The sequence below is a fragment of the Andrographis paniculata genome, unplaced genomic scaffold (assembly GCF_009805555.1).
Source record: "Andrographis paniculata isolate CXL003 unplaced genomic scaffold, ASM980555v1 Contig60END, whole genome shotgun sequence".
Lineage (NCBI taxonomy): Eukaryota > Viridiplantae > Streptophyta > Magnoliopsida > Lamiales > Acanthaceae > Andrographis > Andrographis paniculata.
In genome coordinates, this window is record NW_026137596.1 from 7487652 (window position 1) to 7559740 (window position 72089).

At 35.7% G+C, this 72089-nt stretch overlaps 3 protein-coding genes across 3 annotated transcripts; 1 reads left to right on the top strand and 2 right to left on the bottom strand.

Moving 5' to 3' along the window:
* Window positions 1-23589: 23589 nt before the first annotated feature.
* On the bottom strand, window positions 23590-24339 carry LOC127259847 (uncharacterized). Its single transcript, XM_051287459.1, has one exon. The coding sequence runs from the start codon at window positions 24337-24339 to the stop codon at window positions 23590-23592; it is 750 nt and encodes a 249-aa protein (XP_051143416.1).
* A 20056-nt stretch (window positions 24340-44395) lies between these two features.
* LOC127259848 (uncharacterized) lies at window positions 44396-46441 on the top strand. The gene is made up of 4 exons (XM_051287460.1): window positions 44396-44510; window positions 44801-44923; window positions 45807-46127; window positions 46398-46441. Exons 1-4 carry the CDS (start codon window positions 44396-44398, stop codon window positions 46439-46441), a joined length of 603 nt encoding a protein of 200 aa, XP_051143417.1.
* An 8425-nt stretch (window positions 46442-54866) lies between these two features.
* Window positions 54867-57428, bottom strand: LOC127259849 (uncharacterized). The gene is made up of 6 exons (XM_051287461.1): window positions 56624-57428; window positions 56274-56515; window positions 55899-56230; window positions 55478-55835; window positions 55254-55393; window positions 54867-54996 (listed from the first exon to the last, which is right to left on the bottom strand). Exons 1-6 carry the CDS (start codon window positions 57426-57428, stop codon window positions 54867-54869), a joined length of 2007 nt encoding a protein of 668 aa, XP_051143418.1.
* Window positions 57429-72089: the final 14661 nt, after the last annotated feature.

Here is a 72089-nt window from a genome sequence, read left to right on the forward strand (position 1 = left end):
CATTTTCTTCTCATCCCTAGTTATGTCTGCTCTTGTTCATATCATTTAATGTTCACTACATATATATTTTTTTTCTTTATTAATGTATTAATTTCCCTCATAATTTATAGTTTAAATTAGCTGGGACATTACTTGTCTGCAAATCTACGGCTAAATATTTGATTTAAATTTGTTTCAGCTTCTACTTACAATGGTTGTATGTATTGAAATTAGCTTTTGAATATGTTGAGAATAATTGTTGTTTTACTAAATTATATTTGATCAAAATGTGTATTGCATGCTTATGAGAGAAATCCAATTTAGCTCGGTGTATTTATTTTCTCTAATAACCATTCTTGCTCATAAATATTTTTGAAATTCTTTCTAAAAATTTGTTTTTTCTCCAAAACATAAGTGCGACATGAGTACTGTTACGCAGTTATGAACCTTTCATACTTAGGATGCAAGCTACCCAAGTCAGCTATATTTCATTCCCCAGTTTGAGAAATGACAAAGATGACTGGTTGGCTTTTATTGGGTGAAACCTCGAGGTTGGATTGAAATGGTAGATGGAAAATGTTCACTCAACCGGAAACTATTTGTTCCATATGGTCTTGTTGGGGAGCATATATGTTTATAATTAAAGATTACTGTAGATGTTGGTGGGTGAATTGATTTTATCCCCCAACCGCTTTGCTTTTTGTTATAATTCAAAGTGTTTGGTATTTGGATACATTTGCACTCAATTAAATGTTGTTGTTGAATCGATACATGTTTAAGTTGGTTGTTTAAACAAACAGATTTTGCATGCATCAAATAAATTGATTATACTGTTGGTTGTTCTATAATTGTGTCATTGTATGGATGTTGGTCCGGGTGTCATCAAGATAGGGTCCATGGTATAATTCTATTTATGTTGTTCTATATTTTGTTGTTTTTACATTTGTGTCATCAAGATAGGCTCCATCTCAACTAAATTATTATATACTTTTGCACTATGTTTGCAGCTTGTTCGTCGCCCGCAACTGCCAATTTGACGCTGCATGGGGTGTGGCGGTGTGGCCCGTGATTCTATGATGATTAACTTTTGTTTGTGGATTGATGTTAACCTCCTTTCCGTTGGTTGAACTTGCATTTTCTACTTTCTTTTGTATGTTTGTTTTTATGCTTTGTCGTATATGTTAGGCGAATTGCGAAGTAGTTATGTTCCTAAACAATGCGTACTTAGTGCAATTAATATTTCATGTGATATTCTTATATTTTGTAATGTCGTTTGGGGATGTTTTTCGTATCGTACAGGTTTTTATTGAAAGAATAAGAATATTTTTTTTTGTTACGAAATTGTGGTCGTTACAAATACCATTACGAAAAGTTTTAATGTTGTTTTGATTAGTTTTCTGACAATAAGCTATTGTAACAAAAATTATACCGTAACAAGTGCCCTTACAAATGGATGAACATTTAATGTAACAGTTCTTTTATTACGAGAAATATCCGTTACAAATTCATCAAAAATTCAAAGTTCGCATTACATAAATCGTCACAATAAGTGATTAAGAAATGCGTTGACCGTCCACTTTTTGTAATGAAAAAAGTTGGTACAGAGACTTTTGGTAGCTTGAGTATATGCACCGGACAAAATCCGGTACAAAATCATTAGAAATAGTTTTTTATAACAAAAAATGGCCATTTGTAGCGATTTTTTAACCGCTATAACAATGACAAGTGAAGCAGCACCATAGTGCATACACACACAAAAATAGGTTATAAATTTAATGTCACAACACCGATATTAAAATATAATTAGCGTTAAAGGTAAAGTCACAACACCGATATTAAAAATAATTAAAATTATAGCACAAGATTACTCATCATTATTGAAAATTATATATTGAGCAACGACATATTCACTACAAAAAAAAATAGTATATTAGTAACGGAATTCCGTTCCTAAAGTGTATGTTGTTAACGCAATTCCCTCTCTAATTCCATCTCTAATGCCTTTAGTAACGGAAAAAAGGGATTTAGAACAGAAAAAACTTTGTTAAAAAATTGATATTTTTTTGTAGTGATTTAAAAACTATTAATACTTTTTGTATCTTTATATGTATATTTACTAATTATTAATCTATATTGACAAATATATATTCAAGTCTTCTTCAATTTAAAATAGAATTCTGTATTGGGATTGGATTTTCTCAGTTTTTTGTCGCTAATTTTGAATTTTCTCATGTAGTTTATTTGTTTGCACGATTTTTGTTTGTTTGGTTTGGTTTATTCAACATAGAATTTGATTGAAGAATAGATTACTTGCAACACATAAAAAAAAAAAAAAAAAAAAAACCCAAAAAAATGAAAACAAATATTTTATGTGATGCAAGCCAATATAAATGGGGATGTTGTTGAATGTATATATAACATGATAGAAACTGACTGACACGGTGGATACAAATGATTGTGAACCTGAGGATTATATTTCATATGTAAAGTGTGATAAAAAGTGTTGATTGACAAGCTCAATGTGGCGCAATTAGGTTAGATGAGTGGAGTGTGTGGTGATACGTCTTTGTGAAATTATACATATAACAGTGATGTGTTTGTAGGAGTGATCTGTGGACATGTATTTAATTATTTGTTGTCTAAAATTTAAATATATTGGAATCTATTTATTACAATCTTTAGGTTGAGTTACATTTCATTACTTGCTTAATAGATATTTCTTTTGTATAAATTTTGATGATTATTTTTATACTATATATATATATAAAACATATAATAAAATATATCCAAAAAACACAAGTGACATAAAAGATATAAAAGATGAAGAAGAGTCTAGAATTAATTAATATAAATAAATAAAAGAGATAGCATATAAAAATAAAAAATTCAACCATCTAGAAAGTTTTATAAAATACAGTATACTTAGAAGAGTTTAGAATAAACAAAAGATATATATATATATTTTTAAAAGAATTAACTATCTAGAAAGTTTTGATAAATATGATTTAAAAAAAAAAGGAATTCAACTAGAATTATAACATTTAGAAGAGTGTAGAATATGTATAATAAATAAATAAAAAAATATATATTTTAGTAACAAAAAAAATAATTTCAACTATCTAGAAGGTTCTTTTGAATATTATAAAAATAAACAATGATTAGGGTTACTTTCTTCTCCACAAACTCTATCTTTGGTGGCCGCTGCCCAATTGCCTCTGATTGGGGATTGCTCGATTATTAGGGCTTCCCGTTTCTATTAGTACTCTGGCATGGCTGATGTTTAAAACTGGCCTAGGTGTTAAAATCTCTGCATACCTGCGACAATTCTTTCTCGATTTATTGGTTCAATTAGCTAGGATTTTGTATCGTTTCTCATGAGAAAGATGGATAAAACCTTCAGGCTAGGATTCTACCATTATGATTGGAGATCATCAAGCTTATTTCTATATTAAAAGAACAACTACTTTAGGTGAGTCTGGGAGATACATTTTTTGTTTCGTAGAAACAAATATCAATTTCATCTATTGAAATATTCCCATTGCGTATACCATTCTAAGATTCTGAAAGATGATAAATTTGGTTTCAATTTGCAATTGAAATAGATGCAGATGTCATGCTTCATCACTAGTTTTGTTTATTGTGAACCTGCATTTACATGTACCGTAATAATGGAGTAAATGATTCACCAAGTTAAGGTATTAAGTTCTAACAAGGCATTCTCGAAGATGCTGGAAATAAATTTAAAATGGAGCTTTCTACAAAAAGAAATACAAAATAAAAACAAAATAAAAAGAATAAATTAAAAAGTATGTGCCAGTACCCTAAATCCTATTGGTCTATCTCTATCCTCATCATTTATGGGTTTAACCAAAGAAATTACTTTTTAAATTCATATATCTATAAATAAAATTATTATATTATTATTTATAAAAAAATATATAATAAATATTGTTGTGTTTACGCAGACTCCTAAACCCCCTTCTCCTCAATTCAATTTTTTTTCTATCACTTCGTCCTCCCTCCAGACTCAGTTTTCCCTTCACATTTTTACTTTTTTTTCTATTCTTGGCCATTTGGATCGGAAAATCGGCATGAGGAAAATGATTGAAGCTTGAAGCCACTGCGTATCACTTATATTTGTATTTGTATCAGAAAAAAAAAAAAATATATTTAGATAATTATATTTTATTTTAACCTAAATACACTATTTTATTATTTAACTCTAATTTTTAGTTTTGCAGTTTGTCTAATGCTACAATCTTTGATTTTTGTTTCAAACTTCTCGTGTCTCTTGTTGGGTGTGAATTTGTAAGTATATTTTCAGGATTTATATTTTTCTAAAATTATATAGTTTGTATTTATTTGTTTAAATATGAATTTTATTTGTTATGCCTTTTTTCTTATTATTATTTATGGCAAAATGAAAAGATATTTTCTTCCAAAAAGTTCTAAATCAAAAGACGCTACTTCAAGTTCTATCGAGCCAAATTCTATTATTAATGTTAATGAGATTACAAAAAAGCAGCGGGCATAATTAGATGAGGAGAATGATATTATTGGTGATAAACCCTTCTTTTTTTAGTAATTGTCTAAAATTTGAATATATTGGAATCTGTGTAATCTTTAAGTTGGGTTGAATTTCATTACTTGCTTAATTTCGTATAAATTAAGATTATTATTTTTATACTATAAATATATAACAATAATAGTAAAATATATTTTAAAGACACAAGTGACAGAAAAGATTAAGAAAGTCTATAATTAATTAATATACATAAATAAAAGAGATAGTATATAAAAATTAAAAATTCAACCATCTAGAAAGCTATATAAAATAAAGTATAGTTACAAGAGTTTAGAATAAACAAAAGATATATAATTTTTTTTTAAAAAAAATTAACTATGTATGAAATTTTGGTGAATATTATTTAAAAAAAAAACAAAAAGTTACTCAACCAGAACATTATGTAATTATAAGGTTTAGAAGAGTGTAGAATATGTATAATAAATATATAAAAATACATATTTTTTAATAACAAAAAAAATAATTTGAACTATCTAGAAGGTTCTATTGAATATTATAAAAATAACCGCAAGTTTCGGTTTTTTGTTCAAATTAGGGTTACTTTCTTCTTCATAAACTCTATCCTTCGTCGCCGCTGCCCACTTGCCTCTGTGATTGGGGATTGCTCGATTATTAGGGCTTCCTGTCTCTATCAGTACTCTTTTCCAAACTTGATTTTGAGTTGATTTAGTTGTGAGATTTTAGAATAATTGCTTTGGGTGTCTGTGTTTGAGCAATGAGACGAGGGGCAACACATTGGAGTGAAACTAAAATTCCGCTGCGGATTTGAGCAACAAACGCAAGATAGAGAAACAATCAAATAAAGGGTCTATTATCAACTCCAAATCTACGAACAACACTTCAATCCAGTTCACTGCTTTTTCATCAATACCTTACGAGAGAGAAAGAGAAGAGGAATGAGCTATTGTTTATAACAGTTGGTTGTATATGACCAACCTGAGAGTTGCGAATCATCTTCCCACGACATCTAGATTTTTCGATAAGGTGCCAATAATTCCATTAGTTCCCATTCCTTATTGAATGCCTCCCTAGAACAATATCTTTACTAATTATGCATTTCTAATCATTTATTCGATACTAAAATTGAACTTCCATGACGTGCAGGTCGATGAAGAGCTTCTAGCCGCTCAAACTGAAGAATGCACTGACGGGAACCATAACCTGTCCTATACGGGATTAGTAAGTCCTATGGTCATGTGGAGCTTGATGCATACCAGGTTTGGAGCTCGTGGGTAAGTATATCGATCTTGAAGCTATACTACTTCCATTTTAAGAAGTACAAACATAGTCCTATCTGCAATTGCTTTTTGTTTTTTCAGGTGGACAACGCCTTGTTTCGATAGCTCTGAAGAGGTAGAAGAAGAAGGTAATGGCTGAATTAAGAAAATTCTAATAATTGAAACTTATCACGGATTGACAATGTCATATTTGTTCAGGGACAGTAATCGAAAACAAGATGAAAGTGTTGCAGAAGAAAGACAGCATGTGCAAGATGCAGCCTTCTGAAGAAAATTCAAAGAAATTTTGGAGTATTTGAGGAATCGAGCTCATACTTCTGCAATTGTAGACAACGCTTGTTCCAACAGCTCTGAAGAGGTAGATGATCAAGAAGGTAATGGCTGACCAAAGATATTCAAATTAGAGGCTGGTAGTCTAACCAGAACTTACGTAAAAACCTGAATGAAGATCAATTGCCTTGTGAAAAAAGAAAATTGATCCGCAATGGCAATTTACGAACGATGAATGTATGGACAAAGTTGTAAGATCATGTTTGAGAGGATTACTTCTCGAGTATGTTTGCAAGTGTAAACATTACAATTTCATTATAAACATATCTCTTTTGGCAAGGGGTGGCTAGTTGTTTAAATTTAATGATAACTATGATGCTTTCTAGATAATTTGGTTCGAACCATGTAAATTGTGGGTGAAACGTGCCTTACAAATCATACTTTCTTATTTAATTTGTATATTATGCATATACTTTGTACATGCTAATATGCAGCGTGATTCAGTTATAATTGATTGGCTGTTTTAATTCAGATACAAAATTCTTTTTCGCGAACCACATTATGTGACTGCATTATAAATGATTGGCTGCAATTGAAAGTTTTTCAGTCATGTCGTTTTCTTCTTGGAAACAAATACTTTTCAATTTTGTGCAATTTGTTTATTGTTTCCTTCAATGGGATGTCATGAATGACGCAAGTAGTGCATTCGCTACATGCAAATCAGCATATAAAACACAATAGCTCAACATTTGAAAATAGGCCTTTGTTTTTGTAATACTTTCATACAAAGCAACATAGCAATAAAATTTCCATCATGCATGATTGATAGTTCTGTATAATGATATTTTCTGGCATGGCTGATGTTTAACACTGGCCTAGGTGTTAAAATTTCTGCATACCTGCGACAATTCTTTCTCGATTTATTGGTTCAATTAGCTAGGATTTTGTATCGTTTCTCTTGAGAAAGATGCCTTCAGGCTAGGATTCTCCCATTATGATTGGAGATCATCAAGCTTATTTGTATATTAAAAAACAACTACTTTAGGTGAGTCTGGGAGATACATTTTTCATTTCGTAGAAACAAATATCAATTTCATCTATTAAAATATTCCCATTGCGTATACCATTCTAAGATTCTGAAAGATGACAAATTTGGTTTCAATTTCTGAAAAAGGGGGATTAGTATGCTGGTCTTTTCATGTTACTGCAATTGAATTACATGCAGATGTCATGCTTCATCACTAGTTTTGTTTATTGTGCACCTGCATTTACATGTACCGTAATAATGGAGTAAATGATTCACCAAGTTAAGGTATTAAGTTCTAACAAGGCATTCTCGAAGACGCTGGAAATAAATTTAAAATGGAGCTGCAAGATTCTTTGGAGTTATCAAATGGCTCCAACATAGAAAGATAGGTATGGTTAAGGCCATCCTTTGATGATGACTCGAGACTGGTGCAGCCGAACCAGCTCCGGTGGGAGGATGAAACCAATCAAGACCTGCTCTACAACGTCCTGGTGCAAATGTTTACAATTATTCAATTAATTTGCAATGCAAATGGCTTGAGGAATCCTCAGTGATGCCACGCCTGTTACGCTTAAAGCATCTGCATTGGAAGACACAACTTCACGTCAAGGAGTATTACGGCATCACATTTTTCATCAACAAATTTTCCGTCAACATAAATTAACCCATCCACTCATATTTTCCAGGTAATTAATTAATTAAATATATCCATACATTCATATAAATTGCAAGTTTAAATTAAAGCATGAAGACAACACTTGTTTTTTCTCTAAATTACTCCTTACCTAACAGGACCTAAATACACCAACGGACATCAGCCTTTTAAAGCACAAAAATACATTGGATACTTCAAAAATTAAAATCACCATTCAATCCTAATATAAATGGCTTTATATTAGTGTAACCTCTACCCTTTAACACCCTTATTCTGGTGAAACACCCAAGAATTATTAAGAAAATTCATCGATACCTTCGTATAAATTTCAAGTTTAATAAATAGAAATGGATGATCGATAAGGAGATCAGACCACTGTACTATATTAAAGACCATCCATGGAGAAGTAGTTGTAGAGAGTGGAGGTGAAGGGCTTCATTGGGGACGATTAATGAAGTTTTGGTCTTGAAATTTCTGCTAAATTATGGAAAAGTGTTAGAGACATTATCCTCATATGATATCGACTAATGCACTTTATTTATTTATTTGTTAGCATATACCAAGTAAATTTTGCAATACTCGTTAATTTGCCAGCCTGCAATGCATCTATTACATTGGTGGATGTATTAAAGAACTTTTAGAAAAGTAAACATCGAGATTCAATTTTGTTTTTCTCATTTGTTATGCTTATGTATTTCTTTAGATGAGTTTGAATTTGATGCGTAATTACTGTATTCCTATCTAATATTTTACATATTGCAGCCTATTTCAAAAAAAAAAAACACTTTATGTAAAATTAGTCTGGATGATTAATTCTAATGTTTTTCAAATTAAAAGTATTAATATTTTCAAATTATTTATAATTTATAATATTATAATATTTTTAATGACATTAACTATATATATATAGAGTACTTATAGGATAACTAATATGCATATTAGCGTTCATAAATGAGTAATTCATTAAATAAATAAATAAATAAAATTTGTCTCCGAAACTAATATTTTAAATTATATATTAACTTTTCGATTGCATTATAAAAACTTTTGTGCAGTAAAATTAAAAGTAATATGTATATATTATGATTTTAGGTGACAAGGTCGTTCAACATCCGACATAGTATTAGAGTCTCGCTAGGTCCGCCATTGTCCTTTACAATAACGAAATGTGATTTCGTTGCTGACAGTTTTTTATATTTTTCATTGATTTTATAGCAAAAAAAAAAATGTGTATTTGGTGCCCTGCATAATAATAGTCTAATCTAATAGTCATTTATTTATTTATTATGCATGTATGTTTGTGTGTGGGCTGTTTATAGATTACATTGTAGGTAGGTTCCTGGATTGGAATCGGGCATTTGGAAAAATAACATGACTGATGAACTATTGTATTCCTGTTGTAGATTCTCATTTTCTTCTCATCCCTAGTTATGTCTGCTCTTGTTCATATCATTTAATGTTCACTACATATATATTTTTTTTCTTTATTAATGTATTAATTTCCCTCATAATTTATAGTTTAAATTAGCTGGGACATTACTTGTCTGCAAATCTACGGCTAAATATTTGATTTAAATTTGTTTCAGCTTCTACTTACAATGGTTGTATGTATTGAAATTAGCTTTTGAATATGTTGAGAATAATTGTTGTTTTACTAAATTATATTTGATCAAAATGTGTATTGCATGCTTATGAGAGAAATCCAATTTAGCTCGGTGTATTTATTTTCTCTAATAACCATTCTTGCTCATAAATATTTTTGAAATTCTTTCTAAAAATTTGTTTTTTCTCCAAAACATAAGTGCGACATGAGTACTGTTACGCAGTTATGAACCTTTCATACTTAGGATGCAAGCTACCCAAGTCAGCTATATTTCATTCCCCAGTTTGAGAAATGACAAAGATGACTGGTTGGCTTTTATTGGGTGAAACCTCGAGGTTGGATTGAAATGGTAGATGGAAAATGTTCACTCAACCGGAAACTATTTGTTCCATATGGTCTTGTTGGGGAGCATATATGTTTATAATTAAAGATTACTGTAGATGTTGGTGGGTGAATTGATTTTATCCCCCAACCGCTTTGCTTTTTGTTATAATTCAAAGTGTTTGGTATTTGGATACATTTGCACTCAATTAAATGTTGTTGTTGAATCGATACATGTTTAAGTTGGTTGTTTAAACAAACAGATTTTGCATGCATCAAATAAATTGATTATACTGTTGGTTGTTCTATAATTGTGTCATTGTATGGATGTTGGTCCGGGTGTCATCAAGATAGGGTCCATGGTATAATTCTATTTATGTTGTTCTATATTTTGTTGTTTTTACATTTGTGTCATCAAGATAGGCTCCATCTCAACTAAATTATTATATACTTTTGCACTATGTTTGCAGCTTGTTCGTCGCCCGCAACTGCCAATTTGACGCTGCATGGGGTGTGGCGGTGTGGCCCGTGATTCTATGATGATTAACTTTTGTTTGTGGATTGATGTTACCTCCTTTCCGTTGGTTGAACTTGCATTTTCTACTTTCTTTTGTATGTTTGTTTTTATGCTTTGTCGTATATGTTAGGCGAATTGCGAAGTAGTTATGTTCCTAAACAATGCGTACTTAGTGCAATTAATATTTCATGTGATATTCTTATATTTTGTAATGTCGTTTGGGGATGTTTTTCGTATCGTACAGGTTTTTATTGAAAGAATAAGAATATTTTTTTTTGTTACGAAATTGTGGTCGTTACAAATACCATTACGAAAAGTTTTAATGTTGTTTTGATTAGTTTTCTGACAATAAGCTATTGTAACAAAAATTATACCGTAACAAGTGCCCTTACAAATGGATGAACATTTAATGTAACGGTTCTTTTATTACGAGAAATATCCGTTACAAATTCATCAAAAATTCAAAGTTCGCATTACAAAATCGTCACAATAAGTGATTAAGAAATGCGTTGACCGTCCACTTTTTGTAACGAAAAAAGTTGGTACAGAGACTTTTGGTAGCTTGAGTATATGCACCGGACAAAATCCGGTACAAAATCATTAGAAATAGTTTTTTATAACAAAAAATGGCCATTTGTAGCGATTTTTTAACCGCTATAACAATGACAAGTGAAGCAGCACCATAGTGCATACACACACAAAAATAGGTTATAAATTTAATGTCACAACACCGATATTAAAATATAATTAGCGTTAAAGGTAAAGTCACAACACCGATATTAAAAATAATTAAAATTATAGCACAAGATTACTCATCATTATTGAAAATTATATATTGAGCAACGACATATTCACTACAAAAAAAAATAGTATATTAGTAACGGAATTCCGTTCCTAAAGTGTATGTTGTTAACGCAATTCCCTCTCTAATTCCATCTCTAATGCCTTTAGTAACGGAAAAAAGGGATTTAGAACAGAAAAAACTTTGTTAAAAAATTGATATTTTTTTGTAGTGATTTAAAAACTATTAATACTTTTTGTATCTTTATATGTATATTTACTAATTATTAATCTATATTGACAAATATATATTCAAGTCTTCTTCAATTTAAAATAGAGTTCTGTATTGGGATTGGATTTTCTCAGTTTTTTGTCGCTAATTTTGAATTTTCTCATGTAGTTTATTTGTTTGCACGATTTTTGTTTGTTTGGTTTGGTTTATTCAACATAGAATTTGATTGAAGAATAGATTACTTGCAACACATAAAAAAAAAAAAAAAAAAAACCCAAAAAAATGAAAACAAATATTTTATGTGATGCAAGCCAATATAAATGGGGATGTTGTTGAATGTATATATAACATGATAGAAACTGACTGACACGGTGGATACAAATGATTGTGAACCTGAGGATTATATTTCATATGTAAAGTGTGATAAAAAGTGTTGATTGACAAGCTCAATGTGGCGCAATTAGGTTAGATGAGTGGAGTGTGTGGTGATACGTCTTTGTGAAATTATACATATAACAGTGATGTGTTTGTAGGAGTGATCTGTGGACATGTATTTAATTATTTGTTGTCTAAAATTTAAATATATTGGAATCTATTTATTACAATCTTTAGGTTGAGTTACATTTCATTACTTGCTTAATAGATATTTCTTTTGTATAAATTTTGATGATTATTTTTATACTATATATATATATATAAAACATATAATAAAATATATCCAAAAAACACAAGTGACATAAAAGATATAAAAGATGAAGAAGAGTCTAGAATTAATTAATATAAATAAATAAAAGAGATAGCATATAAAAATAAAAAATTCAACCATCTAGAAAGTTTTATAAAATACAGTATACTTAGAAGAGTTTAGAATAAACAAAAGATATATATATATATTTTTAAAAGAATTAACTATCTAGAAAGTTTTGATAAATATGATTTAAAAAAAAAAAGGAATTCAACTAGAATTATAACATTTAGAAGAGTGTAGAATATGTATAATAAATAAATAAAAAAATATATATTTTAGTAACAAAAAAAAATAATTTCAACTATCTAGAAGGTTCTTTTGAATATTATAAAAATAAACAATGATTAGGGTTACTTTCTTCTCCACAAACTCTATCTTTGGTGGCCGCTGCCCAATTGCCTCTGATTGGGGATTGCTCGATTATTAGGGCTTCCCGTTTCTATTAGTACTCTGGCATGGCTGATGTTTAAAACTGGCCTAGGTGTTAAAATCTCTGCATACCTGCGACAATTCTTTCTCGATTTATTGGTTCAATTAGCTAGGATTTTGTATCGTTTCTCATGAGAAAGATGGATAAAACCTTCAGGCTAGGATTCTACCATTATGATTGGAGATCATCAAGCTTATTTCTATATTAAAAGAACAACTACTTTAGGTGAGTCTGGGAGATACATTTTTTGTTTCGTAGAAACAAATATCAATTTCATCTATTGAAATATTCCCATTGCGTATACCATTCTAAGATTCTGAAAGATGATAAATTTGGTTTCAATTTGCAATTGAAATAGATGCAGATGTCATGCTTCATCACTAGTTTTGTTTATTGTGAACCTGCATTTACATGTACCGTAATAATGGAGTAAATGATTCACCAAGTTAAGGTATTAAGTTCTAACAAGGCATTCTCGAAGATGCTGGAAATAAATTTAAAATGGAGCTTTCTACAAAAAGAAATACAAAATAAAAACAAAATAAAAAGAATAAATTAAAAAGTATGTGCCAGTACCCTAAATCCTATTGGTCTATCTCTATCCTCATCATTTATGGGTTTAACCAAAGAAATTACTTTTTAAATTCATATATCTATAAATAAAATTATTATATTATTATTTATAAAAAAATATATAATAAATATTGTTGTGTTTACGCAGACTCCTAAACCCCCTTCTCCTCAATTCAATTTTTTTTCTATCACTTCGTCCTCCCTCCAGACTCAGTTTTCCCTTCACATTTTTACTTTTTTTTCTATTCTTGGCCATTTGGATCGGAAAATCGGCATGAGGAAAATGATTGAAGCTTGAAGCCACTGCGTATCACTTATATTTGTATTTGTATCAGAAAAAAAAAAAAATCTATTTAGATAATTATATTTTATTTTAACCTAAATACACTATTTTATTATTTAACTCTAATTTTTAGTTTTGCAGTTTGTCTAATGCTACAATCTTTGATTTTTGTTTCAAACTTCTCGTGTCTCTTGTTGGGTGTGAATTTGTAAGTATATTTTCTGGATTTATATTTTTCTAAAATTATATAGTTTGTATTTATTTGTTTAAATATGAATTTTATTTGTTATGCCTTTTTTCTTATTATTATTTATGGCAAAATGAAAAGATATTTTCTTCCAAAAAGTTCTAAATCAAAAGACGCTACTTCAAGTTCTATCGAGCCAAATTCTATTATTAATGTTAATGAGATTACAAAAAAGCAGCGGGCATAATTAGATGAGGAGAATGATATTATTGGTGATAAACCCTTCTTTTTTTAGTAATTGTCTAAAATTTGAATATATTGGAATCTGTGTAATCTTTAAGTTGGGTTGAATTTCATTACTTGCTTAATTTCGTATAAATTAAGATTATTATTTTTATACTATAAATATATAACAATAATAGTAAAATATATTTTAAAGACACAAGTGACAGAAAAGATTAAGAAAGTCTATAATTAATTAATATACATAAATAAAAGAGATAGTATATAAAAATTAAAAATTCAACCATCTAGAAAGCTATATAAAATAAAGTATAGTTACAAGAGTTTAGAATAAACAAAAGATATATAATTTTTTTTAAAAAAAATTAACTATGTATGAAATTTTGGTGAATATTATTTAAAAAAAAAACAAAAAGTTACTCAACCAGAACATTATGTAATTATAAGGTTTAGAAGAGTGTAGAATATGTATAATAAATATATAAAAATACATATTTTTTAATAACAAAAAAAATAATTTGAACTATCTAGAAGGTTCTATTGAATATTATAAAAATAACCGCAAGTTTCGGTTTTTTGTTCAAATTAGGGTTACTTTCTTCTTCATAAACTCTATCCTTCGTCGCCGCTGCCCACTTGCCTCTGTGATTGGGGATTGCTCGATTATTAGGGCTTCCTGTCTCTATCAGTACTCTTTTCCAAACTTGATTTTGAGTTGATTTAGTTGTGAGATTTTAGAATAATTGCTTTGGGTGTCTGTGTTTGAGCAATGAGACGAGGGGCAACACATTGGAGTGAAACTAAAATTCCGCTGCGGATTTGAGCAACAAACGCAAGATAGAGAAACAATCAAATAAAGGGTCTATTATCAACTCCAAATCTACGAACAACACTTCAATCCAGTTCACTGCTTTTTCATCAATACCTTACGAGAGAGAAAGAGAAGAGGAATGAGCTATTGTTTATAACAGTTGGTTGTATATGACCAACCTGAGAGTTGCGAATCATCTTCCCACGACATCTAGATTTTTCGATAAGGTGCCAATAATTCCATTAGTTCCCATTCCTTATTGAATGCCTCCCTAGAACAATATCTTTACTAATTATGCATTTCTAATCATTTATTCGATACTAAAATTGAACTTCCATGACGTGCAGGTCGATGAAGAGCTTCTAGCCGCTCAAACTGAAGAATGCACTGACGGGAACCATAACCTGTCCTATACGGGATTAGTAAGTCCTATGGTCATGTGGAGCTTGATGCATACCAGGTTTGGAGCTCGTGGGTAAGTATATCGATCTTGAAGCTATACTACTTCCATTTTAAGAAGTACAAACATAGTCCTATCTGCAATTGCTTTTTGTTTTTTCAGGTGGACAACGCCTTGTTTCGATAGCTCTGAAGAGGTAGAAGAAGAAGGTAATGGCTGAATTAAGAAAATTCTAATAATTGAAACTTATCACGGATTGACAATGTCATATTTGTTCAGGGACAGTAATCGAAAACAAGATGAAAGTGTTGCAGAAGAAAGACAGCATGTGCAAGATGCAGCCTTCTGAAGAAAATTCAAAGAAATTTTGGAGTATTTGAGGAATCGAGCTCATACTTCTGCAATTGTAGACAACGCTTGTTCCAACAGCTCTGAAGAGGTAGATGATCAAGAAGGTAATGGCTGACCAAAGATATTCAAATTAGAGGCTGGTAGTCTAACCAGAACTTACGTAAAAACCTGAATGAAGATCAATTGCCTTGTGAAAAAAGAAAATTGATCCGCAATGGCAATTTACGAACGATGAATGTATGGACAAAGTTGTAAGATCATGTTTGAGAGGATTACTTCTCGAGTATGTTTGCAAGTGTAAACATTACAATTTCATTATAAACATATCTCTTTTGGCAAGGGGTGGCTAGTTGTTTAAATTTAATGATAACTATGATGCTTTCTAGATAATTTGGTTCGAACCATGTAAATTGTGGGTGAAACGTGCCTTACAAATCATACTTTCTTATTTAATTTGTATATTATGCATATACTTTGTACATGCTAATATGCAGCGTGATTCAGTTATAATTGATTGGCTGTTTTAATTCAGATACAAAATTCTTTTTCGCGAACCACATTATGTGACTGCATTATAAATGATTGGCTGCAATTGAAAGTTTTTCAGTCATGTCGTTTTCTTCTTGGAAACAAATACTTTTCAATTTTGTGCAATTTGTTTATTGTTTCCTTCAATGGGATGTCATGAATGACGCAAGTAGTGCATTCGCTACATGCAAATCAGCATATAAAACACAATAGCTCAACATTTGAAAATAGGCCTTTGTTTTTGTAATACTTTCATACAAAGCAACATAGCAATAAAATTTCCATCATGCATGATTGATAGTTCTGTATAATGATATTTTCTGGCATGGCTGATGTTTAACACTGGCCTAGGTGTTAAAATTTCTGCATACCTGCGACAATTCTTTCTCGATTTATTGGTTCAATTAGCTAGGATTTTGTATCGTTTCTCTTGAGAAAGATGCCTTCAGGCTAGGATTCTCCCATTATGATTGGAGATCATCAAGCTTATTTGTATATTAAAAAACAACTACTTTAGGTGAGTCTGGGAGATACATTTTTCATTTCGTAGAAACAAATATCAATTTCATCTATTAAAATATTCCCATTGCGTATACCATTCTAAGATTCTGAAAGATGACAAATTTGGTTTCAATTTCTGAAAAAGGGGGATTAGTATGCTGGTCTTTTCATGTTACTGCAATTGAATTACATGCAGATGTCATGCTTCATCACTAGTTTTGTTTATTGTGCACCTGCATTTACATGTACCGTAATAATGGAGTAAATGATTCACCAAGTTAAGGTATTAAGTTCTAACAAGGCATTCTCGAAGACGCTGGAAATAAATTTAAAATGGAGCTGCAAGATTCTTTGGAGTTATCAAATGGCTCCAACATAGAAAGATAGGTATGGTTAAGGCCATCCTTTGATGATGACTCGAGACTGGTGCAGCCGAACCAGCTCCGGTGGGAGGATGAAACCAATCAAGACCTGCTCTACAACGTCCTGGTGCAAATGTTTACAATTATTCAATTAATTTGCAATGCAAATGGCTTGAGGAATCCTCAGTGATGCCACGCCTGTTACGCTTAAAGCATCTGCATTGGAAGACACAACTTCACGTCAAGGAGTATTACGGCATCACATTTTTCATCAACAAATTTTCCGTCAACATAAATTAACCCATCCACTCATATTTTCCAGGTAATTAATTAATTAAATATATCCATATATTCATATAAATTGCAAGTTTAAATTAAAGCATGAAGACAACACTTGTTTTTTCTCTAAATTACTCCTTACCTAACAGGACCTAAATACACCAACGGACATCAGCCTTTTAAAGCACAAAAATACATTGGATACTTCAAAAATTAAAATCACCATTCAATCCTAATATAAATGGCTTTATATTAGTGTAACCTCTACCCTTTAACACCCTTATTCTGGTGAAACTCCCAAGCATTATTAAGAAAATTCATCGATACATTCGTATAAATTTCAAGTTTAATAAATAGAAATGGATGATCGATAAGGAGATCAGACCACTGTACTATATTAAAGACCATCCATGGAGAAGTAGTTGTAGAGAGTGGAGGTGAAGGGCTTCATTGGGGACACGATTAATGAAGTTTTGGTCTTGAAATTTCTGCTAAATTATGGAAAAGTGTTACAGACATTATCCTCATATGATATCGGCTAATGCAGTTTATTTATTTATTTGTTAGCATATACCAAGTAAATTTTGCAATACTCGTTAATTTGCCAGCCTGCAATGCATCTATTACATTGGTGGATGTATTAAAGAACTTTTAGAAAAGTAAACATCGAGATTCAATTTTGTTTTTCTCATTTGTTATGCTTATGTATTTCTTTAGATGAGTTTGAATTTGATGCGTAATTACTGTATTCCTATCTAATATTTTACATATTGCAGCCTATTTCGAAAAAAAAAAAAAAAACACTTTATGTAAAATTAGTCTGGATGATTAATTCTAATGTTTTTCAAATTAAAAGTATTAATATTTTCAAATTATTTATAATTTATAATATTATAATATTTTTAATGACATTAACTATATATATAGAGTACTTATAGGATAACTAATATGCATATTAGCGTTCATAAATGAGTAATTCATTAAATAAATAAATAAATAAAATTTGTCTCCGAAACTAATATTTTAAATTATATATTAACTTTTCTATTGCATTATAAAAACTTTTGTGCAGTAAAATTAAAAGTAATATGTATATATTATGATTTTAGGTGACAAGGTCATTCAACATCCGACATAGTATCGGAGTCTGGCTAGGTCCGCCATTGCCCTTTACAACAACAAAATGTGATTTCGTTGCTAACAGTTTTTTATATATTTCATTGATTTTGTAGCAAAAAAAAATTAGCAACGAAAATATGATATTCGTAGCCAAAGGGTTTTAGTTACAAAAATCAAAATTTGTAGCAAAAGAGTGTTTGCTTCAAAACTAGATTTTAAAGCCAAAAAATTAGAACTACAATGTAAACTTTTCATAGCATAATAATTTTTGCTATAAAGAAAAAAAATAATTCCATAGCAAAAGAGCTTTAGTTACAAAATTCTAATTTTCTAGCTAAATCATATTACCTGCGAAATTTAATTTTCGTAGCAAAATAATTTTAGCAAAAAAAAAAAAGATTTTGTAGCAAAATTATATTAGCTATAGCTATAAAAGTAGAATTTCGTATTGAAAAATGAGAAAAACAATTAAATCAACAATCCAAATTTTAATTCTTCGAAAGAATACAAAGAAAATAAAGATACAACCATGCTGGAAGTAAAATTCATGAAAGAGATCAGATTGCTTGCTGATTGCAATTACACTAATCATTTGAATTCCAGATTTCACGACTTCTAAGTCTGGCAAGATTAAGGCTCATTTTTAGGTAGCTGTCCTTGTGTCAAAGCGGCTACCTTCATTACCAGCCTCGTCAAGCCTAACCTTTTCAATACATCTATCTCGCCACCGTTGCATTCTAAACCGGATCCAACTGTCTCTACGGCAACAGACAAGATCTCGTGTTAAACCAGGTAGGGATGCCGAATGATGCTATAGAAGGCACAGAATATGTGTATGAATGCATATAGTATAACAAACCAAAATATTTTGTGGCGTTAGAGGTGTAAGATATATACAGCAGAGAGCTTCTGCAATATATACTGAAAATCTATGCTGCCTGAATTCAGTACCTATGAGTACAATAACCAAAGAAAATGTGATTTGGCTTTAGTGTCCAAAAATAAAAAGGATACTAAAGCTTGGATCAATAGGTAAACCAAAACAATTAGTTCTGCACCCGAGAAAGGCTTTCCAAGTTGATATCTTCAATAACTTCCTGCTTCCATCTCTGGGGAACCATTACATAGATTTCGTCCCGCACTTTTGTCATCAATTTCAGTACATGACTGTAGTCGGGATTATCCTGTTTGATAGATTGAATAATCCAATCCCAGTAGGCATTCTCCATTATATTCTCTTTCCACTTTTCCTGGTCATGGTGCAAGCTATTAAAATGTGGTAATTAAGAACCTGGTCATGGTGCAAGCTATTAAAATGTGGTAATTAAGAACCATTAGATAATAGACCAAAATAATTAATAAATATATAAAAAGAAATAAACAAAACAACATACAACATTACTAAACAAATAAAAGAAAGAAGACGAAAGTTCACTAACCATGTAAATTAGGTATTTTCCAGGCAAACTGGGATCATAAAAAAGGGCAATGTGTTCTCCATGGACATATTCATTAACAATGACTGCATTTTTCATGTCCAAACTCTTCCCAGGATATTTTGAAATGCTATGCAATGTTTTTGACTTCATTTGTATTTGTCCCATCCCTGAATATGAATACGGACTCTACTCTCTCTGTAGCAACAGCTGTTGGTTCACCTTCTTTGTCTGAGCTACTAGAAGAAGGGGAAATCAGAGAAGAAGATGAGATAAATGCAGACAGTGGTGTGATTAAGCTTCTGGTTTCCTTTGCATTAAATAATTTCACGATAGACTCCTCAGAAAGTGTTTTCTCCAAACCTTCAATGTCCGCATCTGCACTTAGCTGTAGGATTTTCTCCCTCAAAAGTTTCTGATCTTCAGATACCTGCATGCTGTTGGAAATAAGGAGTTGTGGAAGAGAATTATAGTAGAGAGAAATTTTATTTGAAAGAAACGTTGATGCTTTCTTGTTTTTCAAATGCGCATACTACATGGGTATTTTATAGGAAAATTATTTGTAGTAGGTAAAATTTATTAACACATTGAGAATAGTAAAAGTCTGTTCTTGAATCTTCACTGCCTTGAGAATTGGTGCGTTGGAATCCTTATTCTTTTTATTTTGGGATTGCAAACTATATATAACACCCCCTCTTAATTTGTAATTCCAATATCTTTCTTGAACTATTGAAACTTCTCTTCGGTGACTGCCTTCGTGAGTGGATCGGCAAGCTGTGTTGTGGTCCTAACATGCTCCAGAAATATTTCTTTTTCTTGCACATTTGTACAGATAAAGTGATGTCTGAGCTCGATGTGTTTTGTTCTTCCATGAAACACTGGATTCTTTGTCATGGAAATTGCTGCCATATTATCACAGAAAATTGCAGTGGGTCCATCAACTCTCTTTAACAAATCCTTCAAAATTCTTCTAAGCCAAACTCCATCTCGAACTGCTTCATTCGCAGCAATGTACTCTGCCTCTGCGGGTTGTTGGGGTGCAAACCCAAGTCCCACACCGGAAGTTGCGATGAAAATTCGACACCTTATAAGTCCCAAGTGAACTCCACTAGTATGAGGCCTTTTGGAGGATATCCAAAAACAAATCCGCGCGGGCTTAGCCCAAAGCGGACAATATCATACTAGTGTTGAATTGACCCTGTCCTAACAGTGGTATCAGAGCGCGGTTAGATGGTGAAGTGGACTGGGTGGCATTGGGCATTGGCTGTGGTGGTGGGCTCGCCGTTGTGACCTGCGGATGAGCCTTGTGTCGAAAGTCTCCTGGCGGTGTCGGGTTGGTCCCGGTCGAGGTGGTCAGGCAGCGGGTCCCTTTGTGATAAGTGGTACAAGGTGGATAGGGAAGGTCCATTGGTTGGTCCTTGGTTTGAGGGGAGGATTGTTGGGGTGCAAACCCAAGTCCCACATCGGAATTGCGAAGAAAATTCGACACCTTATAAGTCCCAAGTGAACTCCGCTAGTATGAGGCCTTTTGGAGGATATCCAAAAACAAACCTGTGCGGGCTCAGCCCAAAGCGGACAATATCATACTAGTGTTGAGTTGACCCAGTCCTAACACGGATGACATAGCAACTGGATTTTGCTTCTTCGAACTCCACGAAATTGCTTTCGATCCCAAGAAAAAAATGTATCCCGATGTGCTCTTCTTGTCATCTTGGCTTCCAGCCCAATCACTGTCCGTGAATCTAATCAACTCATTGTTCTCCTCCCTCGAATATTTGATGCCAAGACATTTTGTCCTTTGAATGTAACGGAGAATCCTTTTTGCTGCCGCAAAATGTGACTTGCTTGGATTGCTCATAAACCTGGGAATCAAACTTACAGCATGTAAGATATCCAGTCTTGTGTGTGTTAGGTAGATGAGCGATCCGACAAGGCTCCGATAAATGCTTGGGTCGAATTTTTCTGTACCGTCATCAAACTTTAATCTTTCGTTCAGGGCCATGGGTGTTGCAGCAGGCTTGCAATTTTTTCCATTCTAAACTTCTTTAGCATGTTTGCTGCATACTTTTCCTGGGAGATGAAGATACTTCCATTTTCTTGCTTTACTTGAATGCCGAGAAAATACTTCATCACTCCGTGATCGGTCATTTCACACTTTCTCATCATCGCTTCTTTGAACTATTTCACCATTGCATCATTTGTTCCTGCATAGATTAGATCATCGACATATAGCAAACCATCAAAAAATCATTCTCACTTTTCTTCACATATAGAGATGGTTCGGAAGGACTTTTCAGAAATCCATTTTGCCGGAAATATGCATCAATCGTGTTGTTCTAGCATCTTGGCGCTTGCTTCAGCCCGTACAGTGCTTTGTGCAGCCTGTACACTTTTTCTTCATTGCCTTTCGCTTCAAATCCTTGTGGTTGTTTGACGTACACCTCCTCTTCTAGTTCACCATTCAGAAATGCAGTTTTTACGTCAAGTTGGAACACTTTCAACTCCAATTGTGCTGCGATTGCAAGAACAGCTCTTATTGTTTCCATTCTAGCTATAGGTGCAAATGTCTCCGTAAAATCCACTCCAGGCTGTTGTGTGTATCCCTTTGCCACAAGTCGTGCTTTGTACTTTTGTATAGTTCCATCTTCATTGAACTTGGTCCTGAAGACCCATTTCAATCCAATCGCTTCTTTTCCTTCGGGAAGATCCACCAACTTCCATGTTTGATTCTTTCGATACTTTTCATTTCATCGTCCATCGCATTTTTCCACGCTTCGTCTGTCATAGCTTCTTCAAAAGATTGTGGCTCGCATGCAAATAACGCAACATTAGATGATTTATAAATTTCATCTAAAGAACGATACCTACGTGGCTCTTCATCCGAATCTGATTCTTCTTGCTGAGAGTTACTGTTTCATGAATCAGTAATTCTTTGGGATGATTGTTGTGGAAGAAGTGGGTCGAGCTCAATGAAGGTTTCTGTTGTTTCTTCTTTATCCCATTTCCATGTCGCGGTTTCATCAAAGACAACATCTCTTGATAGTACCAATTCCTTCGTTGATGGATTGAATAAGCGATATCCCTTTGATTCGTCGCTATATGCGATAAAGATAAGTTTTTCTCCTTTTCCATCGAACTTCTCCCTATTCTTGGATGGAATTAAAGCGTAGGCAATGCAGCCAAAAACTTTCAATTGATTTACAACGGGTTTCTTCTTGTGCCATGCTTCGTATGGTGTCTTGTCTCGCACAGCTTTCGTTGGAGATAAATTCAGAATATGCACAGCGGTGTGAACAGCTTCTGCCTAGAATTCATTCGGGAGATATTTTCCAGTAAGCATGCTTCGCGCCATTTCTTCAATCGTCCGGTTTTCCTTTCTGCTACACCATTTTGTTGTGGTGTGTGTCGGACTGTAAGCTGCCTTTTTATCCCTTCTTTTCTACAAAACTCCATGAATGGCTTGAAGATGAATTCTCCTCCTCTATCAGTTCTTAAGCACTTTATTGCAAAGCCACTTTGTTTTTTAGAAAGTGCTTTAAAGTGCATAAACCTTTGAAATGCTTCCGACTTATGCTCTAGGATGTACATCCACATCATTCTCGTAAAGTCATCAACAAATAAAAGAAAGTACCTTTTATTTCCCAATGACGGTGTTCTTGTTGGACCACAAATATCTGCGCGCACAATTTCAAGAGGTGTACATGCTCTCCCTGCAACTTTCGGAAATGGGAGCCGTTGCATTTTTCCATGTATACATCCTTCACAGACTTTTTCATAATTTCTGATTTTTGGAAGACCGACAACCATGTCCTTCTGCTGTAGAAGCTGCAAGCCTTTGAAATTGAGATATCCATATCTCAAATGCCAAAGGTAAGTGTCATCCTCGGCAGCAGTCTTCAATGCAACATGCGACTCCATTTTGAGAGGAAAAAGATTGTTAGCCGTCATCTCCACCTGTGCTACACAGTCTCCATAATTTTTATCGAAAATTTCACACCTTCCATTGTCAAAATTCAGCTTCTATCCATTTCTCATCATTTGCCCAACACTCAAAAGATTTTGTGATATATTGGGCGAGAAATTTACATCATGGATGAATTTGTCACCTTTTTTGGTTTGAACGGAAACAATTCATTTTCCGTCAATCGTCACCTTCTTTCCATCACCGAGCTCAACATGTGAGGAGTAGCTTCTATCAATTTCATGGATATCTTCTTGATTTCCAGATAGATGGTTGCTGCAGCCGCTGTCCAAGTACCACATCGTGGCTGATTTTGTACTATCTGATCGGGAGATAAATAGCTTACATGATTCATCCCTTGCTGAGAAGTGTGTCTCTTTCTGCTCTTCTCCTTGTTTGTTCTTTTGTTTATGCCAACAATCTTTGTCCGCATGGTTTGGCACCTTGCATGTCTTGCATCTCCACCAACAATTTCTTGATTCGTGGCATTTTCTATTGCACACGTAACACTCTACATCTGATTTTTCAAATTCACCTTTCCCTCTACCCCTGTTCTGAAATTTTTGGCCTCGCCCTCTCCCGGGTGCTTGACCGAAGGAAGATCCCCGTCTTCCTTGTTGCAATGAATTCTTGGAAATGTGTGTCTTTACTTGAAAAGCCTGTTCTAATGGTTTGTTGTTGCAGTTGCTCATTCTTTGCTCATAGGCTTCCAAGGTTCCCATAAGTTCGAATTGAGTGAGTGTCCTAAGATTTTTCGTCTCAATGATGACAACAATGATGTGCTCAAATTTATGCGGCAAACTTCTCAGAATCTTCTCCACTACTTTTTTTTCTGGAACTTCCTCTCCGCAACTTTTAATTTGATTGATTATTTCGGCGACTCTTGAGAAGAAATCGCGTACCATTTCATTTTCCTTCATAGACAATGTTTCAACCTATCTACCACAGAGATTGCAGCTTTATGGTAATCACCTTGAAACTCTGTTTTCAGAATCTCCCAAGCTTCTTTCGCTTTCTTAATGCCAAAAATTCTGGGGTAGATAGGTTTTTACCAAGAGCTTGCTGGATAAACCTCAATGCTGTCGCATTTCTCTTCACATTTTCCGTATAATTTCTCTGCATTTCTTCTGTCCAATCTTCGGTTGTTGCATCTGGTGGTTCTTCATAACCATCTTCCATAACATCCCACAAATCTTGTGAGATGAAAATGGTCTCCATCTGCTAACTACAGTAATCGAAATGTTCTCCATTGAAAATGGGAATTTGGGCACCGGTATAATTGAAAACCGAATTTGATGATGAAGCCATCTTCTCTTTCTTTTTTTTTTTTTTTTTTTTAATAATAAAACCTAATGCTCTCATACCAAATTTGTTGGAAATAAGGAGTTGTGGAAGAGAATTATAGTAGAGAGAAATTTTATTTCAAAGAAATGTTGATGCTTTCTTGTTTTTCAAATGCGCATACTACATGGGTATTTATAGGAAAATTATTTGTAGTACGTAAAATTTATTAATACATTGAGAATAGTAAAAGTTTGTTCTTGAATCTTCACTGCCTTGAGAATTGGTGCCTTGGAATCCTTATTCTTTTTATTTTGGGATTGCAAATTATATTTAACATATGCAGGGTTATCATAATTTCAAAGTAAACCACAAAATAGTTGAAAAGACCTTAATTTCATAAATGAATGGAAGTGCATTATCCCTTACCTTTGAAAGTTCAGGTGTATTTTTTACTAAGAAACAAAGGATGAATTGATTTCCCTGAAGGATTTAAGATATGGGGAGGACACTCATTTGACGCCATATGAAGAAATTGAGCTACTTTTTTTATTATCCATACTCACCACCCCTTGACAAAAAAGATATGTTTCTGAATAAGAATAAGAATATTTTTTTTGTTACGAAATTGTGGTCGTTACAAATACCGTTACAAAAAGTTTTAATGTTGTTTTGATTAGTTTTCTGACAATGAGCAATTGTAACAAAATTATACCGTAACAAGTGCCGTTACAAATGGATGAACATTTAATGTAACGGTTCTTTTATTACGAGAAATATCCGTTACAAATTCATCAAAAATTCAAAGTTCGCGTTACAAAAACCGTTACAATAAGTGATTAAGAAGTGCGTTGACCGTCCACTTTTTGTAACGAAAAAAGTTGGTACAGAGACTTCTGGTAGCTTGAGTTATATGCACCGGACAAAATCCGGTACAAAATCATTACAAATAGTTTTTTATAACAAAAAATGGCCATTTGTAGCGGTTTTTTAACCGCTGTAAAAATGACAAGTGAAGCAGCACCATAGTGCAGACACACAAAAAAGGTCATAAAGGTAATGTCACAACACTGATATTAAAATATAATTAGCGTTAAAGGTAAAGTCACAACACGGATATTAAAAATAATTAAAATTATAGCACAAGATTACTCATCATTATTGAAAATTATATATTGAGCAACGACATATTCACTACAAAAATAAAATAGTATATTAGTAACGGAATTTCGTTCCTAAAGTGTATGTAGTTAACGCAATTCTCTCTCTAATTCCATCTCTAATGCCTTTAGTAACGGAAAAAAGGGATTTAGAACAAAAAAATTTTGTTACAAAATTGATATTTTTTTTGTAGTGATTTAAAAACTATTAATACTTTTTGTATCTTTATATGTATATATACTAATTATTAATCTATATTGACAAATATATATTCAAGTCTTCTTCAATTTAAAATAGAGTTCTGTATTGGGATTGGATTTTCTCAGTTTTTTGTCGCTAATTTTGAATTTTCTCATGTAGTTTATTTGTTTGCACGATTTTGGTTTGTTTGGTTTGGTTTATTCAACATAGAATTTGATTGAAGAATAGATTACTTGCAACACATAAAAAAAAAAAAAAAACCCCAAGAAATTGAAAACAAATATTTTATGTGATGCAAGCCAATATAAATGGGGATGTTGTTGAATGTATATATAAAGGGATAGAAACTGACTGACACGGTGGATACAAATGATTGTGAACATGAGGATTATATTTCATATGTAAAGTGTGATAAAAAGTGCTGATTGACAAGCTCAATGTGGCGCAATTAGGTTAGATGAGTGGGGTGTGTGGTGATACGTCTTTGTGAAATTATACATATAACAGTGATGTGTTTGTGGGAGTGATCTCTGGACATGTATTTAATTATTAGTTGTCTAAAATTTAAATATATTGGAATCTATTTATTACAATCTTTAGGTTGGGTTACATTTCATTACTTGCTTAATAGATATTTCTTTTGTATAAATTTTGATGATTATTTTTATACTATATATATATAAAAAAAATATAATAATAAAATATATCCAAAAAAACACAAGTGACATAAAAGATATAAAAGATGAAGAAGAGTCTAGAATTAATTAATATAAATAAATAAAAGAGATAGTATATAAAAATAAAAAATTCAACCATCTAGAAAGTTTTATAAAATACAGTATATTTAGAAAAGTTTAGAATAAACAAAAGATGTATATATTTTTTTTTAAAAAAAAAATAACTATCTAGAAAGTTTTGATGAATATGATTTAAAAAAAAAAAAAAAGAATTCAACTAGAATTATAACATTTAGAAGAGTGTAGAATATGTAGAATAAATAAATAAAAATATATATTTTTTAGTAACAAAAAAAATAGTTTCAACTATCTAGAAGGTTCTTTTGAATTTTATAAAAATAAACAATGATTAGGGTTACTTCTTCTCCACAAACTCTATCTTTAGTGGCCGCTGCCCAATTGCCTCTGACTGGGGATTGTTCGATTATTAGGGCTTTCCGTTTTTATTTAGCACTCTCTCCCAAACTTGATATTGAGTTGATTTAGTTGTGTGATTTTAGTATAATTGCTTTGGATGTTTGTGTTTGAGCAATGAGATGAGGGGCAACACATTGGAGGGAAACTAAAATTCCGCTGCGGATTTGGACGGTGGCGAGCAACAAACGCAAGATAGAGAAACAATCAAATAAAGGGTCTATTATCAACTCCAAATCTACGAACAACACTTCAATCCAGTTCACTGCTTTTTCATCAAATCAGCATATAAAAGACAATAGCTCGAACATTTGAAAATAGGCCTTTGTTTTTGTAATACATTTATACAAAGCAACATAGCAATAAAATGTCCATCATGCATGATTGATAGTTCTGTATAATGATATTTTCTGGCATGGCTGATGTTTAAAATTGGCCTAGGTGTTAAAATTTCTGCATACCTGCGACAATTCTTTCTCGATTTATTGGTTCAATTAGCTAGGATTTTGTATTGTTTCTCATGAGAAAGATGGGATAAAACCTTCAGGCTAGGATTCTCTCATTATGATTGGAGATCATCAAGCTTATTTGTATATTAAAAGAACAACTACTTTTGGTGAGTCTGGGAGATACATTTTTCATTTCGTAGAAACAAATATCAATTTCATCTATTGAAATATTCCATTGCGTATACCATTCTAAGATTCTGAAAGATGATAAATTTGGTTTCAATTTGCAATTGAAATACATGCAGATGTCATGCTTCATCACTAGTTTTGTTTATTGTGCACCTACATTTACATGTACCGTAATAATGGAGTAAATGATTCACCAAGTTAAGGTATTAAGTTCTAACAAGGCATTCTCGAAGATGCTGGAAATAAATTTAAAATGGAGCTGCAAGATTCTTTGGAGTTATTTCCTCTATTGGGGTACTATTCTATATATGCATCAAAACATTAAGTGGCAACAGACGTGATACGTTTTTAACAATTGTATTTAATTGTTACATTTTAATTCTATGATGTATTTTTGCACAGTCGAGAGTGGGAGAAGTTGATTTATTGCTGCACGTGTAGGGTTGAGCAACAAAACTTCAGTAGTGGTGGTCGAGGAAACTTGAGCAACAAGCAAAAAACATGTGTCCTAAGTGACAACTTCAAGCACAAAACTCGAGACTGGTGCAGGACGAAGCAGCTCCAGTGGGAGGCAGCGGCGGAGGCACCAAGGGACCCGGACCGTCGCCGCCCCGAAAAAAAGATTTAAATTCCTCCCCCCCTCAAATTTCGTTGGCTGCTGCCTGCATCTAATGGAGTTGAAGAAGAAAACTCTACAAAAAGAAATACAAAATAAAAACAAAATAAAAGAAAATATTATAAAGTATGAGTCATTTGTGGGTTTAAACAAAGAAATTATTTTTTAAATTCATATATCTATAAATAAAATTATTATATTATTATTTATAAAAAAATATATAATAAATATTGTTGTTTTTGCGCAGACCCCTAAACCCCCCTCTCCTCAATTCAAGTTTTCTTCTATCACTTCGTCCTCCCTCTAGACTCCAGTTTTCCCTTCTCACATTTTTACTTTTTTTTCTATTCTTGGCCATTTGGATCGGAAAATCGGCATGAGGAAAATGATTGAAGCTTGAAGGCACTGCGTATCACTTATATTTGTATTTGTATCAGAAAAAAGAAAAAAATTCTATTTAGGTAATTATATTTTATTTTAACCTAAATACACTATTTTATTATTTAACTCTAATTTTTAGTTTTGCAGTTTGTGTAATGCTAGAATCTTTGATTTTTGTTTCAGACTTCTCGCGTCTCTTGTTGGGTGTGAATTTGTAAGTATATTTTTAGGATTTATATTTTTATAAAATTATATACTTTGTATTTATTTGTTTAAATATGAATTTTATTTGTTATGCCTTTCTTTTTATTATTTAGGGCAAAATGAAAAGATATTTTTTTCCAAAAAGTTCTAAATCAAAAGGCGCTACTTCAAGTTCTATCGAGCCAAATTCTAGTATTAATGTTAATGAGATTAAAAAAAGCAGCGGACATAATTAGATGAGGAGAATAATATTATTGGTGATAAACTCTTGTTTTTCTAGTAATTGTCTAAAATTTGAAAATATTGGAATCTGTATAATCTTTAGGTTGTGTTGAATTTCATTACTTGTTTAATTTATAATAAATTAAGATTATTAATTTTATACTATATATATAACAATAATAGTGTATAATCTTTAGGTTGTGTTGAATTTCATTACTTGCTTAATTTATAATAAATTAAGATTATTAATTTTATACTATATATATAACAATAATAGTAAAATATATTTTAAAGATACAAGTGACATAAAAGATTAAGAAAGTCTATAATTAATTAATATACATAAATAAAAGAGATAGTATATAAAAATTAAAAATTCAACCATCTAGAAAGCTATATAAAATAAAGTATAATTAGAAGAGTTTAGAATAAACAAAAGATATTGTTGATGTAATTTTTCAACAAAAATAAAGTAAAATTCAAAGATATAGAAAATATCCTTAAACTTGATTAATTAGTGCCTGAGATTAGGAATCTCTAAACACTGTATGGTACAGAAAATAAACTGGAAAATAAAAGACTGAAATTTAAAGTGGTGATCCCCAAATCTGACTTTGCTTTGTTGAAGTTGATTGAAGATCCCTTGCCAAATGATGATCCAAATCCTTAAATATTCCCTGGGAAACCGTACTGAAAACCGTCACCCGAACGGTTACAACGTCTCCTTCTCAACCGTCTTCCAACCTTTCTTATGCTGACACGTGTCCCCAGCAGACCAAAAATTCCCTATATTTCACTCCTTGAGCCGACCACAGACCTTCCGCTCTTTTGGCCCGACTGCCAATCTACAATAGTATGGGTCCGACCGCCAATCCTCCCGACTTGCGAACCATCTGGCTTGAGGTCTTTCCGCCTTGAGGACTTCCCGACCTGAAAACCTTCCGACTTGAGGTCTTTCCGCCTTGAGGACTTCCCGACCTGAAAACCTTCCGACTTGAGGTCTTTCCGTCTTGAGGACCTCCCGACCTGAAAACCTTCCGACTTGAGGTCTTTCCGTCTTGAGGACTTCCCGACCTGAAAACCTTCCGACTTGAGGTCCTTCCGTCTTGAGGACCTACCGACCTGAGGTCCGTCCGTCCTAATGACTTTCCGTCTTGAAGACCTACCGACCTGAAGACCTTCCGACCTGAGGTCCTTCCGTCTTGAGGACCTACCGACCTGAGGTCCTTCCGTCCTAATGACTTTCCGTCTTAAGGACCTACTGACCTGAAGACCTTCCGACCTGAGGTCTTTCCGTCCTGAGGACCTACCGACCTGAAGTCCTTCCGTCCTGAGGACCTACCGACCTGAGAACCTTCCGTCCTGTATTTTCCTTAGAAATAAATAAATAAATTTATTTTCCTTGATTTCCTCACGGTGTCCTTCAGCCAGTTCAATCAACCCTATTGCCAGGCCCATTCTTCTTTTTTACCTTGGGCTTTTAACCTAATTCTAAATTTCGTACGTAACAACTTGCCCGCCGCCAAGGGACTTTCAAACGCCATTTAACAATCAATGTTTGGAAGTTCATAAATCACTACCCTCTTGAAAAACTCCCTTAGCAACTGCACCAGTTACTGAAACACGCCTGATAAACTTCCATCTTCGCAATACAAGCCTGTGTGAATCACAATCCCAAAACATTCTAACTATGGCGAATCAATACATGCCTGCCCTTCCTTTCGACGGAACCCTTCCAGAAGGTCCATTTTCAGCCTCGAAAGTACTAACTCCGACGATCCGTCCATATTGCACTACTCCTGAAGATTCATATCACGAAAGCTCTGGTTGATGATGCCATTCAGAAAAAGGAGGCAGAATTGCGGGAGCTGAGGAAAGAACAGTCTACCCTGGATAAGCAAATTACCAATGAACAGCATCTGCTTGAGAAGTATACCAAAAATGAGGCTGAATTGGATCAAGAGCTGAAAACCCAAGCCCGATCCCAATTCATCAGAAGATATCAGACGGCTGCCATTACCAGAAGGCTATCCAGGGATGAAAACAAATGGACACAAATAAAAACTGCCCTAGGGGCACTGTTGTAATATTTCCCCCTTTGTAACAACAACTGACTTAGTAATCCATTTTTTTCTTTCTTCTCTCAAAACAAGGATCACCTTTCAATTCCCAACTTTATAGGAAACGAACCAAACTCCTTCTTTAAAAGAACACTGTTTCTCACATTTTAAGAAACATATTCCCAAGCATATTTTAAAAATCAAAACACTGAAAGTGTGAACAAACATGGCGAATGACCGACCTCATGTTCCATCAAGCAACTGGGAGGGTGTTCTTCAACCCTTCTTTGTAGGTAATCACCCTATTGGAGGCCATGCAGAAGACTTGTTATATATACTCAAGCAACTAGACTTCAAATTCCGATTCTCCCAACGAGGTAGAAGAACTATTCATCGCGTCATCCTCCTGATGGAAAAAGTCATTGAGGGGTATGAACCTCTTCATGACATCCTCAGCCGCATCCCTGATCTCCATCATCACATGGAAATGATTGAAAATCATGCAGCAACCATACTTCCAGACCTTGGTTGGGATAACATATTTTCCAATCAACGAAAAGTCTTTTCAAGATTGCGTACCATTGTTGACCGTGAACATCAAGCCCTAACAGACATGCAAGCACGTACCCATCAAGATCTAGATGACATGCAAAGCCAATGGGAAAGGTACCGACCAGACTTGGAAGATCTTATTGAAGAAGAACCAGAGCTAATATCCACTCACTGGGATGAAAAGTCTGATTCAGAGACAGAAAATTTCTCACAACTACACGATGACTAACAGAAATGAACCTTCCAGTAGGTTCGAACCCCCATAAATGGGTTCTGAATAATATGTGGTTTCAGGCAGTTTTGTTATCTGAAAAGGCAGGATAATACCTCTTCAGATATTTAGCATTAATACAATCATGTACTCTTCTACCTTCATGATTTACAATAATGAACGCGCCATTTCCAATATCTTTTTGAACAATGTATGGTCCTTCCCAATTCGGTGACCACTTTCCCAATTGATCGGTTTTCTTATATGTAGGAAGAATGGTCTTCCAGACTAGGTCTCCTTTTTGGAATGTCCTGTGAAGAACTTTCTTTCCATAACTCCTTGCTCTGATTTCACTCTGTTTCACACTTCGATCTATTGCATGGAGACGGTTAACATCCAAATCTTCTAACTGCTGCAACATAATTTGTTGGTATTCCTTTGTAAGATCACTATCAGTAAATTCTGTTCGGCCAGATGACACTCGAATTTCGGCTGGTAAAACAGCATCTTGGCCAAACGTAAGTTGGTAAGGTGAGAACCCTGTGGCCGTATTTCTGGCATTTCTATGTGCCCATAAAGCCTGAGACAATAACAAATGCCACTTTCTTGGGTTCCCTTCAATCATCTTCTTTATAATCCCAATGATAATCTTATTTGCTGCTTCCGCCTGTCCATTGGCTTGGGGATAATATGGTGAAGAATGATGTAACCGAACACCGAATTCTGCCAAGAAATTAGAGAACTTTTCCCCTGTAAAGACCAAGCCTTGGTCGGTTGTTATAGACTGAGGAATACCATATCTGTAAATAATTTGGTTCAAAACGAAGTCTATCACTTCTTTCTGATCCACATTTTTCAAAGCAACTGCTTCCACCCATTTGGTAAAGTAATCAGTCGCGACCAAAATGAAACAGTGATGTTTCGATGAAGCAGGATGTATCTTACCAATAATATCCATAGCCCACGATTTAAAAGGCCATGGTTTTGCCAAGAATTGCAATTCGGTTACTGGCAAATGATTCAAGTTTCCATGTCTCTGACATTCCAGGCAGCCTTTTGCAAATTGTATGCAATCCTCAAAAATCTTAGGCCAGAAAAAACCCAAGCGATGAATGGCCCATCTCATATTGAGACCTGCCCGATGAGCTCCACATATCCCACCATGTACTTCTGTCATCACTTCTAGAGCTTCTTTAGATCCCAAGCATTTCAAAAGTAAACCTTCAAATGATCTCTTGTACAAAATTCCATTTATCAATTGAAAACGTAAAGCCTTCAATCGTGTCGCAATTGAAACACTCGCACCAGGATTCTGTAAATACAGGATAAGCTCTGTTCTCCAATCGGACACTGTTTCGCCATCGGACTTCTGTCCGATAAAAACTTCGTAATCGGGCTCCTGTCCATTATCCTCTTGCCCGACCGTAACCTCGCAGTCGGACTCCTGACCGATATCCTCTTGCCCGACCGCAACTTCGCAGTCGGGGTCCTGTCCGATATCCTCTTGCCCGACCGTAACTTCGCAGTCGGGGTCCTGTCCGATAGTCTCCTGCCCGACCGTAACTTCGCAGATCGGGTCTGTCTTTCCTTCTATGCCCGACTTGACCTCCGACCACATATCCTCCAGAATTCCTTTACATGCCCTTTGAGCCAATTCATCAGCACGTTGGTTTTCTTTCCTCGGAATGAACTCAATTATTACCTCTGAGATTCTTGTCAGTAGCCGACTCACAATGTCCCTATATCTGCGAAGATGAGGGAAATTGCACACATATTGATTGTTTACCTGGTTGACTACTAATTGAGAATCCCCCCTTATGATTACAGACTGGACCTTCCTGGCAATTAAAGCCTCCAAACCCAAAATTAAAGCTTCATATTCTGCCGAATTATGGGTCATGGATTCCAATCGTAGTTGTAAGTTGATCTTTTGACCATCAGGTCCTTGCAAAAAGACCCCTGCCCCCGATTTGTTTCCAGAGGTAGAACCATCAAAGAACATCAACCATGTTCTGGTACTTATATAAGGCACACATCCGACCTGTAGATTATCCAGATATGATGCACAACTAAATGGTCGGACACTATCACAAAGAGAATACCCGACTTGTGAGAATTCTGCCAAGAAGTCGGCTACTGCTTGTCCCTTAATTGCCCTCAGCGGGGAATGTTGAAGATCGAAAGGAGCCAATTTGATGGCCCATTTCATGAGTCTGCCCTTCATAGTAGGTCTCTGTAAAATCAATTTGATGAGATCCACCTTTGATATGACCTCAACTCTTCTGGGCAGCAAATAATGCTCGAGTTTAGTGCAAGCGAAGACCAATGAATAACACATTTTTTCTGGCATAGTGTAATTCAGTTCTGGTCCTGTAAGGGTTTTACTGAGATAGTAAATTGCCCTTTCCTTCCCGTCATCACCATCCTGCGCCAATAAACAACTAACCACTTCATATGTATTTGCCAAATAAAGTTTGAGTGGCCGACCTTGTTTGGGAGGCATCAAGACTGGAGGATGAACCAATGCCTGCTTGATAGCATCTAAAGCCGTTTGTTGGTCGGGACCCCATTCAAAGGCAATTTTTCCAGCTTTCAATAATTTAGTAATGGGTCTGACCTTGCCAGCAGCATTAGAAATGAAACGCCTCAAATAATTCACCTTACCCAACAGACTTTGGATTTCTGTAACCGTCTTGGGTGGCCGACTATCAAGAATGGCTTTAGCCTTATTGGCATCAATTTCAATTCCTCTCTCATGAACTAAGAATCCTAGAAAGCTCCCGGCTGATATTCCAAAAGCACATTTGGTCGGATTCATCTTCAACTTGTACTTCTTCATTCTTTCAAATGCCTCTTCAAGATCTCTCAAATGTTCGTCAAAACTGGCAGATTTAACTATAACATCATCAATATACACTTCCATAGATCTGCCAATTAAATCATGAAAGATTGAATTCATGGCTCTTTGGTAAGTTGCCCCTGCATTCTTTAACCCGAATGGCATGACTGTCCATTCATAAATACCCAAAGCCCCTGGGCATCTGAATGCTGTCTTAGGAATGTCTTCTTCTGCCAAGAATATTTGGTTATAACCTGCATAGCCATCCATCAGACTAAGGATTTTATGCCCTGCTGCTGCATCTATCAGCATGTCGGCCATAGGCATCACGTATTCGTCCTTAGGGGTAGCTAGATTCAAATCCCTGAAGTCGATGCATATCCTTATCTTACCATTTTTCTTGACCACTGGCACAATATTAGCCAGCCACTCCGCATAACGGCAAGGTTGAATGAAACCCACTTTGAGAAGTTTTTGGATTTCTTCCTTGATTTGAGGCATCAGATCTGGACTCATTCGCCTTGGAGGTTGTTTGTAAGGTTTACAACCTTCTTTGATGGGCAATCGATGCTCTATTAGACTTCTTGTCAAACCAGGCATCTCTGAATAATCCCACGCTAAACAATCAATGTTGTTTCTAATAACTTCAAGCATCATTGTTTGTTGCTCTTTAGACAAATAACCACTTAACCTGATCACTTTTGGAACCAATTCGGTTCCTAAATTAAACTCCAATAACGGGTCTTGTGATGAAGCTGTTGGTTCTGTTTTTTCTAATAAGTCGGGCCAACGAAATTGTTCATCTTCTTGGAGGTGAACATCCAGAATCTCTTTATTATTTTCTACTTTATGTAATAACTGCTTTAAATAGAACTTATTAATAAGAGAACTACATACTTCTAAAGTTGTATCTTCCATTACAAACAACTTATACAGAAATGGGTGTGGCTTTATCATGAGCCATACAATAAAGGTGTTCTTTTAATAGAACATCGAGTTCTGGCCAGTGACTTTATAACCCTTGTTTGGGTATTCCCTGGCCATATACAACTGAGACATCGGAGCCAAATGACTAGAATAAAACACTGACTCTTCCACTTGTTCTGTTACGTCGAATGGGTTGTCATTCGCTTCCATTTTAAAGACCTGATTTCCTTCCCAGAACATTAACTGTTGGTGCAAGGTTGATGGCACACATTGAGAGGCATGAATCCAATCTCGTCCCAGCAAAAGAGAGTATGTGGTATCTGCGTCCACAATAAAGAAAACAGTGGAAATTTTCTTTGGTCCGACCTCAATTGTGGCAACCATCATACCTTCAGGCTTGGTCGGCTGCCCTGTAAAACTTGTCATTTCGAATTCCACAGGGGACAGATCATGAATTCCTTTCCCTAGCTTCTTGAGAGTCTTCAATGGCATAACATTAAAGACTGCTCCATTATCCACGAAAACCTTTGTGATTGGTTTCCCACAAATGTGAGCATTAACATACAGGGGTTTCAAATGGGAGTTCGCACCCTCTGGAATAGGAGGAAACACAATTGAAGGTGCTTCCGACTGAGGCTCAGAATCTGTAATCTTTGCCCACTCTGTTTCCTCTAATTCGCCATCTGCCAAGAATGCCCATAAAGGTTCGTCCATAATATCATCTACCAGACTCGCCCACGTCGGTTCATCACTCATCTGGTTAACCTCTGTCATTCGACAAGGGATTCGTGGTCCCAGACGAGATTTAACAGATCTTGAATTTTCCTCTGTAGGCACCACTTCTTCCTTCGTCTCATTTCGAGATTGAACCGTCAAGGATTCAATACGAAATTCTTCCAGAGATGGATTGATGTTGATCCGTTCACAATGTTGGCATCTAAAACCTTTAATTATTTCATGTGCCATTCCCTTACCTTTCCCCTGTCCCGACGAACTTCTTTTGGTATAGTCGGAAGCTCCTAATCCGTCCTTCGGTTGCTTTCCTGACCAGACCCGACTGGACCGACTTATTGGAGACTGAATGGCCGCTCCCTGCTCGTCGGTCGTTTGTTCTGTAAAGACTCTAATGGACTGATCTCCTGTCAAGTGGTCGGCCGCAGTTTGTTCGTCGGTTCTTTGTTGCACTGCAGGAACTCGTTTCCCATACTTTGCAGCATACCTGCGTTTGGCATTGCGAATCTGTGTACGATTCATACCTGGGAAACGAGGATCTATATCAACGGGTAAAGGCTTTTTATTTCGAGCCCACTCGTTCCCGACTGAACCCGTTTTTCTGGTCGGGTGGTCTTTCACTAAAACCTTTTCCTTCACTTCCACGTTAAAAGAACCGTCTGGACGGTCCCATTTTTCAGCGACTGGCCTTTCAACAACCTTGAGTCGTTCTTCCGGTCGGCTGCTGTTTGGCTGATTCCCTTTCTTTTTTCCGGGACTAGTTTGCTCCCCTGTTTGTCCACTATTGACCGAACTTTTCCTTGTTTCCGAACTTGGTTGGATGTCAACCATTGCAGTTGTTAGTTTCGGAAATGGTTGCTGGTCTACACCTAAAGTGATGTATTTGAGCCGACCTGTCTTGATGGCTTTTTGAATTTCCTTCCTAAAATGAGTACACTGACTTGTAGTGTGTGTGAAAGAATTATGCCACTTACAATATGGTCTCCCTTTGATTTCTTCTTTAGTGGCAAGTCTTTGGCCCTTTGGAATACGAATCTGCCCATCAGTCAGTAGGATATCAAAGATTTCATCAGCTTTCGAACTATCAAAGGTCGGTTGCTCCTTTCCTTCAGATCCTGGTACTGGCTTCAATTTAGGACATACATACGGTTTTCCAGAAAGGATTTCGGCTGCCATCTCTTCTGACTGATTAAAATCAAAGTCGCATGTTTCTGTTCCCATACTCGCCATATGTTGGCCTCTATTACGCCTGTTATGCTGCTCTTCCTCTCTGAACAAAGACTCTAGACGTCCTGCCTTGGATGCAAGATTTGCCAAATCCTCAACATCCAGGGCAGTGAGTGCCTTTCTTAAGCGATTATGCATATTCCGGACCACTAAATTGGTCATCTCTTTCTCACTGATTACCGTAGGACATCGTCCCTTCATCAATCGTACCCTTTCTATAAACTGTGAAGCAGTTTCTTCTGGATACTGTCTCAATTCAAGTAAATCAGTTAAAGAAACAACTGGTAAAGGATTAAAGAATCTAGCGTGAAATGCCATTTCCAATCCTTCCCATGTCTGAATTTGTCCAGGAGGTAGACTTACAAACCATGAAAACGCCGTTCTGGTAAGAGACAAACCAAACAGCTGTAACTTATAAAAAGGGTTATTGCCAACCTCTCCTAATTGTGCTGTGAACCGACCAACATGTTCTATGGTGGAAGATCCGTCCTCCCCTGAGAATGCATGAAAGTCGGGTGGTCGAAAATTCCTTGGGAGAGGGTGTTCATGAATGATCCTTTCTGGGAAAGGTCTTTGATATGCAGGGCGGTTAGCCATCTGAGGAGTTAATCCATACTGATCCCTTAATATATGTGCAATCTCATCAGGATCTACATGAAAGCGTTGATGATCAGGAACCTGGAACGGATCCTGCACAGGAATATGAATCGGATCATGTATATATCCTTCAGGCCTGTCCTCCCTTGTATTGTTCGGCTGCGAATTGGTAACCCTTGGTCCCAGTGGAACATTGTTGGGAAAAGTCAAAGGAGTTTTTCCCCGATCCATTCGGTTGGGATTTGTGGCACTTGGGAATGTACTATCCACGAATGATGGCCCTGCGAAATTTGCCTGTGGTCTGGACGGTGACACTCCTGGTGGCGTTTGAGTGGGTTGAAGACTAACCCTTGACAATGCTTGATCTATCATGTTCTGCAACTGACTCTGTTGCTCACGCAACATGTTCGTTTGTTGCTCACGCAACATATTCTGCATAACCAAGGTATGCTGGTTGTTCATTTGTTGAACATAAGACCACCAATCAGTTGGTGGTTGTGGGATGTCCCCGGCATTTGGCACAATGGGTGGTGGAACGGATTCTCCCACCGGTGTCGAAGATGCTTGCGGTTGTGACCCTGCCATATGGACCCTTCCGATGATTCGGCCGGATCTAAGACGTATGAAATTATCGCCGGAATTGGAATGAGCAATTTTGTCTTGCTCCCACTGTGGTCGCCAATTTGTTGATGTAATTTTTCAACAAAAATAAAGTAAAATTCAAAGATATAGAAAATATCCTTAAACTTGATTAATTAGTGCCTGAGATTAGGAATCTCTAAACACTGTATGGTACAGAAAATAAACTGGAAAATAAAAGACTGAAATTTAAAGTGGTGATCCCCAAATCTGACTTTGCTTTGTTGAAGTTGATTGAAGATCCCTTGCCAAATGATGATCCAAATCCTTAAATATTCCCTGGGAAACCGTACTGAAAACCGTCACCCGAACGGTTACAACGTCTCCTTCTCAACCGTCTTCCAACCTTTCTTATGCTGACACGTGTCCCCAGCAGACCAAAAATTCCCTATATTTCACTCCTTGAGCCGACCACAGACCTTCCGCTCTTTTGGCCCGACTGCCAATCTACAATAGTATGGGTCCGACCGCCAATCCTCCCGACTTGCGAACCATCTGGCTTGAGGTCTTTCCGCCTTGAGGACTTCCCGACCTGAAAACCTTCCGACTTGAGGTCTTTCCGCCTTGAGGACTTCCCGACCTGAAAACCTTCCGACTTGAGGTCTTTCCGTCTTGAGGACCTCCCGACCTGAAAACCTTCCGACTTGAGGTCTTTCCGTCTTGAGGACTTCCCGACCTGAAAACCTTCCGACTTGAGGTCCTTCCGTCTTGAGGACCTACCGACCTGAGGTCCGTCCGTCCTAATGACTTTCCGTCTTGAAGACCTACCGACCTGAAGACCTTCCGACCTGAGGTCCTTCCGTCTTGAGGACCTACCGACCTGAGGTCCTTCCGTCCTAATGACTTTCCGTCTTAAGGACCTACTGACCTGAAGACCTTCCGACCTGAGGTCTTTCCGTCCTGAGGACCTACCGACCTGAAGTCCTTCCGTCCTGAGGACCTACCGACCTGAGAACCTTCCGTCCTGTATTTTCCTTAGAAATAAATAAATAAATTTATTTTCCTTGATTTCCTCACGGTGTCCTTCAGCCAGTTCAATCAACCCTATTGCCAGGCCCATTCTTCTTTTTTACCTTGGGCTTTTAACCTAATTCTAAATTTCGTACGTAACAGATATATAATTTTTTTTTTAAAAAAAAGTTAACTATCTATGAAATTTTGGTGAATATTATTTAAAAAAAAAAAAAACGTACTCAACCAGAACATTATGTAATTATAAGGTTTAGAAGAGTGTAGAATATGTATAATAAATATATAAAAATACATATTTTTTAATAACAAAAAAAATAATTTGAACTATCTAGAAGGTTCTATTGAATATTATAAAAATAACCGCAAGTTTTGGTTTTTTGTTCAAATTAGGGTTACTTTCTTCTCCATAAACTCTATCCTTCGTCGCCGCTGCCCAGTTGCCTCTGTGATTGGGGATTGCTCGATTATTAGGGCTTCCTGTTTCTATCAGTACTCTCTTCCAAACTTGATTTTGAGTTGATTTAGTTGTGAGATTTTAGTATAATTGCTTTGGGTGTCTGTGTTTGAGCAATGAGACGAGGGGCAACACATTGGAGTGAAACTAAAATTCCGCTGCGGATTTGAGCAACAAACGCAAGATAGAGAAGATAGAGAAACGATCAAATAAAGGGTCTATTATCAACTCCAAATCTACGAACAACACTTCAATCCAGTTCACTGCTTTTTCATCAATACCTTACGAGAGAGAAAGAGAAGAGGAATGAGCTATTGTTTATAACAGTTGGTTGTATATGACCAACCTGAGAGTTGCGAATCATCTTCCCACGACATCTAGATTTTTCGATAAGGTGCCAATAATTCCATTAGTTCCCATTCCTTATTGAATGCCTCCCTAGAACAATATCTTTACTAATTATGCATTTCTAATCATTTATTCGATACTAAAATTGAACTTCCATGACGTGCAGGTCGATGAAGAGCTTCTAGCCGCTCAAACTGAAGAATGCACTGACGGGAACCATAACCTGTCCTATACGGGATTAGTAAGTCCTATGGTCATGTGGAGCTTGATGCATACCAGGTTTGGAGCTCGTGGGTAAGTATATCGATCTTGAAGCTATACTACTTCCATTTTAAGAAGTACAAACATAGTCCTATCTGCAATTGCTTTTTGTTTTTTCAGGTGGACAACGCCTTGTTTCGATAGCTCTGAAGAGGTAGAAGAAGAAGGTAATGGCTGAATTAAGAAAATTCTAATAATTGAAACTTATCACGGATTGACAATGTCATATTTGTTCAGGGACAGTAATCGAAAACAAGATGAAAGTGTTGCAGAAGAAAGACAGCATGTGCAAGATGCAGCCTTCTGAAGAAAATTCAAAGAAATTTTGGAGTATTTGAGGAATCGAGCTCATACTTCTGCAATTGTAGACAACGCTTGTTCCAACAGCTCTGAAGAGGTAGATGATCAAGAAGGTAATGGCTGACCAAAGATATTCAAATTAGAGGCTGGTAGTCTAACCAGAACTTACGTAAAAACCTGAATGAAGATCAATTGCCTTGTGAAAAAAGAAAATTGATCCGCAATGGCAATTTACGAACGATGAATGTATGGACAAAGTTGTAAGATCATGTTTGAGAGGATTACTTCTCGAGTATGTTTGCAAGTGTAAACATTACAATTTCATTATAAACATATCTCTTTTGGCAAGGGGTGGCTAGTTGTTTAAATTTAATGATAACTATGATGCTTTCTAGATAATTTGGTTCGAACCATGTAAATTGTGGGTGAAACGTGCCTTACAAATCATACTTTCTTATTTAATTTGTATATTATGCATATACTTTGTACATGCTAATATGCAGCGTGATTCAGTTATAATTGATTGGCTGTTTTAATTCAGATACAAAATTCTTTTTCGCGAACCACATTATGTGACTGCATTATAAATGATTGGCTGCAATTGAAAGTTTTTCAGTCATGTCGTTTTCTTCTTGGAAACAAATACTTTTCAATTTTGTGCAATTTGTTTATTGTTTCCTTCAATGGGATGTCATGAATGACGCAAGTAGTGCATTCGCTACATGCAAATCAGCATATAAAACACAATAGCTCAACATTTGAAAATAGGCCTTTGTTTTTGTAATACTTTCATACAAAGCAACATAGCAATAAAATTTCCATCATGCATGATTGATAGTTCTGTATAATGATATTTTCTGGCATGGCTGATGTTTAAAACTGGTCTAGGTGTTAAAATTTCTGCATACCTGCGACAATTCTTTCTCGATTTATTGGTTCAATTAGCTAGGATTTTGTATCGTTTCTCATGAGAAAGATGGATAAAACCTTCAGGCTAGGATTCTCTCATTATGATTGGAGATCATCAAGCTTATTTGTATATTAAAAGAACAACTACTTTAGGTGAGTCTGGGAGATACATTTTTCATTTCGTAGAAACAAATATCAATTTCATCTATTGAAATATTCCATTGCATATACCATTCTAAGATTCTGAAAGATGATAAATTTGGTTTCAATTTGCAATTGAAATACATGCAGATGTCATGCTTCATCACTAGTTTTGTTTATTGTAAACCTACATTTACATGTACCGTAATAATGGAGTAAATGATTCACCAAGTTAAGGTATTAAGTTCTAACAAGGCATTCTCGAAGATGCTGGAAATAAATTTAAAATGGAGCTGCAAGATTCTTTGGAGTTATTTCCTCTCTTGGGGTACTATTCTATATATGCATCAAAACATTAAGTGGCAACAGATGTGATACGTTTTTAACAATTTTATTTAATGGTTACATTTTAATTCTATGATGTATTTTTGCACAGTCAAGAGTGGGAGAAGTTGATTTATTGCTGCACGTGTAGGGTTGAGCAACAAAACTTCAGTAGTGGTGGTCGAGGAAACTTGAGCAACAAGCAAGAAACATGTGTCCTCAGTGACAACTTCAAGCACAAAACTCGAGACTGGTGCAGGACGAAGCAGCTCCAGTGGGAGGCAGCGGCGGAGGCACCAAGGGACCCGGACCGTCGCCGCCCCGAAAAAAAGATTTAAATTTTTTTTTAAAATTTGCCCCTCCCCCCTCAAATTTCGTTGGCTGCTGCCTGCATCTAATGGAGTTGAAGAAGAAAACTCTACAAAAAGAAATACAAAATAAAAACAAAATAAAAGAAAAAATTAAAAAGTATATGTCAGTACCCTAAATCCTATTGGTCTATCTTATCCTCATCATTTATGGGTTTAAACAAATAAATTATTTTTTAAATTATATATCAATAAATAAAATCATTATATTATTATTTATAAAAAAATATATAATAAATATTGTTGTGTTTACGCAGACCCCTACACCCCCTCTCCTCAATTCAATTTTTCTTCTATCACTTCATCCTCCTCCAGACTCCAGTTTTTCCTTCTCACATTTCTACTTTTTTCTCTTTTCTTGGCCATTTGGATCGGAATATCGGCATGAGGAAAATGATTGAAGCTTGAAGGCACTGTGTATGACTTATATTTGTATTTGTATCAGAAAAAAAAAAAAAAAATCATTTAGGTAAGTATATTTTATTTTCACCTAAATACACGATTTTATTTTTTAACTCTAGTTTTGCGGTTTGTCTAATGCTACAATCTTTGATTTCTGTTTCAGACTTCTCCTGTCTCTTGTTGGGTGTAAATTTGTAAGTATATTTTTAGGATTTATATTTTTATAAAATTATATAGTTTGTCTTTATTTGTTTAAATATGAATTTTATTTGTTATGCTCCTTTTTTTTATTATTTACGGCAATATGAAAAGATGTTTTCTTCCAAAAATTCTAAATCAAAAGATGCTACTTAAAATTCTATCGAGCCAAATTCTAGTATTAATGTTAATGAGATTATAAAAAAGCAGCGGGCATAATTAGATGAGGAGAATGATATTATTGGTGATCCTAATATTCGAAACCAATTGATAGTTATCCTGTTGAAATCAAAGATGAATTGAGGCGACGATATTTGGCCAATGGACCTCGTCAACTATTAGGACATGATTTTCCGCTAAGTCAATATGGTGAGGGTAAACGACAATTTCAAGAGGCATGGTTCAAAAGTTTTGTCTGGTTAGAATATAGTGTGTCTAAAGGTGTTGTCTTTTGTCTTCGGTGCTATTTGTTTGGTGAAGACCATTAACATGGAGAGAATGCATTCACTAGATTTAGAAATTGGAAAAAGGCTATTAAAAAATTCGAGGAGCACGAGGGTGGTGGAAATAGTTCACATAATTATGCTAGAGCTAAATGCTTTAGATATAAAGATCAAAAGCATAATGTGGATTATGTGTTTGCGCAAAAAAAGTAGTGAAATGGAGATTGCTTATAGCACCCAGTTAACTGTTGTTGTTGATATAATTAGATATCTTCTGGGACAAGGCTTAGCTTTTCATGGACATGACGAGTCATCACAATCTGTGCATCGAGGTAACTTTCTTGAACTCATCAGTTGGTATTGTAAGAGAAATGAAAAGTAAATAGTGTAATGAATTCAAATGCTCCTGCCAACAATCAACTAACTTCTCCGGATATTAAAAAGAAAATTATCAATGCATGTGCTACAGAGGTGAGAAATGTGATTTTGAATGAAATTGGAGATAAATATTTCTCTCTTTTAATTGATGAGGTGCGAGATAGTTCGGTAATGGAGCAAATGTCGATAATTCTGAGATTTGTGAATGATGATGGATAAGTGATTGAACGATTTTTTGGTGTAGTACATGTTAGTGATACTTGTTCGCAATCTTTGAAAAATGCTATTGATGAGTTTTTTGCAAAGAATTGGTTGTCATTATCAAGACTAAGAGGTCAAGGCTACGATGGTGCATCTAATATGCGAGGTGAGTTCAATGGACTTAAAGCACTTATTTTAAAGGAAAATGGGCATGCACACTATATCCATTATTTTTCTCCCCAACTTGAATTAGTTGTTGTTGCTAGCGTGAGCAAAAATGCGTATGTCTTAAATTTTTTTGAGTACCTTTCTATGATTGTTAATGTTGTCGGAGCTTAATGTAAAAATAGAGATAATTTGATACAACAACATGATGCTCGTGTCATACGTAGAGTGGAAGGTGGTGTTTTGATAGGAAAAGGAAAGAATCAAGAAATGGCCTTAGCTCGAGCTTGTGATACTCGTTGGGGTTCTCACTTCAAGACAATTCTTCGACTTTTTTAATTACGGGATGTGGTGAAAAAAGTGATTCAGGCAGTATTTGAGGATGGTGATGATCCAAAGAGTCGATCTGTTGCGGTTAGTTTGATTGATAAGATGGAGAGCTTTGAATTTATATTCATTGGCCATTTGATGATGCGTTTATTAGGAATGACAAATGTTTTCTCACAAACTTTACAACAGAAGAATCAAAACATATCTCTTGTTGTGCGCTTGATACAGTCATTGAAAGATGAATTGGGGGAATTTAGAAATAATGGTTGGGATGAGTTTTTGAAGGAAGTAACTGAATTTTGTTTTAAAAATGAGATTTTCGTGCCTAATATGGAAGATGTTATACCGGGTCGGGCAAGAAGAACATTGGATGGGAAGGGAAAGACTTATATTCACCATTTTCGTGTAGAGATATTTTTACAGGTAATTAAATTCTTGTTCATTTTATAACGATATTCAATTACTATTTTATAGTATTAATTTTGTTGATATTATTTCTCAAGAAATGAATGCCCGATTTTCTGAGTTGAATTATGAGCTGATTATGTGCATAGCTTGCCTTGATCCTTCATTTGCTAGCTTTGATCTTGAACAGATATTCCACATGGCTGAGTTGTACTCAGATGACTTTACCAGGGAGAATCTAATGGAATTGAGATTACAACTTCGATCCTACATTCATTATGTGCGAAGAGAATCAGATTTCTCAAATCTTTCTGACATTGAAGGTCTTGCAAATAAGATGGTTGAGTTCAAAGCTGATACTGCTTTTTATTTGATATATCGGCTTATAGTATTAGCATTGGTCTTGCCCGTCACAACGGCAACAGTCGAAAGATCTTTTTCTGCTATGAAGATTATAAAGATTGATTTGCGTAACACAATGGGAGATAGATTTCTTGCGGATTGTCTAGTATGTTATATTGAAAAAAATATTTTTGTAAAATGTGAAATCGAAAAGATTTTACAGAGATTTCACAATATGGCGACGCGACGATTACAATTGTCGCACCGGATGTAAAAAAATATTTCCAATTTTTTCTAATATTTTACTTTTTATTATTAAGAGAAGCCCCTCCGACTTCAATGCTCTGGCTCCGCCACTGGTAACATATGAAGAAAGTGATTTATTGCTGCATGTGTAGGGTTGAGCAACAAAACTTCAGTATTGGTGGTCGAGGAAACCTGAGCAACAAGCACAAAACATGGGTCCTAAGTGACAACTTCAAGTGTGGAGCTAACTTTAATGGTGATTTGGGCAGTCGGCATCCTGACCGTGGCCCATATTAATTGGCTCCAACATAGAAAGATAGGTATGGTTAAGGCCATCCTTTGATGATGACTCGAGACTGGTGCAGCCGAAGCATCTCCAGTGGGAGGATGAAACCAATCAAGGCATGCTTTACACTGGTGCAAATGTTCACAATTCTTCAATTAACTTGAAAATGGTGCAAATATCTTCAGGAATCCTCAGTGAAGTCACGTCTGTTACGCTTAAAGCATCTGCATTTGAAGACAAAACTTCACGTCAAGGAGTATTAAGGCATCACATTTTTCATCAACAAATTTTCCATCAACATAAATTAACCCATCCACTCATATTTTCCAGGTAATTAATTAATTAAATATATCCATACATTCATATAAATTGCAAGTTTAAATTAAAGCATGAAGACAACACTTGTTTTTTCTCTAAATTACTCCTTACCTAACAGGACCTAAATACACCAACGGACATCAGCCTTTTATTTTAAAGCACAAAAATACATTGGATACTTCAAAAATTAAAATCACCATTCAATCCTAATATAAATGGCTTTATATTTGTGTAACCTCTACCCTTTAACACCCTTATTCTGGTGAAACACCCAAGAATTATTAATAAAATTCATCGATACATTCGTATAAATTTCAAGTTTAATAAATAGAAATGGATGATCGATAAGGAGATCAGACCACTGTACTATATTAAAGACCATCCATGGAGAAGTAGTTGTAGAGAGTGGAGGTGAAGGGCTTCATTGGGGACGATTAATGAAGTTTTGGTCTTGAAATTTCTGCTAAATTATGGAAAAGTGTTAGAGACATTATCCTCATATGATATCGACTAATGCACTTTATTTATTTATTTGTTAGCATATACCAAGTAAATTTTGCAATACTCGTTAATTTGCCAGCCTGCAATGCATCTATTACATTGGTGGATGTATTAAAGAACTTTTAGAAAAGTAAACATCAAGATTCAATTTTGTTTTTCTCATTTGTTATGCTTATGTATTTCTTTAGATGAGTTTGAATTTGATGCGTAATTACGGTATTCCTATCTAATATTTTACATATTGCAGCCTATTTCAAAAAAAAAAAAAAAAAACTTTATGTAAAATTAGTCTGGATGATTAATTCTAATGTTTTTCAAATTAAAAGTATTAATATTTTCAAATTATTTATAATTTATAATATTATTATATTTTTAATGACATTAACTATATATATAGAGTACTTATAGGATAACTAATATGCATATTAGCGTTCATAAATGAGTAATTCATTAAATAAATAAATAAATAAAATTTGTCTCCGAAACTAATATTTTAAATTATATATTAACCTTTCTATTGCATTATAAAAACTTTTGTGCAGTAAAATTAAAAGTAATATATATATATATTATGATTTTAGGTGACAAGGTCGTTCAACATCCGACATAGTATTAGAGTCTGGCTAGGTCCGCCATTGTCCTTTACAATAACGAAATGTGATTTCTTTGCTGACAGATTTTTATATTTTTCATTGATTTTGTAGCAAAAAAAATTTAGCAACGAAAATATGATATTCGTAGCCAAAAGGTTTTAGTTACAAAAATCAAAATTTGTAGCAAAAGAGTGTTTGCTTCAAAACTAGATTTTAAAGCCAAAAAATTAGAACTACAATGTAAACTTTTCATAGCATAATAATTTTTGCTACAAAGAAAAAAAATAATTCCATAGCAAAAGAGCTTTAGTTACAAAATTCTAATTTTCTAGCTAAATCATATTACTTGCGAAATTTAATTTTCGTAGCAAAATAATTTTAGCAAAAAAAAAAAAGATTTTGTAGCAAAATTATATTAGCTATAGCTATAAAAGTAGAATTTCGTATTGAAAAATGAGAAAAACAATTAAATCAAAAATCCAAATTTTAATTCTTCGAAAGAATACAAAGAAAATAAAGATACAACCATGCTGGAAGTAAAATTCATGAAAGAGATCAGATTGCTTGCTGATTGCAATTACACTAATCATTTGAATTCCAGATTTCACGACTTCTAAGTCTGGCAAGATTAAGGCTCATTTTTAGGTAGCTGTCCTTGTGTCAAAGCGGCTACCTTCATTACCAGCCTCGTCAAGCCTAACCTTTTCAATACATCTATCTCGCCACCGTTGCATTCTAAACCGGATCCAACTGTCTCTACGGCAACAGACAAGATCTCGTGTTAAACCAGGTAGGGATGCCGAATGATGCTATAGAAGGCACAGAATATGTGTATGAATGCATATAGTATAACAAACCAAAATATTTTGTGGCGTTAGAGGTGTAAGATATATACAGCAGAGAGCTTCTGCAATATATACTGAAAATCTATGCTGCCTGAATTCAGTACCTATGAGTACAATAACCAAAGAAAATGTGATTTGGCTTTAGTGTCCAAAAATAAAAAGGATACTAAAGCTTGGATCAATAGGTAAACCAAAACAATTAGTTCTGCACCCGAGAAAGGCTTTCCAAGTTGATATCTTCAATAACTTCCTGCTTCCATCTCTGGGGAACCATTACATAGATTTCGTCCCGCACTTTTGTCATCAATTTCAGTACATGACTGTAGTCGGGATTATCCTGTTTGATAGATTGAATAATCCAATCCCAGTAGGCATTCTCCATTATATTCTCTTTCCACTTTTCCTGGTCATGGTGCAAGCTATTAAAATGTGGTAATTAAGAACCTGGTCATGGTGCAAGCTATTAAAATGTGGTAATTAAGAACCATTAGATAATAGACCAAAATAATTAATAAATATATAAAAAGAAATAAACAAAACAACATACAACATTACTAAACAAATAAAAGAAAGAAGACGAAAGTTCACTAACCATGTAAATTAGGTATTTTCCAGGCAAACTGGGATCATAAAAAAGGGCAATGTGTTCTCCATGGACATATTCATTAACAATGACTGCATTTTTCATGTCCAAACTCTTCCCAGGATATTTTGAAATGCTATGCAATGTTTTTGACTTCATTTGTATTTGTCCCATCCCTGAATATGAATACGGACTCTACTCTCTCTGTAGCAACAGCTGTTGGTTCACCTTCTTTGTCTGAGCTACTAGAAGAAGGGGAAATCAGAGAAGAAGATGAGATAAATGCAGACAGTGGTGTGATTAAGCTTCTGGTTTCCTTTGCATTAAATAATTTCACGATAGACTCCTCAGAAAGTGTTTTCTCCAAACCTTCAATGTCCGCATCTGCACTTAGCTGTAGGATTTTCTCCCTCAAAAGTTTCTGATCTTCAGATACCTGCATGCAGGGTTATCATAATTTCAGAGTAAACCACAAAATAGTTGAAAAGGCCTTAATTTCAGAAATGAATGGAAGTGCATTATCCCTTACCTTTGAAAGTTCAGGTGTATCTTTTACTAAGAAACAAAGGATGAATTGATTTCCCCGAAGGATTTAAGATATGGGGAGGACACTCATTTGACGCCATATGAAGAAATTGAGCTACTTTTTTTTATTATCCATACTCACCACCCCTTGCCAAAAACGATATGTTTCTGATGAAAAGTTTTACTATGTCACTTGCAAACATACTTGGGCAGCATCAGCCATCTTACAACTTTTTCTACACATTCTTCATCCATAACCAACAATAACAAATAGTCAATCATCATTCTTATTTTTTCAAAAGGCAATAGATCTAAATGTTGTACATAAAAATTTCACATCGACTTCCTTCCGTAACCTTTTTTAGACCCTCAGCATCCATCCATGGTACCTTCAATGACCCCATCTTTATTATTTAGTAACTCATAAATCCTTTCCTCGATAGTTTCTTGCATAATGAACTTTATCGCATATATTGGTAGTTCATCCTGATTCAAAATTTCTTAGACTTATGTATGGATCCTGGTTGAGAACAATGTTAATTGCAGTTCGTTTGCTTCCAAGATGGAAATTCTGTTGATCCAGATATCCCAAATTTGAATCAATTCATTTTTTTTTAGGAAGAATCCTCTGTTGTCAATCCATCCCCCAACAAATTACTGGCCCGGGATTAAAATCAAGCTTTGGAGGAGATTCCTGAGAAATTTCATCACTCAAATCGAGTAGACTTTAGGAGAAGATTATTCCCTTCTTACATGATATATATATATATATATTTAGAAGGGTGACTGTGTATTCAGGTTTTTCCATACCGGTTTAAGGTGTCATCGATGTTCTGGTTCGAGAATAAACCTTTGCTTGTGTCTGATTCCTCTTCTCTTTCGATGGTAAGTTAAGAATGAAAAAATAGCGAATTGGATTGTAGTATTGTTGGAAGGTTTGGAGTTGATTACATGCCTCTGGATGGGCCTGAGATTGAGTATCTTGGAGACCAGATTAATGGTTGAATAAATGGATAGATAGAAGTTAGATTGAATAATTCATTGAATTAGATCTCGTATTTAAATCAAATTTAAATATTGTTGGAATAGTGATTTATCGAACAAAACACATTCGAACACTTTAAAGCGCCAACTCCCGAAGCGTGGGCGATTCACAGTTATAACTACATACATAAAACAACAATAAGACAAGGTGTTTGTTGACCCGGTTCGATTATCAACCAATCCACATCCGGGGGATACCAATCCAGGAGGAATTCCACTAACCAGTGCTAATTAAGGATACAAACAACCACAACTCATTTAACTCTAATGCTATTCATGGCTAACCCAGGAAAATACCTCATAAGGTTCTCGTTGTTACAACCTTGTACTAACAACAACCACATAGCAGAGAATTCCAGAGCTTGATCATTCCCTTCGGTTGGAACTCTATTAATTCCGAACACCTTCGACCTCTCCGGCGAATTTTTCTGTCAAAAACTCATTCAAAAATAAAGAGAATCAATATGGATAGATGGATAAGAGCTTCACACAATATTCTTCTCTCTAAAGTATGATCTCCAAATCACACATTACCAATCTTCAACCCTATCCGGTTGAGTAAATCACTCACATTCCTGGAATAAAAGATTCCACACTAATTTTCCTTTGCACCGTAATGGAAGGAGTGAGTTTCCATATTTTGATCTTTCCTTCAATATGTCTTTTGTCTTTTGGAAAGTCTTTATTGCAGAAATTAAGACACCATTAGTTCATATGCCAAAATAACTTAGGGGAATTTTCATTCACATTCTCCCCCTTTTTGGCATATAAAACCACGAATAAAAGTGCATGAATTAACCTACTCACGCACTCAATCATCCAAGAGTGAGTCCAACTATTGCATGCCAACAAACATAAAAAGGCTACAGACAACCTTCACATTGATATGGTTGTAATCACTTCGGACTTCCAACGAAAATAGTAACAGATAAAATCAACAATCAGCAAAGCAGATAACATCAGAACTTGGGCAACTCCCCCTGAAAATATGATCTCCCATTTTCCTGCATTACTCCCCCTTCGTGGGAGCAGATGACAAAAAAAACAAGTACCTTCAATTTGTTGAGAAATGGTTGCAGTAGCAACTTTATCACCGTCACCAGCAACTATTCCAACAATATCATCAAGATTTTTAGTTGTTTCAAAAACAATTTCACTTGTTCCATTTTCACGAATTCCTTCTCATTTGGTCCACTGAAAAATACTTGCAGCAGCAACATCAACATCAGCTGCATCACCAACATAAACAATAGCAGCAACTCTGGTTGATTCGACATCAGATTTGTTGTAGCAGCAACTTCGCAGCATCAACAATGATTTGTGCAACAACACAAGGCCTAGAAAATTTTCAAAATCCAGTGTAGGACTAAAATGTCCTCCACGTCGAATCAATCCATAACCAAAACATCAACCATGGCATCAAATGTGACTCTTGCCATTGCTCAATAAAAGTCTCTCCGCAACACTTCTTCTTTTTGGATTTTTTCAAAAAATCTTTTCAAATTATTTTCATTCTCCAATATTCACCAAGAATATCCCAATCAATATAAATATATTGGAGAATTTATCAAGCCCATGCATGCAGATCAGTTAGGGCAGAAGCACATACCAAGGTCTCTTCGAAGTTGTTCAAACCGATCGCCGTCGAGACTTTTTGTAAATATATCCGCCTTCCGCTCAAGTGTTCCAACATGTTGTAAATCATAGATCCCCCTCTCCACCAAATCTCTGATGAAGTGGTAACGGATGTCAATGTGCTTGGTTCTCCCATGTTGGATAGGATTTTTAGATATGTTGATGGCGCTTGTATTATCACATAGAAGAGTGAATGAGTCTTGATCAATTTCGTAATCCTTAAGCATCTGACGAATCCACATCAGTTGGGCACAGCAGCTCCCAGCAACAATGTACTCCGCCTCGGCAGTGGACAGTGCAACTGCATTTTTTTTCTTCGAATTCCAGCTCATAAGGTTGTCTCCGATGTAAAAACATCCACCAGTTGTGCTTTTCCTGTCATCACAACAACCTGCCCAGTCTGAATCAGTAAAGCCAATAAGGTCACCTGTTCGAGTACCACAGTCCAAGCTCTGCTGTCCCTTTAATGTATCTGAGAATCTTCTTAGCAGCCTTCATATGAGATTCCTTCGGTGCCGATTGAAATCTTGCACAGACACCCACACTAAATGAAATATCTGGACGACTGGCAGTTAAGTATAGCAAGCTGCCAATCATACTTCTATACAATTTCCAATCGATTGGTTTTCCATCTTCATCCTTTGACATCTTATCGTGTTGTCCGAGGGGTGTTCTAACAACCTTTGCATCACGAAGCCCGAACTTCTCAATCATGTTTTGAGCATACTTCGTTTGGCTCATCAGACAGTTGTTTCACTTGTAAGCCCATAAAATAGTTAAGCTCTCCCATCATGCTCATTTCAAATTCAGCCTCCATAAATCTCACGAATTCCTTTCTCAAGAACTCAGTCGTTGACCCAAACACAATGTCATCAACATAAACCTGTGCAATAATCAGATCATCCCCTTTTAGCTTAATGAACAATGTCTTGTCTGTTGACCCACGAACATACTCCTTCTCCAGCAGGAAATTGGACAGTCTTTCATACCAAGCTCTTAGAGCTTGCTTCAATCCATAGAGAGCTTTCCTTAGACGATACACGTGATGAGGATGAAATGGATCTTCAAATCCCTTTGGTTGTTCGACATAGATCTCCTCCTTGATCCATCCATTGAGGAATGTTGTTTTCACATCCATTTGAAATAGAGTGAATCCTAAAGAGCATGGAACAGACACCAACAATCTTACAGCCTCTATACGAGCAACTGGGGCGAATGTCTCATCGTAGTCAACACCTTCTATTTGTGTGTATCCCTGCGCTACCAATCTCGCCTTATTTCTGGTGATATTTCCCTTTTCATCTGACATGTTCTTGAAGATCCACTTGGTTCCAATCACGTTCGTATCTGCAGGTCTCTTCACCAGATACAAAACTTGGTTTCTTTCAAATTGGTTCAATTCATCATGCATGGCATTGATCCAATATTCATCCGAAAGGGCCTCATCAACTGTTTTTGGCTCCACTGTATAAACAAAGCAGTTCAAACCAGATAAATCTTTGAAGTTAATCTTTTTACCTCTGGTGACGCGTCCACCTTTTGGATCACCGATGATAGCATCTGCAGGATGGTTCTGTGGTATTCTAGAACCATATTTTCTCACTTCTGCATCAGATTCAATCTCTGCAGGTTGTTGATTGGTTGTAGTAACATCTGTTGAACACTCTGGTTCTGACCAGTCGAATCTAACTGAACTTTCAACAGCATCACTGTCACCAGTCTGATATGGTTCATTCTGAATTTGAGGAATATTCTGCACATTTGAAGAATTCTGAATCACTTTGGTAGAGATACCATCATCATCATCATCATCACTTGGATGTATAGATTTCTTTTCTGAAATAGCATCATCAAATATCACATTCACGGATTCCATCACTTTCTTGGTTCGATTGTTGTAAACTCTGTAAGCCCTTGAGTTCAACAGGTATCCAAGAAAAATTCCATCGTCTGAACGAGTATAAAATTTATGAAGATGATCTCGATCCTTCATAATGTAGCACTTGCACCCAAAAGTATGAAAGTATGAAATATTTGGCTTTTTACCATTCCATATTTCATATGGTGTCTTCTCTGTGTGTGGTCTGAGATACACTCGATTGACGACATAGCAAGCTGTGTTCACAGCTTCTATCCACAGAGACTTGGCAACCCCTTTGGCATGCATGATCGACCTTGCCATCTCCTGTAGAGTACGATTCTTCCTCTCAACTACTCCGTTCTATCGAGGTGTCTTTGGAGCAGAATATTCATGTTTAATTCCAAGCCCATCACATAAAGTAACAAATCTCTTATTCCTTCCCATGATCAGTCCTTAACCTATTGATCTTTGATTTCTTTTCATTCATGAGCCTTGTACTCAATTTTTCAAATGCATCAAAGGCTCCACTCTTTTCACGCAAGAAATCCACCCATGTATATCTAGAAAAATCATCAACACAGAAAAGAATGTATTTCTTACCCCCAAGGCTACATACGTCGACTGGACCTATGAAATCCATGTGTAGTAACTACAAACACTGGTTGCTTGAACGTTGTTCTAACAACGGATGAACAACTCTCTTCTGCTTTCCTCGAGCACAGTCACCACAAGTGGTGCCATAACATGGTTTCATCATCCTCTGATAGCTCCGAGTTTACTGATCCTCAACAAATTCTATGGATTAACATGACCCAACCTGGTGTGCCATAACATGGTTTCATCATCCTTCAAGATTAGTGCTTCCATCTTCGGGTATTCCAGCAGGTAGCAGTTATTCTTTGATCGTACACCAGTCATGACTCGTTTCTGCTCATCATTATACACTTCACATGAGTCCTTTGTAAACTTTACATGCAAGTTATCATCACAGAGCTAGCTTATACTTATCAGATTCGTACTCAATCCTTCAACAAAGTATACCTTTGAAAGTCTTGGAATTCCTTCTTTCTCAAGAATGCCATATCCACTGATTTTCCCTCTTGCACTATCACCAAAGATAACATCACTGCTTCTGTCTTCAACAAAGTTTTTCAGCAACCCTTTTTGCTTCGTTATGTGTCGAGAGCATCCACTATCAAAGTACCATCGATCAGCTCGTGTAGATTCTTGGCTCGACAGAATCACATTACATTCCATTTGCTTATGATCCTTCTTAGGAATGCATACCAGTCCGACTTTGATGTTCTGCTTTAATCCTTCTGTAGGCCATCGAATGTTTCTCCCACTCATTACATCATTGATTAACTTGTAATATCTTTCAACAACATGTCCAGGAAGTCTGCAGTAGTTGCAGTCAGTAGGTCGAGATGACTGTTTTCTAGTAACCTAATTTTTTATGAACTTTCCAGTCTCATTCTTTTTCTTGTTCCTTTCTAGTTCCTGAGTTTGAGCAGGTGTTGGTTTCTTCCCTGGAAGTGGAAGTTTGACATTTGTTAACAAACCACCCCGCACAAATGTAGTGGATTTTCTGTGTGAAGATTCACAAAATCCAACTCCTTTGTGATCATCAAAAGGTTTCCCAATTGAAAGTATTTCATCCAACTTTTCTTTTCCTTTCCGAAGACGATCATTCTCATCTTTTAGCCTCAAATTTTCATTCATCAAAGCATCTGATTCAGTTGATTTAACAGCAACATCCTTCTTCAGAACTTCGATCTCATCTTGTAATTTGAGCTTCCAATCAATAGATGGTATCAACTAGCTCTTTGTTCTTCACCACAAATTTCTTTTGCTCTAACACCATCTCCTCATAGGCTTCAATCAACTCATAAGCATTAAGTTCTATGGATTCCTCTGAAGCTTTATCAGTAGAAGCACCATCATGTTTAATAAAATCAGATTCATCGGCCATGAAAGCAACAACTTCATCATCTTCAGCTTGTTCCTCGACACAGACAGTTTCCTCTTCATCATTGTCACTCCATGTTGCTTGATATGCTCTTTTCTCCCTTTTCTTTCCTGTCGGACATTCAGCCTTGATATGACCGATTCCTCCTCATCCATAGCATGTTGCCTCTTTGAAAGATTCAGGTTTAGGGGACACAGTGAACTTCTTCTTGAATCCACCATAAAACTTCTCTTTTTGCTTGCTGTAATTTGATGGTTTCTGTTCAGAGTATTTCCGTTGTGAGCTAGAAGTACTCACACTTTGATAACCACCACGGTTCTGAAGTTTCCCATATTTCATCTTTGCTGCATGTTTCTCACTAATCATCCTTGAAAGTTTTCGACTCAGAAATGCCATTTCCTCATCAGATTCGATCAGCTCCATGTCCTCCACACTTAAGGCCATGCTTTTTGGAGTTTCATCTCCAAGATAATTCATTTCATAGCTCACCAATGTACCATATAATTCATCCAACGTCATATTTTTCAGCTTTGGTGGTTCGTCGAGCATAATCACCTTTGGCCTGAAATTTTTTGTGAGACTTTTAAGCATCTTCCTCACCAGCCTCTTTTCTTCAAAGTGCATTCCAAAAGCTTCTGCTTGATTGACAACATCCATAAAGCGATTATAGTAAACAGCGATTGTTTCGTCCTCATTCATCTTCATTCCTTCGAACAATGTTTCGACATGATCTAGTTTAGATTCTCGGACTTGCGCTGAACCTTCGAATGCATTTTCCAGAATGTCCCAAGCTTCCTTGGCAATTTTGCAGTTTGATATAAGCTTCGTTTGAGTTTCATCCATAGCATTAAAAATCGAAAGTAGGGCCTTCGAGTTTGCTATTCCAGCAGCTTTTTCATTCAACGTCCATTCTCTCTTCGGTTTCTTCACAAGAGTAGTAACACCATCTTCATCTTGAATCGTTTTCATAGGATGAGACCATGCACACTCAACAGCATCAGAAACGTCTTCACCTTGAAGCATCAGAAACACCTTCCTTCCTTACTCATGTCTGCAACTGTGACCAGATCTACTCAATGAATTAGAGAACACTGCTCTGATACGAGATGTTGGGATAGTGATTTATCGAACAAAACACATTCGAACACTTTAAAGGGCCAATTCCCGAAGCGTGGACGGTTCACAGTTATAACTACGTTTCAACAACGAAAAACAATGCAAAACATAAAACAACAATAAGACAAGGTGTTTGTTGACCCGGTTTGATTATCAACCAATCTACATCCGGGGGATACCAATCCAGGAGGAATTCCACTAACCAGTGCTGATTAAGGACACAAACAACCACAACTCATTTAACTCTAATGCTAGTCATGGCTAACCCAGGAAAATACCTCATAAGGTTCTCGTTGCTACAACCTTGTACTAACAACAACCACATAGCGGAGAATTCTAGAGCTTGATCATTCCCTCCGGTTGAAACTCCATTAATTCCGAACACCTTCGACCTCTCCGGCGAATTTTTCTGTCAAAAACTCATTCAAAACTAAAGAGAATCAATATGGATAGATGGATAAGAGCTTCACACAATATTCTTCTTTCTAAAGTATGATCTCCAAATCACACATTACCAATCTTCAACACTATCCGGTTGAGTAAATCACTCACATTCCTGGAATAAAAGATTACACACTAATTTTCCTTTGCACCGTAATGGAATGAGTGAGTTTCCATATTTTGATCTTTCCTTCAATATGTCTTTTGTCTTTTGGAAAATCTTTGCTGCACAAATTAAGACACCTTTAGTTCATATGCCAAAATAACTTAGGGGAATTTCCATTCACAAATATGATATACAAGTAAACCTTTTGCTTGCTTGGATTTTTTAGTTGTTTTCCAAGGGTAAAATTTTGTTAGATTTTATTTTGATATTTGAGCTGTTTTCCAATGGTAAAATTTTGCTAGATCTCATTAGTATTTTATTTTGATTTTTCTTAAAAAAAGGTTTATAAATTATATTTAAAAATAACAATAATATTTATTTTATAAATTATATTTAAAGGTACGGGACAGTGGAATTTTAAATTAGAATGAAGTTTTATATTTTTTATATTTCTTAAGTTGTAATTTTAGAGAAAATTTGGAAGTGTTTGAAACTTTGAGATAATTTGAAATTAATACAGAATTATATGAAGAAAATAGGTGTTGATTATTTGGATGAATGCATAATTTTCCAATTGGAGTTACCACCAATATTATTATTATTATTATTATTTAATTAAGACATGTAGGGTTTGCTTGTTTGGTACAGATTAATATTATTCTAAAAAAAAATTAATATTTTACGCACTCATTATTTTTGTATTAAGTACACAATTTTTTATACTGAAAAAATATTCATTAAAATCATTTCACAATTAAAACAAAGCCTTATATTTATGCCATAATTTTTTAAAAAAAATTATATACAAAAGTATTGAATTGGAATATTGTATGAATTATTCTTGGAGAAAATAGAAAAGATTATATACAAACGGTAGAAAAATTTAAAGTATATTGACCTAAGTAAATAAATATTATAAAACATGAAAAAAATATATATAAAAATAACTTGAGAGTGTCCGGAACTTCGAGGTAAATTTGAAATTAATAAAAAAACTATGTAAAAGAATAAGTTTGATTATTTTAATGAATCAATAATTTCAAAATTGGAGTTACCTCCATTATTATGATTATTATTTTTTTTAAGTCAGTTCTTTTTCTGATGTTACTTTATTTTTAAATAATATCTAAAAGTAAATACACTAATAATATACAAAGTGCAGACGAATCTTAAAATAAATTAGAGTAAATAAATATTATAAAACATGACCAAAAAAAAAAAATAAAGGCATCTAGAAAAATATTATAAAAATAGCTAAGAGTGATGGACCATTGATTAGGGTTCTCCTAGGGTTCTCTTATTTCTTCTTCACATAAATCCGTCCACTCCTATTTGTTTTTCAAGACACTTTGTCCCGATTAGGGATTAGGGATTAGGGTTATGTGTTTGGATTTTTCTGGCTTAGTTCTCTATTACTCTCTGAATTTTAATTTTTAGTTTTTAATGAATACTTGCTTTCTTGTTTTATTTTATTCTGTTTGTTTCGGATGCTTTTGTTGGAGGGATGAAATAAGAGAAGACGAATGAGATCAGAGGCACCAAATTAAGTGAAATTAGGATTTGGCCGGAGATTGAAAATAGATTGTATTACTGCACCACGTGGAGCATTTTTCTTCATTTGTCTAAGTGGACAGATCTTGACTTTGTGTATGAATAAAATACTGCAATGAATATTTAAAACATTGACTGTATTGGATGGTAAATCTAAACTTTTTGTGTTGCAAAATTCAGAACATATTTTTTTTAAGGTGGGGTCCTCAATCACTTGAGATATCCTCACTTTTCGGTTTGCTTGTCGTAGCCAAGAGCCTTTTTGTATGAAGTGGCAAGTGAATTGTAGTTCAAGGTTTAATCCTGGTTTGAGAATCAACAAGTCGTAGCAAAATGGATTTTATGATGTGGCTGCCCAAGGCTCCAAGGTGATTTTAAAATTGAAATGTAGACGAAAGGCATTCAACCATTGATGAGAAATCAAATGATAAGATTTTAAAAAAATGTCGGAACATGTTTGTTCCTATCAATGAAAATATATTAACCAAGTCAACAAAATTTAAAACCAAATAATTCAATTCAACTTCTACTATTGTTTGCTTCTTGTATGGAACATCATATATAATTTCAAGTATGATGTTTGTGATATCCATGATATTTGTTAAAAAATTTATTTATTCTTGAACAATAAATGTTGCATATCTAGTGTTGATTTAAAATAGTTTACCACTCAAGTGCTAACAACGTAAAAATATTGTAACATTGATACCTTTTCAACGCGGTATCTCCTGACCATTTAGTTGGAATGTTGTGTGAATTATTATTTAGGGCGCTTAACATCTCTGCTGTTATTTTCTTTAAATAACAAACTAAAACAAGAATGTCAACAACATAGAAGTAATGCAGCCAAATCTGAACATAAAACCCTAATCACAAGTATGTGAAATAGAAAGAGGGCTCGGGGGATTCTAGGAAGAAGAAAGAAGAAAAGCCTTATCAACAGTTTGATTATGTTGTGCTCTTGTCCTTCACGGTTTTCCTATTTTAATAATGTTGAAATGAAGTTTCTAGATTATTAATATTTTTTTAATGTTTTCTAATATTTATTTGTCTTTACTTATTTATGCTAATTTATTCTAAATTCTTCTTTACTTTTTATGTCATGCAGTAGTGTATTCTAGTTTTTGGATTAGGGAATGTTTCGCAATTAAGTGTTAGTTTGTTTTTAGTTGTTAGCTGATTCGATTAGCTTGTTTGAGTAGTTGAATATATTAGCTGTTTTGCTAAAGTATTTGGTAAAATAGCAGTTTTGTATTAGTTGTTTATACGTAAAATTTTAAATTAAGGATATTTTATATTTTCTAAAAATATTTAGTTAAGCTTTCGGTGGGTAGGCTTTTTTATAATATTTATTTTTATTATTTTTTAAATATTTTGTAAAAAGTAATGTAATTTTATTGAAAAATATATTTTTTCATTAAATATAGTATAAACGAAAAAATAAAAATTATTAGTATATGTATTTTTATTATAATACTTTTTAATTAATATTTATTTTTGTTAAACTTATAATTTTAAATAAATATATTTATTTTTAATAAAAATTTATGTGATAAAATATATATATATGAATTAATAATATTAATACTTTTTTCTATCTATATTTTAACAAATTTACAAATTTTTATAAAAGTGAATTCATATGTTATTAGAAGAAAATATTCAAATATTTAATAAATAGTGTAATAAAAAATATATTAATATATATGAAAAAATTAATTAATTTTAAAGGCAAATACCGAATAAAAAAATTTAATAAAAAAGGTAATCTGAAATATTGAGATATATGCCGTGTTTCCAAAAACTATTTTTCAAACACAGTACGATTCATTGTTTTTATTTCATATACATATTTATCAATAATTTTTTAATCATTTATTTAAATTAACATATAATAATATCTTATATATTATTAGTAATGATAAAATAGCCCCTCTTAATGGAATGATCAACAAAGGGTTAAGATTTTTCTATTACTTTATACACTTTAAAAACTATCAAAACATTGAAAAAAACACTTTACCCATATTATTTATGAAATCACAAATGATAAAATATTACAAGAACAACGATTCAAAAAACCCAGTCAGTTATATTACCTAATATTTGATTTTCGAACAGTTATAAGTATACCACCTTGTTGTTCAATAACTTAATTCTACAAATGAATATAGACGAAATAAGTATTATTCAATCATGAGACACTTAATTTCAAAAAACCTATTGGTACAAACCTATGCACCTTATTTACCTAAGAAAATTAGAAATACAAACTCACAATTTACCCTTTAATTTCTACAAGAAGATCATCCAACAACTAAGAACACTAAAAACCTAAAAATCAATTTTCATAGTTATACAATAAAACTCCTAGGTTTTCATAGCATCGTGGGCAGGAAGATTCACACCACCAATAACTAGGAGAAGCACAAGCTTTGACCAGCGACGGTAGAGCAGAGGGCGGAGTAAAAAACTTTTGCTTGCTTGTGAGTTTTGCATTGTTTTCCAATAGTAAAATTTTGATATATCTTATTACTATTTTGTTTTGATTTTCTTACAAAACCTTTATAAATTTTATGAAGAAATAAAAATATTTAAAATTTGTTTGACAAATTGTATTTAAAGGTATGGGACAATGGACTTTAGAAATTAGGACAACATTTTATTTTATATATATATACTTTCTTAAGTAGAAATTTCTACTTTCCCTTTGTATTTGGAGATAAGTTCGGAGTGTTTGGAACTTTAAGGTGATTTGAAAGTAATAAAAAAGTTAGGTAAAAAGTATGTTAGATTATTTCGATGAACGGATAATTTCAAAATTGAAGTTACTCTATTGTTACTTTTATTTATATAAAAATAAATAATAATAATAATAATAATTATTATTATTATTATTATTATTATTATTTTTATTATTGTTTAAGGCACTAGAAGAATCTAGAATAAAGTGACATAAATAAATAAATATTATAAAGCATGAAAAAAATATAAAATATATAGAAACTTCTTTTCAACATTATAAAAATACATAAATCGGAAAGGATAAGGGGAACCATAATAGAGTAAGAGAATGAAAGTGATGATTAGGGTTCTGTTCTTTCTTCTTTGAATAAATCCCTCCGCCACTGCTTCTTTTTCACACACTCTCTCCCCGATTAGGGTTATCTATTTGAATTTTGCTGGTTTCATTTTCAATGTGGTCATGAATAGTTGATTTTCTTGTTTTTATTTTATTTTGTTTGTTTTTTATGCTTTTGTTGGAGAGATGAAATAAGAGAAATTGAATTAGGATTCTGCTGGAGATTGGAAATATATCTTGACTTTGGAGCATATTTCTTCATTTGTCTGAGTGGACTGATCTTGATTTTGGGTATGAAGGAAATATTGCAAGGAATATTTAAAGTATTGACTGGATTTGATGGTAAGTCTAAACTTTTTGTGTTGCAAAATTCAGACAAGGTTGTGATCATGCAAGATCTTAACAAGGACGGAAAAGATAATCTGACTCGTGTTAATTTGAATGCTGGGGATCTCTATCAGTCTTTTACTCTGAAGAGTGCATTGGTTTCAAGTGGCTCCAAAAGTGCACGAAAAAAGGAGATCGTTGAGACTGAGACTCGAACAGTGAAGCAGCGTCTTGGGTTCCCCATATTTGAAACGGTTGTTCCAGAAATCAAGCTGTTATCCATTGCATCGACTTCAGAAAACTTTGATTCGCAGCCTAAAGGGAAGAATGCTGACATTGAAAGATTGGAGAGAATGATTGATGACTCCAAATATGAGCATATTCTTAGATTGACAAAAATGTGTGTTACTTGAATTTCTGCATAAGAACCATCAAAATAATTCGTAATCGGCATACAATATTGATTTATATCACCAGGCATGATCCAGAATTCGTTGTTGAGACTATTAACGATTTTTGCCCTCTTAAGCGGTATTCTGGAGCCAGAAAAGCTAAGGCAGACGCCACAAGCGACAGCCGCCTTCGCTCGCAAGCGACCAAGACACACCTTGAAAACACTAAGGCATGAGAGGCAAGCGGCCACCTTCATAGCCGCAAGCGATAGCCTCTCCCGCTTGCAAACTACAGTCCAGATACCCACCGCTGCAGACTATCACCAGATTTCGACTAAGTACTTCAAATGCAGCGGTACAGCCATTCCAATTCCAGCTAGCTCAAGCGAGCCGTGCTACGCTGATGCCCTCCTGTTCTCCAGCAAGCGAGGAAGATCTGTGCCATCAACGCAAGCGAAGCGGACACCCTGGAAGTTATGGCCAGCAACTGCTTCAACAGAATAACCACATGCAACCGCCTAACTGCCCAGCGGTTGGAACTGCCCAACAGCTTCTTGCAACCGTCTCGTTACACCTGCTATAAATAAGGCCAGATATCTGTATGTAAAAAAGAATCGAATTCTTGGACAATTTTCAGAATACACACAGCGTTCGTTGTCTTCCTGTTTCCGAGAGCTCCAACCCTGTAAGGGAGTTCTCCACAGGAAAGGCCAAGGGAGTGGGCGTCTTCCCTCTCCCTTGGCCACGTCTTTAATGCTTTCTTAGACTAGATTACTGCTTTCATTTACAGCTTTGTAGTCTAATCCTTTTCGCATTTTCGTAGTATATTAAAGAAATATCATTCACTTCTTCAAATTAAATTCCTCCACAATTTTCCATACTTATATAAATCAATTTTAGAGAAATTCATATCACTGGTATAGAGCGAGAGATGAATTGATTAATTAAGCCTTGTGATGCGCCAAAAGCGGTCTCAAGGTAGTTCAACGTAGTTAAGTACGAGGGAGCCTTGTCGACCTACTTAACTACTGCGCTGAATTTGATTCTGATAAAATAGTACCAACATCAGGGGGTAAAGCCACTAATGAGGCAGAATTGGGAAAATTAACGGGACATAGACGGGGGTCTATTAGGTCGCAGAAATTCCTAGTGACAGTAGGATTTCTTTCTTATAATGTCTTAATTCTGGGTGTCATTGAAGTCTTGTTGTAAATCCCCCCCCAGGCCAAAATACCAGTGTGATGAATTCTTTATAATCGAGTTTATATAATTACAACATCTTTCTATCATCATTTTCGTAATATACATATATGCTTCCGATAACACAATTACGTCATTCGCTCGCTGCATCCAGGGAAATCTACCCATTTCGTAATGCACAGTTCAGACACAACACCTCTTTTTCACCCTAATTCGCTCATATACATATACATATAGCATGCCGCTCACTCACATCCCAATCCTCTCGCTTTCGCTTCGCTCGCCCCCGTTCATCTTTTACTGCTTTATTTACCGCTTTCAGAGTAGAAGATTTAGGCCCGCTCCAAGCGGACTCCCCTTTTTGTTTCTTCGTCGCTTCTCCAAGATTTTTACCATTGAAATTCATGACTTTAAATCCCTGTGTTCGACCTGGAAACTCACCAGTAAAAAGAGTATAAATAATTGTGATAACTATCCAGGGTCTACAACCGCACAATTGCTATATCTAACCATTCTTCTATAAAAACTCTACTCATTGATTTTCGAATAAAATTCCCTGCGAAGTGATATACAACCTACAACAACAAATATATTTTTCTGTTATCATAATTTGGCGCCGTTGCCGGGGATTCGAAACTCATGAAAAGTATCTGTTGGAAATCTTTTGAAGCGCCATAATTTACTTTTAATTCTTTGTAATCGTGCCTTTTGTATTTAATTAGAATTCTTCTAACTTTAAAATTTTTGTATGTGGCTGCCATTTTGTAGGGGTCCGAAGCGTTTTCAGCGTCCCACGAGTCCTACTCCCTCCGCTCGATCACAGAGACGTCTGTTCCGAGAGCAAGTGCGAGAACAACTCATGGCGAATCAAGGAAATGCCACCGCTCCTCCTACTGTCATCCCAGCTTTCCAGACTGCCGCTGGGACATCTTCAAACTCTGCCACATCTGCATCTTCGCAGGAGGTGCCGCTCCACGCCCCCACTGTGGTCCCTGCTGTCATTCCTCCTGCACTTTCACAGACTGAGGAGCAACTATTGAGAGCCCTCAGTAGCATTCAACAAGGAATGGCGGGGCTGCAAGCGCACCTCGCTCAGGTGGAACAAACTCAAGCTGCGCAGGGAGCCTTTATTGCTTCCCAAGCGGCACAAGCTGCCACCACCGCTGCGATACCCACAACCATCATTCCCCCACCACCTACTGCTGAGCCTTACCAGAGGGCTGAGGGTCATAGGGCTGCTGATCGCCCACTTGCGGAAGTCCCTATGGATGTTCACTACCAGACCCTTCTGGATCACACTCTAATTACAAGTTCTGCGCCCAGAGGCTCTGGCCATTATGAGGTGAAACCAGCGCTCGTCAGCCTGGCGAGCCAGAGCCAATTTCATGGGCTGCTCAATGAAAGCCCTTACGAACACTTACAGAACTTTAATAGGATCGCTGCCACCTCCAAATCGCACGGCATCACGGAGGACGCTGCCAAACTGATTCTGTTTCCATTTTCTTTAACAGGAGAGGCCAGGAAATGGTTTGATAATCTTTATCCGATCCCTGGCTCATTCAAGGAAGCAGCGCAGGCCTTCGTGAGCAAATACCATCCTGTATCAAAGACCATTCGCCAGAGAAACGAAATACTTACTTTTAAGATGGCGAGTGATGAGACCCTTCCAAAAGCCTGGAGCCGATTCAAACAACTACTCCGCAACTGCCCTCATCATGAAATACCAGACTTCATGGAACTTCAGATTTTTTACTCAGGAATTACTCCTGAACTCAGAATGTCCTTAGATGCAGCGGCAGGAAGCTCGCTTATGGGGCGTTGTGCCTCTGAAGCGAGGGCTTTGATAGAGAAGATGGCGGCCAATCAGTCAAGTTGGCCAGAGTCCAACAGGCCCGAGCCATCGAGGGGTCTGTACCAAGTTCCTGCTTCCGTATCTCACGATGCAAGGATCGACAGTTTGTCAATCCAAGTGAAGGAGCTGTCTAAGCTTATGAAGCAGGACCTGCGTAATAAAGGAAAACAAGCACTACATGAGGCCGCGGAATGCGAGGAAAAAGCTTATGAAGACCAAAAATGTCCGCAGGTTGCTGAGTATTCAAATGAGGAAGCTCAGAACCCGGCGGAGGTCTTTTATATGGCTGGCAGAAATGCCCCCCAATTCCAGCAGTTCCAAAAAGGGCAAGTTCAAGGCCCCGCTGGACCGCGTCCTCAGCAACAATTTCAGAGGTCACAACAGTTCGCTGCACAACAATATATCCAAGGGGGATATCATCCACATCATCAACAATACAATCAAACCCCCCATTTCCCGCAGCAGGCACATGCATTCGCTCAACCTCCCACAGTGGCACAAGTCCCGTTGAGTCTGGAGGAACACAGAGCGAGCGAATCAGGAGTTCCAAAGAAACACATCTGCTTCGATCAAAATGCTGGAAGTACAAGTCGGGCAGATTGCTGAAGCGCTGAAGCTGAAGCAGAAAGGAACGTTGCCTGGGACAGTCGAGACTGTCCCGAACCAAGCAAAGGCCATCGAAACTAGAGGAGGGAAACGGACGCAATCGCCACCACTGCCAGACAGAGGTATGAATCAATCTTCTTCCCCTATTGTTGCTAATATGCCTGTGCAGGATGAGAGTAAGCAGATTCCATCTAAGGAGCAAGGTCCATCCCAACCTCGAGCGATACCAGCCGCTCAGGAGTCTGACCCGAATGAAAGGGGTATTGCTCAGCCCTTGGTTCGAGCCCCCTTTCCTGCACGATTTGGGAAAAAGGACAACTCCAAGGAGTTTGATAAGTTTGTACATACTTTCCGTAGTCTTCAAATTACTATACCGTTTGCTGATGCTTTGTCTCAGATGCCACATTACGCTAAGTTTATCAAGGATATAATCAATCGGAAGCGGGCATTTCCTGATGAAGTGGCAGCGGTGCAGCTGGAAAGTGTGTGCAGTGCCGTATTTAAGGAGGACCTCCCAAAGAAACTCAGAGATCCTGGGAGTTTTATCATTAGTTGTATAATAGGAAATTTAGAGCCGATTAGGGCATTATGTGATTTAGGTGCAAGTATCAATCTTATGCCCTTCTCGCTTTTCTCTAAATTAGGGCTTTATGAGTTAGAAGCATGCAGAACTATAATTCAGCTTGCCGATAAGTCAATAAGATTGCCTAAAGGAATCATTCGTGATGTACTCGTGCAAGTGAACAAATTTATTTTCCCTGCAGATTTCGTTATTATGGAAATGAGCGAAGACCGCCACATTCCAATTATATTAGGGAGACCTTTCCTAGCCACCGCTCAAGCTACGATAAATGTTGCTGAAGGAAAAATATCCTTGAGTTTTGGTGGTGATAAAGTTACATTTTCCATGAACTCAGCACTGCGCCAACCTCAGGAAGAAAATTGTGATTTTATCAATGAGTTAAATGAAATAATAACTTTTGAGAACCATGTTACACTTGATAGCCTGGAAGGAATTTCAGGTAATGGATCGCTCGAGCTGGAAGATAAAAAGAATTCAGCTGAGGCAAGCGACGATATTCAAGCGCCCACTGAACCCATTGAACAAGCGAATAGGGAACCAGCGAGCGAGACCAACAACAAGGATGAGCTGAAGAAATTACCTGAGCACCTCAAATATATATTCCTTGGGCCGGAGGAGAGTTACCCGCTGATAATCTCCGCCTTATTACTGCCGGACCAAGAGGCTCAGCTCATCTCACTTCTCAAAAGAAATCAAGCGGCGTTTGCATGGAAAATCTCAGACATCAAAGGAATCAGCCCAGCGGTGTGTATGCACTATATAAGGCTGGAAGCTGATGCAAAACCATGTAGACAGCCTCAGCGGCGTCTGAACGAGAATATGCAAGAAGTAGTCAAGAAAGAGGTGATCAAATTGTTCGATGCAGGAATCATATACCCTATCAGTGACAGCCAGTGGGTTAGCCCAACCCAGGTGGTTCCCAAGAAAGGAGGATTCGTTGAACAGACAAGCGACAATGGGGAGGTCTTCATGACAAGACCTGTCACTGGATGGAGGGTTTGCATCGACTACAGAAAATTGAATTCAGCCACAAAGAAGGATCATTTCCCACTTCCCTTCCTTGATCAATGCCTTGAGAAGCTTGCAGGTCACGAATACTACTGTTTCCTCGATGGCTACTCAGGCTATCATCAAATTCCCATCAAACCGGAGGACTGTGAGAAGACCACATTCACTTGTCCATATGGGACTTTCGCTTATAGGAGGATGCCGTTCGGGCTGTGCAACGCTCCGGCCACCTTCCAGCGATGCATGTACCATATCTTCAGTGATCTCCTGGACTCCTGTATTGAAGTTTTTATGGATGATTTCTCGGTGTATGGCAAGACATTTTCCAGATGCCTGAATAATCTGGAAAAAGTACTCCTCCGATGCATAGAGACTGATCTCGTGCTGAACTGGGAAAAATGTCACCTTATGGTGAATGAAGGAATTGTCTTGGGCCATAAGATCTCGTCTTCCGGTATAGAGGTAGATAGATCAAAATTAGTGTAATCGAAAAAATGCCAGCGCCCTCGAATGAGAAAGGAGTGCGAAGCTTTCTGGGTCACGCGGGATTTTACCGTCGTTTTATCAGAGGTTTCAGTCAAATCACACAACCACTCACGTCACTGCTGTGCAAGGATACTCAATTCCGCTGGTCAAGCGAGTGTGAGGAGGCTTTTCAAATACTGAAGGATAAGCTGACCTCTGCTCCTATAATATCAGCACCAGTGTGGAGTGAGCCATTCAAGCTAATGACGGATGCAAGTGATTATGCCGTCGGCGCTGTACTAGGACAAAGGGTGGAGTCTAAACTTAACGTCATTTATTATGCAAGTAAAGCGCTGGACTCTGCCCAGAAGAATTACACTACCACCGAGAAAGAGCTGCTAGCTATTGTCTTCGCTTTTGAGAAATTCAGGCAGTATCTTATTGGAAGCAAGACTATTGTTCACACTGACCATGCAACTATTAAATATTTGATGGAGAAAAAGGAGACAAAAGCCCGCTTGATCAGATGGGTTTTGTTGCTCCAGGAATTCGACATAGAAATCAAGGATAAGAAGGGAAAGGAAAATCATGTGGCAGATCACCTCAGTAGGTTGCAACAAGAGGAGGACAAATCTCCTGGAATCAATGAACAATTCCCAGATGAGAAGCTGTTCCTGGTGCAAGCGAAAGCGCCATGGTTCGCTGACCTGGCCAACTTTTTAACTACATGACAGTTTCCAGCACACACTGTACAACGGGAAAAGAAGAGATTGCTCAGTTTGGCAAAGGATTATTTTTGGGATGAACCTTATTTGTTCAACATCGGCTCAGATGGGATAATCCGTCGCTGTGTAGCGGAGTCTGAGATCCCGCTGATCTTGAACGAATGTCATGGGTCCCATGTAGGAGGGCATTTCGCTGGCATGCGCACAGCGGCCAAAGTTTTGCAGTCAGGTTTCTTTTGGCCTACCCTACAAAAAGATGCAGATGTCTTTGCCAAATCTTGCGACAAATGTCAAAGACTGGGGTCCATTTCGAGAAAGATGAGATGCCCCAAACTGGAGTCTTGTTTGTGGACATATTTGATGTATGGGGGATAGATTTTATGGGTCCCTTTCCACCTTCTAATGGGAAACAATACATTCTGGTGGCGGTGGATTACGTGAGTAAGTGGGTTGAAGCGCAAGCACTCACCACAAATGATGCTCGATCAGTGATCCGCTTCCTAAAATATACCATATTTCCAAGGTTTGGGGTCCCTAGAACAATAATAAGCGACGGAGGCACCCATTTTGTGAATAAGGCGCTGCAATCTTACCTTCAACAATATGGTGTTCGTCAACATTTAACTACCCCCTATCATCCACAAGCGAGCGGTCAAGTGGAAGTTTCAAATAGAGAGATCAAACACATCCTCCAGACCACAGTAAATAAGAGTCGCAAGAATTGGGCAGAGAAATTGGATGATGCGCTGTGGGCCTATAGAACAGCCTTCAAGACTCCAATTGGAATGTCCCCTTATCGGCTTGTATATGGAAAAGCCTGCCACCTACCGCTGGAACTAGAGCACCGTGCGTACTGGGCTATCAAGTATCTCAATTTTGATCTTCTCCCAGCGCAGGAGAAGCGCACGAAAAGATTGCTCGATCTGACCGAGTTCCGATACCTTGCATATGAAAGCGCAAAGATCTATAAGGAAAGGATGAAATTCTATCATGACAAGAAGTTGAAGAAGAAAGAGTTTGCGGTGGGATCCAAAATTCTTTTATATGACACTAGGCTCCACTTATTCCCAGGGAAATTGAAGTCACGGTGGACTGGGCCGTATATTGTCAGACAAGTGCTGCCAAGTGGAGCCATAAGGATTAACAATGTGGAGACCCCCGGAGAGAAAGATTCCTTCTTGGTGAATGGAGCGAGGCTGAAACCATACATTGAAGGGCCTGTGTTGCAACAGGCCAATGCAGAGATTAATCTGATTGAGGTTCAGAAGCTCAAGCGATGATAGAATTTTGTGAAAAGAATCCAGAAGCCCAATCTTATATCCGCCAATTTACAGCTTTCTTTTATTGCTTTTCTAGTTAAAACTTATCGCTTTCATAGTTAAAATTTACAAGCTTTCCTTTACCGCTTTCATAGATAGATTTCATAATTTCATCGCTTTCATTAGAATAGGATTATCGCTTTATAGGAATAGTTTAGTGTTAGCATTTTAACTTCCAACCTAAGCCTGACCCAAGTCAACCACCGCTCCGCTTGTTTCACCCTGATATTCACTGAGGGAGCAGTATCGCTCACTCAGCATCGCTTTCATTTTCGCTTTTGTGTCAGTCTTAGGTGTATAGAAGTGTTGCTTTACCCGCTCACCCACCCTGAAATACCCTCCCCTATACCTTTATAAGTATTTACAGTGGACTTGGCATCGCTCCGCTTGCCCTCTAGAGAGTCTTGAGAAAATCTATAAATACCCCAGTCCACAGTCATTTTTCCACTTTTGCCCTACAGTAACTTCCTCCCGAAGCTTTAGTAACCGCCACTCTCAGAGCGAAAATTTTTCAAAATCTCACCATTTCAACCAATAATAGCTTCATCTAAGGTAAGATCTAGGTTAACCTTGGTACATAAACTCTCTTTTACGGTTGATTCTCGCCGATTTAACGTTTAAAAACACAGAATCGCAAATTATTTTCACGATATTTCACTGTTCTTCATTTTTGCGAAAATGTTTGCCTGTTTGATTTCTGTGAATCTAAGTCTGTTATATGCTAGATTTAGATACAATAACTGATATACTTGCTTTCTACGGATGCATTTCACTCTAATCTGTAGGTTAGGTCTTGTTTTGTGATTTTCTCCTTTTTTTTTTTCACAACGTAACGCTTACAGTAGTGTTCTGTTTCGTTGTGAGGGGGAGAATTTAGGGTTAAAATCACCGGAACTTTGAATGTGATTGCC

What these genes read in the sequence shown, in the direction of transcription:
- LOC127259847 (XM_051287459.1), bottom strand. Translation starts at nt 24,339, where the DNA reads ATGAAGGAAAATGAAATGGTACGCGATTTCTTCTCAAGAGTCGCCGAA.
- LOC127259848 (XM_051287460.1), top strand. Translation starts at nt 44,396, where the DNA reads ATGGAGATTGCTTATAGCACCCAGTTAACTGTTGTTGTTGATATAATT. An exon ending in ATCACAATCTGTGCATCGAG is followed by an intron (nt 44,511 to 44,800) that starts GTAACTTTCTTG and finishes TTTTTGGTGTAG; the next exon opens with TACATGTTAGTGATACTTGT. An exon ending in TGGTGCATCTAATATGCGAG is followed by an intron (nt 44,924 to 45,806) that starts GTGAGTTCAATG and finishes TTATGTGCATAG; the next exon opens with CTTGCCTTGATCCTTCATTT.
- LOC127259849 (XM_051287461.1), bottom strand. Translation starts at nt 57,428, where the DNA reads ATGCTTCAAGGTGAAGACGTTTCTGATGCTGTTGAGTGTGCATGGTCT. An exon ending in TAGAGCAAAAGAAATTTGTG is followed by an intron (nt 56,231 to 56,273) that starts GTGAAGAACAAA and finishes ATTGATTGGAAG; the next exon opens with CTCAAATTACAAGATGAGAT. An exon ending in GAATTCCAAGACTTTCAAAG is followed by an intron (nt 55,394 to 55,477) that starts GTATACTTTGTT and finishes AAGTTTACAAAG; the next exon opens with GACTCATGTGAAGTGTATAA.